The 69279-nt window shown below is 45.2% G+C and overlaps 3 protein-coding genes across 10 annotated transcripts in view; 2 read left to right on the top strand and 1 right to left on the bottom strand.

Moving 5' to 3' along the window:
* Nucleotides 1–9553, top strand: part of RBMX (RNA binding motif protein X-linked) — an 11947-nt gene extending 2394 nt beyond the window's left edge. For 2 of the 4 annotated variants that reach the window (XM_079318670.1, XM_079318669.1), the window contains exons 4-9: nucleotides 4979–5150; nucleotides 6233–6349; nucleotides 6702–6816; nucleotides 6924–7049; nucleotides 7126–7229; nucleotides 7739–9553. In XM_079318670.1, the coding sequence (XP_079174796.1) occupies nucleotides 4979–5150; nucleotides 6233–6349; nucleotides 6702–6816; nucleotides 6924–7049; nucleotides 7126–7229; nucleotides 7739–8046 (942 nt within the window). In that variant the 3' untranslated portion in view covers nucleotides 8047–9553. The remainder of the gene's footprint in view (nucleotides 1–4978; nucleotides 5151–6232; nucleotides 6350–6701; nucleotides 6817–6923; nucleotides 7050–7125; nucleotides 7230–7738) is intronic. The other 2 variants (XM_079318672.1, XM_079318671.1) reach the window with 2 other exon arrangements.
* A 7016-nt stretch (nucleotides 9554–16569) lies between these two features.
* On the top strand, nucleotides 16570–52778 carry ARHGEF6 (Rac/Cdc42 guanine nucleotide exchange factor 6). Of its 4 annotated transcripts, XM_079319108.1 has the most exons (22): nucleotides 16570–16773; nucleotides 17753–17836; nucleotides 25498–25582; nucleotides 29951–30075; nucleotides 30473–30674; nucleotides 33239–33309; nucleotides 34482–34576; nucleotides 35231–35326; nucleotides 36102–36224; nucleotides 37494–37632; nucleotides 39436–39495; nucleotides 41617–41763; nucleotides 42603–42689; nucleotides 43644–43722; nucleotides 44586–44719; nucleotides 44978–45103; nucleotides 47830–47850; nucleotides 48657–48750; nucleotides 49855–49944; nucleotides 50654–50753; nucleotides 51566–51620; nucleotides 52503–52778. In XM_079319108.1, exons 1-22 carry the CDS (start codon nucleotides 16609–16611, stop codon nucleotides 52641–52643), a joined length of 2319 nt encoding a protein of 772 aa, XP_079175234.1. In that variant the 5' UTR covers nucleotides 16570–16608; the 3' UTR covers nucleotides 52644–52778. The 4 variants fall into 4 exon arrangements, with proteins under 4 accessions (XP_079175234.1, XP_079175233.1, XP_079175235.1 ...); XM_079319107.1 differs by lacking the exon at nucleotides 47830–47850 and having other exon boundaries at nucleotides 16574–16773; XM_079319110.1 differs by lacking the exons at nucleotides 16570–16773; nucleotides 17753–17836 and adding an exon at nucleotides 22389–22509.
* A 4601-nt stretch (nucleotides 52779–57379) lies between these two features.
* Nucleotides 57380–67051, bottom strand: CD40LG (CD40 ligand). Of its 2 annotated transcripts, none has more exons than XM_079319315.1 (6): nucleotides 67036–67051; nucleotides 62616–62753; nucleotides 61764–61806; nucleotides 61412–61468; nucleotides 61107–61169; nucleotides 57380–59233 (listed from the first exon to the last, which is right to left on the bottom strand). In XM_079319315.1, exons 1-6 carry the CDS (start codon nucleotides 67039–67041, stop codon nucleotides 58866–58868), a joined length of 675 nt encoding a protein of 224 aa, XP_079175441.1. In that variant the 5' UTR covers nucleotides 67042–67051; the 3' UTR covers nucleotides 57380–58865. The 2 variants fall into 2 exon arrangements, with proteins under 2 accessions (XP_079175441.1, XP_079175440.1); XM_079319314.1 differs by lacking the exon at nucleotides 67036–67051 and adding an exon at nucleotides 64604–64809.
* Between the last annotated feature and the right edge of the window lie 2228 nt (nucleotides 67052–69279).

The following is a 69279-nucleotide window of genomic DNA, read 5'->3' as shown; positions in this document are numbered from 1 at the left end:
CTGGCATTTTGTGGATAATCTACATTTGTGACTTGCATCATTGATCTGCTTGGTGTATGTGAGAGACATCTTTCCAGTTAATGTGCAATGGCTTTGCCATTAGCCGGCAACTGTGTTTGTTCATTTACATCCTAAAATGCAGTGGTGTAGCTTTAAAAGAAATAAGAGTGATGTTTCTAAAAATAAAAATACAGGAATGTGCAGCACAAGTTCCAAGGCAATACCAGGATAGTTTGTCAAGTAATGGTAGGCTGCTGTAATCTGTATCTGTTGTGGCATGTGTTTGAATGGGTAGATATAAGTGGCCTAATTTTTGGTTGACAGCTGCTTATGTTCAAAGAGGTGCTGTCTCTTCAGGCAGTGAAAGACATCTTGGATCTCTTGAATTGTGGACTCTGGTTTTCCGTGTATTATGTGAATGGCTGTGTTGAGGTCACACTGCACTGGCCTTGTAAGCAGTCTCTCTTGAGATGCCATTTGAGTAAAGTGAAGAAACATTGAGTGGCTGATTAATTGACACTCAGGATTTTGATACATTTGTCTTGTTAGTATAAAGTTGAAGTGAAAGAAAAGCATCAGTTATTGCAGTCAGTAAGTAAAGCAACTTTAGGAATAAGGAAATGAGCTTGGTGTAGTGTTCATGAACCCAAATAGTAAAATTTCTTGTTATTTGTGTTACAGCAGGCTGTGTGTTATAGAAGGATAGTGATTTTCTATTCCATATACTGATGTTTCTGAGTGCTTCATTACAACCTTATCACAGTAGGGCTACTTTCTTTGAAAACTTCCTTTTTAAACAAGTTAGTAGTTTTGTCAAGGCAGAGAGTGGCAAATTCAGGTGATGTTCTTTCTGTACCAGCCTAAACATCTGTCAAGGTGCTGCTTTTATTGAATTTTATTTCTCTACTGTCATGTTTGTCACAATTCTGACGACTTGTTTACTGCTGTGCTTAAATACTTTATTTTCTTTGAAATGGACATTGAACCCTCACATAAGAAAATTTCAAGGACCAATATGTAATTGTCAGACTGAAAGGAATTCAGTCACTAATCTGCATGTTTGTGGAGTGTAGCTTGCAGATCAAAATCCCTGTGAAAGTAATCACCAACTGTTCTATATCTTGAACATTGTGGCATGTGTTTGGTCACACTGGGAACATTTGGGAGAGTACTGCTTGATAAAGTAGCTGTATGAGACAATGTTTTGGCCGAGGTTGTGTCTGCTCATTCTGGACTGAACAATCTGCATTACTGTCAAGAAATGCTGGAAGGGATGGCCTTGTGGATCATCGTTTTCATGGTTTTGTCTTCACTATAAATCTAGAAGTACCATCATCTGCTTTGAAATTAGAACAGCAAGTAGTGTATGAAAAGAGCATCCTCAAATGGGATTTGGCCTAGAATGTCCTGTGGTCCAACTTGCTTTAACCATGGATATGAAAGATATTCATAAGGTGGTCTTTCATTCTCATCTTCAGAAAGCCTTCTGGACAGCAGGTGCTGCTTGTACTCCAAAAGACTCTGCATTCAAGGTCTGAGGAAGAGCAGGCTTAACCCTAGCTCTGTTTGAGGCATGGTGTGAGAAGAGGTAATTGTCATAAGTCACAACTTGAAGGTTTCTTTGTCTGAAAAAGAAGGATTGGAGCATTTGTGGGATTTTAATGCACTTGAAAAACAGCAGCAGAAGCACTGTGCAGACTGCAGTTCAAGCAGTCTGTAAGGAGCTAGGTGATCTGTCTGGCCAGGGGAAGAGTCCTGCATTGTCCATCTGTTGCTCATTCTGTCGTCCCAAAGGAATTTGAAGTTGTAGCCAGTGGAAGAGGCTGACTCCAATAGATTATGCAAGAATGAATTTGCATTTGATTTTTATTTTGCAAATGTTTATGAAAATTTATCCACAATTTTGCATCAATTTGAGTGGCGGGTAATACACCAACAACTATGTTTCACTCTTGTACTGGGACAGGCAAAGACTAGTCAAAGCTTGCTTGTTGAAGATAAGTTTGTCGAGCGTAAAGAGATAGGGAAATAATTATTTTAGAGTTGGGAAGGAAATTTCTCCCTTCAGTTACTTTGTCTTCTGAACTTAATCAATGCTAACCTGTCAGAGCAGTGCAAAAGAAATGTAGAAGTACTTACACAAGCTTTCCTTAAGAAGAATTTTCATGCATGACAGTCAAGTCTAAATCCTGATGCCACAAAATGCACATGCTTTCCAGGACATAAATGTGGATCCTTCCAGGTCTGTAGTGGTTGTTCTGTGCAGTGGCCTGCTCTCTTGATCTTTGGATTCGATGTCCTTAAGATGAAATGGATAATTAAGAGAGGAAATGACCTTAGGCAAAAGATTGGGACAAACCAATTATTTAATTCCGCTGTAGACCTGTCAAGCCTGCTGGTCTGTGTTGAGAGGATGGAAGTTGATGCTACAGTCCATACAGTATAAACTATACTCAGCACTACAGAAGGTTGCCTCACTCTAATTGACAGAAATGCGTCCTGTCCTGTGGTGAAGAAGTGAAAATGTAAAGAAGCTTGACCTCTGAAGAAATGGATCTTTGTTTCTTGGATATATATGTCTAAAGAAAACTTAATGTTTCATCGAGGAAGGTGGAGAAATGAGTGATTGCAGCATCAACAGTGAAGTGGTCATTGAAGAGGAAAGCCCTGTGTGGTGTTAGGACCAGCTTTGTGCAAGTTATTGTAACAGTTGCTTTGAAGTACTTGATTTTTTGCCCCGCTCCCAAAATTATGCAAATTTCATTCATATTTTCTGTTGAAATGTGGTAGAGTTTGCAGGATAGTTCTCTTTAATTGTGTTTGGTTAAAGTTCCCTGGCTCACTTTACAAATCTGTACAGATTATTCATTCCACAGATAGGAGACTTTGATTGCCAAACTATTATTGTCCTAAATTATTTCCATTCTTTTTAGCACCAGGGTGACTTCACTTTGTGGTGCTCATATCATATTAAAAAAGCTTCTATAGCACTCTGAATCAAGGCTATAAAAACAAACTAATAGGCATTCATGTTGACAGCTTGTGCTTTGAGCACATTGAAAAAACTTCCTTATTCTGAGATGGGTTGTGTGACTTTTATATTTGATGTAAGACCTTTCTTTTAGTTAAGAAACCATAAAATGTCCCCTCTGCTCTGAAACTGGACTAATTTAGACAAATATTTCCCGGCTAGCAAAAAAAATATTCTTGTACCTATTGAAAGGTCTTTCTGGACCTATGGAATAGCTTTTTAAGACTACTTTTGTAAAGCAGTCTGCAAAGAAACTATCTTTTGCCAAGGTAAGATGCATAAGTGCAAGGCAGAAGAAAATAGGAGAAGTTAAAAGGAAAACTGTACCTCCTACATAACAGAAGTGAAAGAACTTGAACTTAGCATCCAGGTTTTCAGAACCCATGCTTAGCAGATGGGGACAGTGCTTACTTAAAGTGCTGAACTTAAAACAAGCTGTCAAGACTGCCATGAAATTGAGGACAGCAGTGGCCATAGCAAAGCCTAAGGCTTCAGGCCCACTGTTCCTGCTTGAGAAGGATGAAACTGAGATATTAATTACCATGGTAAATCAATTTGATGCAAACTGACAAGTTCCACTTATTAGAGTGGCTAATGCTCACTCCTGGGATGTTTCAGTTTGTCATGCCAAAAGGCTCTTTGAGAAGCCTTCCATAAATAAAATATTTTGTGAAGTCAAAGCCAAGATCAATATGATTTTGCTGGTATTTCTCTTTTTTTCCTCACAATGGATCAAGTTGGATCTGTGTATGTATACACACAGATTTTCTAACAGTCACTACAACTCTGTGAGGTGGCAAAATATATGAGCTACTACAATGAATTTTCAGATTTTCAGATTTTGATAGCGATCAAAAAATATTCAGTATTTCAATAAAATTCTATTAGCAATGCAGATTAAGACATTGCTAGCAGTCATATTTGTGTTCATTTATTGCAGCAAAGAGCAATGAACACCACTTTCTGCTTGGTAATGAACTAGTTGTCATGGCAGAGTTAAATATTTAACTGCTAAAAAAGGCAAATAAACCATGTTTGCCAGGATAGGTGTGAAGGAACCTAATTTTAGCAGAGCTTGTGGTCTTGGTTCTGCTGTAATATCCAAATGTGGTGTCTAAAGATAACACAGAAATTTGATTAACTAGGTTAAATGTACTACCTGCTCATGTTTGAGGTATATTATTTGGCTGCAGAGTTCCTGGTATTGGAGGGCTATATTCCAAAAAAAGCTTCTACCTTTTTCATACCACCAAAGGAAAAAAAAAAAAAAAAAAAAATTGCAACCACACAACAGAACCCACAAATAAAAATACCCCAACCACAAAGCACCTTCCCTGTGGAGAAGCAAGTAATAGAGTAAGTTGTGACAGTCACCTTGATTGAAAACCCAGCTTGAAACACTAGAAAAAAGGTGACTTGTCATACTCAGTCTGCTGTGTAGATGCTGAAATAACTTCTAAATACTACAGTGATCACCGTTTTATCAGGACGTCAAGAAAATGTGCTAAACGGCCTCCCCATTGCCAGAAATCCTGACTGAAGCTAAGTTACCTTCAGCTTAACCTTGTAACTACAGGTGCACTACTAGTTTGGTACAAAAGTACATGGCAATTGAAAGTAAATTGTAGATCATATATCATGTTTCATGTACAGAATAAATGACATGGGGCTGCCATAATCATTGGACACTTGTGTTTTCACTGAAAGTCCTTTCTGATGCTGCTCTGTGGTTTTTTTGCCATCAATACCACAAGAATGAAGTACTGTAGAAATTGAAATTAGGCCCAACATGCTGCTGAGTACTTGGGGACTAATACTGAAGACCGAAATCAGTTCTAGAGTTGCTCTAACTTATAAAATGGAAGCCCTATGATAGCGAAGCAAGAGGGGCTTGATTTAAGAAATACAAACATGACTGAGCAGTAAGTAAAGCAGCTTCTTCTTTAGTCATTAGATGGGAAGGCAATTAAAGTGGAACAAGCAACCAAGCCATCCTTTGAAAGTGGTGGTAGGCGTGGGCCGCCACCCCCTCCCCGAAGCAGAGGTCCTCCCAGGGGCCTTAGAGGCGCAAGAGGCGGAAGTGGCGCGAGAGGACCACCTTCAAGAGGGAGTCACTTGGGTATGTATTGACCTCTCTCATTATACACTTCGACAACACAAGACAATCCCATTGGAAGATGACAATAATCCTACTGGAAAAAAAAATCAAACACCTGAATAGTGCACTCCTTGTTCTTTATTAAAATGATGAAATATGGTCTCGGCAGATTAGTCAAATTTTTGATTAGGCAAGTACACCTTAAGAAAAGGCTTTCAAATGTGAAGATTCCTTTCTACAACTAACACTCCACTTGACTTTTGCCTATGAAAGAAAAGCAGAACTCCTGCCTTGCACGTGAGAAAGGAAGCTTTCTGGTATTCAAATTGAAAAAGTGATTCTCTACCACCAGGGAAAGGGAACTGCCTTTCATTCTTAATAGCAAGAGGTCTAAACTGAGAAAATTGTAGGGCTGATCCTTCCAGATCAGGGTGAGAGTTAGGGTAGCTAAACCTTGTTTGTTGAGTTAAAGCTTTCTAAAGTGTAAGGATAGTTACTTGATACTGGATATTTATTAAGATCCAATTATTAATTCAGACTTTTCAGTATCAAAGCAAAACTCATTTAAAAGAAGTAGCAAGCAGCACCTGAGGTGTAACAGTAAAAGTCGTAATGCAGAACCACCCACACCCCCCCCACACCCCCTTGACATAGTGAAACTTCTGTCTTGAAGAATCTGTGTAGTAGGTTCTTCAGACTCGGTAGTACTTCTGTACCTTCTCTGTAGGCTCTTCTCTAGTACATCTTCCCAGGTGGCTCTTGTCTTTTGAGAACAGTAACTTGTTAAGCCTTTAAACTGTGACTGATTCCAGGTATCAGCTAGGTGTCTTTTTCCCTTGTGTCACACCCTGTAGCTTTTGGAGAAGTTCTAAAAGACAGTTCTCAACAGGAATTTAGGCTGTGGAAGGTTTGACTCAGTTTTGCCAGTAGCATTTAATAGTGGCTGGAAGACAAGACAAAGCTTTGAGGTCTAGTTTTACATGTTTACTGTTGATCATGTAGTGGTAATAATAGCACCTTTAGGTTGTTGTAGTTCAGGCCTTAGGATATAATTCATGTGAGTATTGCAGAAATAAAAATTGGTTCATGTCTTGTCCTTCTAGGATCTTCTCGGGGACCACTTCCCATGAAGAGAGGTCCACCTCCACGAAGTGGAGGCCCTCCACCTAAAAGATCTGCACCTTCAGGACCAGTGCGTAGCAGTAGTATGGGAGGAAGAGGTAAGGACTTCCTGACTAAATTGAGTGCTTGGTCAGCTGAAGCACATTAGTCTTCCCTTAGGAACTGGTGCAAATCATTGATTCTGATTTCAGTCTGCTGTGGGATAACATATTGTTTTTCTAATCTTTTGGTTCCTTTCATACCAATGTAATTTTATAGCTGTTGGGAGCAATTTGGTGCAATTTGAGTATGTTTCATCTAGTGTTGCTTTAAAGCTGTACAAGCAGAAATGTAAAGTAGCCTAAATGTAAGCTCCAGAGACAGTATTAAATTGCTTTCGACTATTTAGTAGCACTTACCCGGAGTGTTGTGCACGGCTGAATGCTAATTAAAGGGACTTTTTCTGTGAAGCTCCTGTGTCACGTGGAAGAGACGGTTACGGTGGTCCTCCGCGCAGAGAGCCAATGCCGTCACGGAGAGACGTCTACATGTCTCCAAGAGACGATGGCTATAGCACTAAAGATGGGTAAGTGCTTACACTGTGCTATTTCACTGAAGTGGTCTTAGCTTGAAGAACGATCTTGATTCTGTGGTAGGGCGTGTGGCTAACATCTCAGTTTTTGTTCTCCGTAGTTATTCGAGCAGAGATTATCCCAGTTCCAGGGATACCCGGGACTATGCACCACCTCCCCGAGACTACGCGTATCGTGATTATGGTCATTCCAGTTCACGTGATGAATACCCCTCCAGGGGATACAGGTACCTACTGTTGGAGTTTTCTCCCTGTCACTTTATTCTTGCTGTGATGTTAGTGATTTGTACTAAGTCTTAGTAGTCTTTCCTCCTATAGCGATCGTGATGGATACGGTGGTGGACGTGACAGAGACTACTCAGATCATCCAAGTGGAGGTTCCTACAGAGATTCATATGAGAGTTACGGTAAGGATCCATTTTGAAGATCATGTAAATGTACAGGTGTATAAAATCTGACTTTGACTGGGTTGCTTGTGTTTTAGGGGGAAGTGGCACACTTTTTTTTTCCCCCCCTACAGTGAAAATGCAGTTGTTGGTTATCATTTGATCATCTTGTTAAATAAGCTGTAAGCTAAAGAAGCAAAGTCTACAGTTCAGAATGACAGCTGTCTCTGGAAAATATGGCTGAGTTTCTTCTCTAAAATAACAAGCTGTTCTGGAATACCCAGTTAAAGAGCCTGCCTGAATAAACAAACACACCGTCTTCATTCCTTCAGAATCTTTAAATCCACTCACTGCCTGATACGCAATCCCCACTTAAAATACCATTAGTGTGGCAGATTATATTAAGACCATCTCAATACATAAAAAGAGTAGCAGTAAACATTTTAATACAGCAATTCTGTAAATTCAGGTATTAAATTGTTCTCTATAACTTATGGTGTTGCCATATTACCTGACCATTGACCCTGCAGGTAACTCACGTAGTGCTCCACCTGCTCGAGGGCCCCCGCCATCATATGGTGGAAGCAGTCGCTATGATGATTACGGCAGCACACGAGATGGATATGGAAGCCGAGAAAGTTACTCAAGCAGCAGAAGTGATGTCTACTCAAGTGGCCGTGATCGTGTTGGAAGACAAGACAGGGGTCTTCCCCCGTCCATGGAAAGGGGCTATCCACCTCCTCGGGATTCTTACAGTAGTTCAAGCCGCGGGGCACCCAGAGGTGGTGGCCGTGGCGGAAGCAGATCCGATAGAGGTGGAGGCAGAAGCAGATACTAAAAACACTCTTAAACTTTTGGACCAAGACAGATAATTTCTCAAATGTGGAAGCTGTTCTATCTTTACTACCAGAGGACTACTAAAAGGAAAAGTTGTTTTTAACCTTTTTTTATTGTTGCCTGTTAAGTTTTCCCCTCCATGACTTTTATGCTTTTGTGAGAAAAAGTTAAAACAATGTTTAATATCATTTCAAAATTGTTAACATTTCTTTCAGAAAGCAGATGTTAATTGTATAAGCTTGAGCTGTGTACTAGTGTTGTAATTTTCAAAGTAAAGTTTCCCTGAAATGCCACACTTCCATCTGATTTTCGTCATGAGTGGAGAAAGCTGTTCTTAAGATCTTCTGCACAACATCCAACCATCTAACTTGGAGATGGATTGCTCTACATGTTCAGCATCTCATTCTGAAAGTATTGCTTGTGATTTGGAGGGTGGTGGGGATGATTCCACATAAAGCTCAGTTGTGCCTAGTATTTAAAGTCACGATATTCCCAATACAAAATGCCTTCAGATCCTTGTCTAAAGAAAAATAGAGGATTTCATTCACTTTAACCAAAAAAGCAAGTGGATAATACTATATTCTGCCTTCCTACTTGTTCATGGGGAGTTTAAAGATCTCCCCTGAAAAAAAAAAAAAATCATGTTCATGTAAGTCAGCTACAAAATACTGTTAAAAAAAACAACAAACCACAAACCATTGACCAATTCCATCAAAGAAGCTGCAAAACGATGCTTACTCATAATGTTTCAAATTTTTGCAACTCTGTAGTGTTTCACTTTTAAAGGAACATCTTTGATTCCAAAGGAGAAAAGATAAGCAAAGAAGTCTTTATCTCCAACTTCTCAAAGGCTTATGGCTTCCTAAAATAAGTGAATCTTTCAGCATTCCACAGCTGATTAAGAGCATCAAATGCCTGTGAAACAGCAAAGATGGTAAGCAAAGCAAACTAGTTTTTCAGTCTAAGTCGAAATTGAAGCAAGTTACCTTCTTCCAATACAGTAAGACAAGCTGCATGTTGTGGCAGTGGAAGTGCTAGATTAAAGAAAAAAAGAGGAAAATACATTTCCCAGTACATTAGAAATTCTCCAAATTCAGCAGTTACTGGATAAAAGCATTTACAGCATCAGTTTTAAAACTAAACTGTAATGCAACTCGCTGTAGGCAGAATATTGCCGTGTAGGGTGGGGAGGGGGTATTTTGTGACCAGTAAAGATGCTTAAAGAACCTGCATATACAACATATTAACAAAATTAAAGCCTTGTGAAATCAGGAATTGGTTTAGATTGACAAATACCAGCTCAACTAATGGGAGTTGGGAGCAAGAAATGCAAACTTGAGGTTTAGTTGGATGCTTGACTCAGTTTAGTTTGACACTGCGTTGCAGGGATACTCAGTACATGTGGCAGAGCCTGTGGCAAATTGTTACAACTCGGGTAAAGCCATGAAGTGCAAAAGATATTCTTGAATGTAGTAAGCATGAAGACCTCCAACTAAAAAAAAAAACAAGCACAAACCCAAAACCTTTGTACTACTGTTTAGTCCTCAGTAAATTTTGTCATTCAACTTACGGATTTAACATGGCAGTGCACCTTTGAAAAGGAATGAGAATTCCATAAGCCGTGCAACCTCTTTCTAAGCCATTCCAGTCCATTCCAAGCCTGTGAATCCTCCACCATTTAAAGAAGTAGTAAAAACTTGCAACGGAATAATCTGCAAACCAAACACGTGCCATTGTTTTGAAATGGGGCAATAACTAGGTGGTTAACTTGTGCTGTAAAACATTTTTCTCAGTTTGCTATATCTTCTCTTAATTGCAGGGGGATAAATTCTAGAAGATACCACTGAAATACTGCTGGTTCATCTGTGTTGATGGCAGACGTGAGAGGTGCCTGTACCAATATGTAAGGTAAATATTACAGCAGTGTAATAGGTGCAAGGAAGTTTCCTGGTCATTGTGTTTGTAGGTTTGTAGGATGTTCTTCATGGCTAAGTGTTGTTTTTAATTTCTGTTTAAATTTTGGAGGAGAGTTAAAAAGGCTTTGTAAACCAACCAGATTAGGAATGGCAGCAAGACACTACTTGCCTGCAAAAACGGGGCCAGTTTGGGTTCAGCTAAAGAAAAACATGTTTACAACTGCACTTCAAGTTGTGTGGTGGAAAGTGTTAACTATGAATTTTTATAAGAGCACACCATAAAAATCAGAGCTATAATAAGTGTCAGTATAGATATTTAATCGGTCTTGTTAAATGTGTAGGATGAGCAATTAGACTGAATATAATCTTGGATTAGGAATTGATCTCTGCAGAGGTCCTGGGATTAAGTTGCAGACTTCAGGCACCTCCAGAACAGTTTAAGACTGTGTTTTGTGGCTCTGAAGCCTAGCCTTTTAAAATTTTCAAGAAGATTCAAGAGCAGCTGTCTTCGGATTTTGTGTGAAAGTGTGTCTTTCTCCTGTTTCTCTGGTAACTCACAAGGAAAAAATTGTAGTGGCTGTCATGCTAATCGAACTTTCTAGAAAATAAAATTTCTTTACTTTATAATTTTTAATTAAAAAATGGAAATAACTTAGAGTGTGTGCAGAGTTTAATAAAATCTAGTACAGATTGAAGGATAAGGACACTGTTGGGGGTTGACTGTTTTTCTTTTAGTGTGTCAATTGAAAGAATTTTTCCCATTATCATGCCAATGGAGCTGGCCGGGCTACACCCAGGGTCTCTGATGGGTCCAGACAAAGGGGTGGGTGGGGACGGCCCCCGGAGGGGCCTCTGAGGTTTCCGGGAGGGCACTCGGGTTTCCGGCGAGCCGGGAGGAGGACGCCTGGGATCGTTCAGCCACGCGGCCGAGCACAGCAGAGCCAGACCCTCTGCGACCACCTGCCCTGCATCTGCCCCGTTCCAGCCTCCTGCCTCTGCGGACACAGCTGATCCCCCGGACACACACGGTGAGCGAGGAGCCGCCGCTCCAGCCCGTTCCCGCCCGGGACCGGCGTGGCCGCTGCCGCCCCTCCCGCCTGCCCTTCAGCAGATCCGGACTGGGATTAAGCACGGAGACAGCGTGCTTGCATCTAAAGGGACTGACACCGAGTTACCTATTTCGTTCTGTTAGCAATTTTAACTGTTATTGTTTTCTGCTTGTACAGTTAGATATATTAGTAAAAGAGCTGTTATTCCCACCCCCTTATCTCTGCCTCAGAGTCCTTGATTCAAACAATTATAATACTTGGTGGGGGAGTGGAACCAAAGTCTCTATTCCAAAGGGAAACTTCTGCCCTTACTGGCAGACACCTGTCCTTTCAAACCAGGACAGACACCTACCTTTTCCCAGGGAAGCATTTATGTGAAGAAGCGTATGTACTCCTTTATGTAGTTCTTTATTGAATCTGTAAATGTAAGAAGCTATTTTGCGTTTCAAATTCTACTTACAAGAACCAACTTTGAAATGGTAAAAAAGAAAAAAGCTGTAGTATAACTAAGTGCAGTTGGTTTATCTGACAGGTGGTCACTGTTATCAGGGAATTCTATCTTGTGGGAAGGATAGGTTGTGTTGTATACTGTGTGATGTTTGCAGCATCAGTTGGGTTACAATTCATTCTCTTTATAGAGTCTCAGTAACTGTGCCTGTCAGAATATGCCAGTAATGTTTTATAAGTACTCCTGATAAATTAGTGCTGTTACCCTGACAATAAAGAAAAAATATGTTTTGTTTCGGGGTGCTGGATTATGTTTCAGATAAAATACAGAGTCTTCACAAGTGTTTTCTATTCAGGGACCTATGTAGTTAAGCAAAACAAAAGCTACTGCCCTACCAGCTTTTTATTTTTCTGACATTTGATAAAATTTCATCCAGCAAATTCTGTTCTTGTCTTTGTTTTCCTTTTAAGATGTGTCTGTTGAAATATTTAAATTTAAGTCTTACTGATAGGACACTTCACAGTAGATGTTTCTAATGGTTAAGAAAACCTTTTTCATTCAAAAATCAGTGATGTCCCTAGTGTGCTACTAAAGTGGATAGGTCTAAAAGTAGCATTTCCCCTTCACTCCCCCACCAACCTGCAAAAAAACATCAGGACTCAGTTTTTAAACTTATAATTTGACCCAGATCCAGGTCTTGGATCTTCTAATAAGAGACAAAACGCTGTCTTTAACAAAAGATACTGACAAATCATCATATAGAATGTGTCAGAACATTTTAAACTTTGTGTATGTGCACCTCAATTCCCTCTGTTAGCTGGGAAGCGGAAGCATAATTATTCTTGACACGTGAAAAAGCTTCTCTATAAAGAAAATAGTATTATATTAGTATTATCCATTTTTTTCAGTTTAGTAAATCTGTTGTGACCACATTTTAATAAATGCAGGTATTAGAGACAAAAGCACACTCTTATCAGCCTTCTCTTCAGCTTTTAAATGTTTCCAGATTCTTAACAGGCATGGTACCAATGTTAAGGGAGCAGTAAATAACCTGTGGCAAGGAAGGTAGCTTTGTGGAAAATCAGGGTGTTACTGGAATTGCCAGCTGTTTACCTTCCCTTGATTACAAGTTTTATTTAATTTATAACACATTATTACTTACAGCTTAGTACCAATATGTATAGCAATGTATTACAGACCTCCTCAGTAGCATGCTGAGATTATCAAGAGTTGGTGAGATTTTGTGGTGGGTAGAATTTGAAGGGGGAATACACACAGGAACTGCAGTACTTAGTACCTGCCCTGGAGAGGATATAATCCAAGGAGCATGCATTAGTACAAGTTGTCCTCAAGACATTTTGATTATTGTAGTTAGCTATTGATGTGCTTTCATTGGAACAAATCAAATACAATCCAGATATATTAACTGTATTTATAAAATTAATTCAAAGCTAATGAGCTTTTTTGTCTCTTGGCTTCTGAGAGGATACTAACTTGCATTTCCTTTTTCCAGTTACAGTGCCTAGAAGGTAGCAGTGCAGCAGTAGATATGCATTGGAAAATCGAAGATCACAACTGATACAGCCTGGCTTTTGAGTGCAGTGTTGCCCACCGTTTTCTAGTGGATTGTGTAAGCATTCAGGAGTTGCCTTTTAAAGTAGCTCTAACTGATCTCTTGGACATACATGAAATCACTGGTGGAAGCCAACCACTGCCTGCCATAGCTGGCACCTTCCAACGGTCCAGAGTGAGCTAGTTCATTCCCCATTGCATACACATCCTACAGGAGCACAATACTTGGGTTGCCATTTATGCTGATGAAAGCAGCAAGTTAAACAGCTGTGAGCCTTAGTCCTCTTCAATACAGAGAACTTCACCAAGAAACCATGAAAAGTTCTGCTATATTACATTAACAGTTTTGTCCTGGCCTTCGGGATGAGAAGAGGGAAGTGTTGGTGTACTGAAATGATTTTAGTGATGAATGCCCAGAATAATTAGTGTTCTTTGTGTACACTGGACAGCATTATATCTCTTGGGAGTAGGTACTTCCTTCAAAACATGGTCTTGATTTTTGTATGTTTTTCTCTTAGATATATGTTGATGGGCCAATGTATGTGAAAGGAATCCTTAGATATTGGTATTTCGTGTAGAAAACTCATAAACATTCATGGATAATAAAATCTATACTGACTTTTGTGATAGACATAAACTGATCTCATTTAAACAACCCTCAATTCATAATGAATAGCTAAAGAAGAAAAAGCATGCATACCTTGTGTACAGATTTAAATCTTTACGTTTGGAGTAAGGGTATCACTTTAACCTTCAGTTATAGGCTGCAGATTCCAGGAGTAAATCTGTGTAGCAGATTGGTAGAATTGCAGTATTTCCCAGGGCAAATAAATTTACTGTTAAAAAGTATTACGGCTTTGGGTTTTTTTTTGTCTAATTAAGAAGAAAAACATATTTTACTTGGAGACACTGGGATGGTGGTAAAGATTACTAGTGTTACATCTTGGAAGGTTATTGTTACAAGGTGATCTCAGTATCTCTTCTGCTAGGAGTATCTGTACTATCAGACTCGTTTTTCAGTATTAGCTTACAGTCTTGGGTGCTGCTGTTCAGGTTGAACTGGATCATCCTACCTAAAGTGTAGTGCCAAAATGACAGCTACTGTAAGATTAGTGCCTGCCTAAAATTCTAATTAATGGGAATGTGCTCTGATCTACAGTATTATCTCATGCACAGACTTCATCACTGAAAGCTACAGTTGAAATGTATCTGTAGATTCTGCAGCAGAAAAATACTCAAGTGCTGCTCTTTGTGGTGTTGAGTATTTTCCCTCTGCTGTGAAGAGAGTGAATGGCTTAAGCCTGTGTGGCTTCAAGAAGAATCACCCAAAAATGGTTTCTGTATATGTGGCTGCTGTTCTTACCATTCTGTCGCTGTGCTGTTCTGATGTGTATGCTGCCAGAGTCTACTAGGTAGTTGGGTGTAGGAAAGTCTCCCCCTTCTGAAGTAACACTGTGCTATTTAGTCATCACTGGTACAAATCAGGCTGTAAATAAGTATTTGTAACTAAGTTGACTCTGTAAGAGATGATTGGCAATTTACTTGATTTGTTGCTGTCAGCAAATAGCCAAAGATGAAGCCTTTCCAAAGATCACACCAGACACCATTCCTTCCTTTGCGACTCTGCTTCGTACCCTCAGTATGCCACAGAATTAATTTTGGTGTGGGAGTGGGTAAGCAAGCTGGAATGTGTGTTTAGAAAGGATTCTGAAGCATATGAAGTTGGGATTGAAGTGGTTAATCAGAGACTCCATAAATTTTGAACTTTGTGAATATCCGTATTGGCAGGTCTTTCAAGCAGTTGGTAAGTATTTAAGATGTGGGAAGTATTTTCATTTAGTTGTAATTGCAGACCTTAATATCTGTTTCACTGCAGCAGCTGCATGTGAAATCATAAAACTAAACCTGCAAATCTATTATACCAAAGGTTTCATTCAGAGGAGGGAGTGGGTGAAGTGGTTTGGTGTTCAGTTTTGTTCAGGTTTGTTTTGACTTCAATGAAACAGGCATGAAGGTCTCCCAGTGTTGGAAGCATTTCTCTTCACATGGGAAAGTGTGGTGTTCTGATGAGGTGACTTAGGTGTATTCTATATCCAAATGCATGTCCCAATTGATAAATGAGCATTAGTAGTTGTCTTGGCTACCTACAACCTACAGATTTGAAAAAAATAATTATGAAAGTGGATACTATATGTATTTCCTTCTGAAAACAGTAGTGCTCGTGACATCTGCAAAAAACCCCAAAACAACTGAATTGTCAATTAGTCATAATTTTGAAATATTTTGCTCACATATTTGTAAATGTGCCACACTAAAAAACAGATGTAATTGAGCTGTAGCCCACTTTATTCAGTGCCTGCTGTGTTGTGTGGTATGAGTATTTCCCACTGAAGAGACCTGGAACTCATCCCAAAGTCCTGCAGAATTGTGTCTAACCCTAAAGTTCTGATTTAGTGGTGGCTGCTAAAATTGGTCCATAGGTAGGTCCCAGTAACAGTCATAAGACCTGCAGAGTGGAAGCAAAAGCATACACGTTTACAATGTGCAATTCATCCTTCTGCTCTGTTCTGCCTGAGCCTTTAAATCATAAGTAGTTTGGTAACACTAGGTTCTTGAAAACAGCTGTTTTAAGTAACAGGGTAGGAATTGACTCAGAACATTGTAACCAAGAAATTCTGGTCTCTAGGATACTTTGTTCCTGTTGGATTGCTTCAAGCCATGGTGCTCTAACTTAATCAGCAGCAGAATTGCTTCATTTTCCATCTGTTCTGATGAAAGGACAGTTGTAAAGATAAATGGACTTTTCTTACTTGCTGTGATAAGTAATGATGATTAATACTGCCCTGGACAGGGTGAAAAACTAAAACTACCTTCAGCAGATCCTGAAATGGTGGTAGCAGGGGACATCTTAATAAGAAAAGTAAAACAGTTAGGATTTTTATTTTCAGTTTTGAATGACTTAAATTCCTGACCTTTTTGAAGTTATCCAGGTAATTGTTTTGAGAGCATTTGTTTTGAAAAATCAGACAAAAATCAGAAACTACTGTAAAACACAGTTTTAATAACTAGGTTTGCCACCTTTAAATTTTTTATTTAGTGCTACATTCCTCCAAAACATCACTATTGTGAATTCTGTTTTAACACTGTTCTGTTTTAACAGTATATCATTATTTACAATATTAAGAAATTTATTTCTTTGGGCAATAACCTGAAGTTCAGACCAAGTTTAGTAGGTGATAGGGTGCCAGCTGCCACAAGGAGGAAGTCCCTAAGAAAGATATTTTTGGTGTAATTACTAATATAAAATACTTGAGTTTTCAATAATTTGGAAAGGTGTAGTTAACAATCTGCTTTTCCTGTCTTCTGCTGAGTGCTAGAAATTATTCTAACAACAGCTTTTTACCTTAGAGTAGCTTCTTCTAGTTCTTGAGATTTGGTTTCTGTACCAAGTGAAAAAAAAAAAAAAAAAAAAAAAAAGTAGTTTCACACTTGAGCTACAGCAGGAAGATGTAATCACGGATGTGGGTTCCAGCACACTGTTGTACAGGAGAACAGCGCTGGCGGCAGAACTCTCCACCATGAATCCAGAAGAACAGATTGTGACCTGGCTTATTTCACTAGGAGTCTTAAATTCCCCTAAGAAAATAGTAGATGATCCAGAGGGGTTCCTGAAAATGTCTCTGAAAGATGGAACTGTGCTTTGCAAACTCATTAATCGGTTTCTTCCGGGATCTGCAGAAAAGGTAATGCTTCCTGATGTATTTTGCTACCTGAGACAGAGCCCTGCTCAGTGAAACTGCCCTGGGCATTCTGAGGCTGAGTTACTCTGGTAAGAGAGGAGCAGGGAGCTTCAGAGAGGTGGTTTACATGTTCGTTTCTAATTGAGAGCCAAGTATGGATTTTGTTGCTACATCCAGAAAAAAAAAGCTTGCAAGGTTGCAGTTGGCTCACTTAAATGTGTTCAGTCAGTGGCAGGAAATACTTGGCCTACCAGAGATCAGAGTATCTTGGTTTTGAATAGAAGGATATGCCGTGTATCAGTATTTACATAAATATAATTAATTACAACTGTAAATATACTCACTCTTTCAGAACTCTTACTGCAACACACTTTGTTAGTCAGGAAATGCACTGGAGAAACAGATAGGAACAGGAATAAGCAAAAAGTCCTTGCATCTGTGCCATTTGGTGCGTCCCAAGACCAGCAGTTCCATTGGTACTGAAGCCGTGTGAATGCCTCCTGTTACAGTTTGACAAGGCACGTATTCACAGTCCAGAAGTGTGATAAGAACCTGAAGAAGAAAAAAAAGGGAAGGAGTCCAATGAGAGATAGGAACTGGCAACACAGAAGAGAAGCTTTAAAAAAACCCAAACAACACAACTATAAAAAAGGAGGTTTTCATTACGCAGAAATCAGTTTTGCTATTATGTTATCTTTTTCTAAGGTGGTGGCTTTGGGACAGCATGTTGTTAAAGGTCATGAATTTCCCACTGTCACTTAGGGCACTGTCATATGCTGGCATTCAAAACAAGATGCCGACCGTTTCTGTGTGTGCATCACTTCCTCCAGTGGCTTTCTTCCTGCTTCAACAGCTTGCCTGCCACCCCCACCCGCCCCCTGAAGAAGCTTCCCTAATTCAGTATAAAAGGCACATGTCAATATTCATGCAGGCCTTCTCAGCACAGGCAATGCAATGAGATCAGTGGATTTTCTTTCTTTAGTATTGCCTGGAGCCTAAAAATGAAGCTGATTGCATCAGTAATATTCAAGAGTTCTTGAAAGGCTGCGCACTTCTGAAAGTGGAGGTAAGTCAACTTAGATCCTTTCTTTTATTGTAACATGCCAGTTTGATAAACCTTCTCAAAGGAAACCAGATATCAGAGGAAAAAAAGTTGGTATCAATTCCTCATCTTTTGTATTAATAACGTAAGTCAGAGCATGGATGATTTAATATTCAGTCTGGGGAATTCGGAAACTATTGCCTGGGAGCTTAACAGCTTCTCATGTTTTGAGACAAGGCATGCAGCAATAACAGGAAGTCTGTCTAAACAGACTTCAACCTGGACCTGTTTGTAATTTTTTTAGTATTAATATTATTAGAAGGAATTGTAGGATTTAGCCTTGCTTTAATGGGAAGGTGAAGTATTCTTGATACTGTTCTATGGTTTTTATCCCCTGCAACTGTTGTGTAAGATTCTGCCAAACACATATTAAATTATTCCTTACACCAAAAAATAATCCTAATGAAGTCAAAAGATACCCCTTTTTGTGGCTGATCTGATCCTATCTGTGTAGATGCTTGTGCTTAACCATAGCTCGTATTTGCAAGATCAGAGTCTAAATGAATCACTTCAGAGTTCAATTAATTTTGCCATCAAATTTTTTAGTATCTAAAGACTTCTGTGTCACACTTAAATTCCTACAGTAAAAAAAAAACCTGGAGATAAATTGTCACTGTCTTGTTTGACATATGCTCAGGATTGTGGAAAAAAATATTCTGAAGACTAAGTCTGCCAGAAGCAGGGATAGCATCCTTGGTCATTGTACAGAATATTCATGCACCACAGTGAGAAAAGTCCAACCCACAATATCTCTGTTCTGCATTTTTTCCTTCAAAAGTCTAAACAAGAAAAGGACCCTTCTTCTCTTCAGGGCTTTTTAGCAAAGCAGCATGAAAGTGTGCCCATTCCAGAATTGTCTCCCTGGTCTTTTGTTGCCCAGTGATGCATTTCTTGGAGCCTGCTGCAGCGCACAATTTTAAGAGCATGTATATATAGAGATTTATAATCCCTGAAGGCCTATCACATTAGAAATCAGTTGGTGCCGGTCTTCTGGTACTGACCATATAATTTCCTCCATTTTTCTGAAAGTTTATTTTTCTATTTTAAAACTGATAATAAAATGATTGTGGTGGAAAGTATTTTTAAAGATAGGACTCTTAAACAGCTAAAAGATAGGACAGGGGAACAGTCCTCACCTGTTGTGCAGTGCCATCTCATAGCTTTGAAAGCCTGTTCTGCAATATTGCAAACTCCACAGTTTTCAGATACTCAAAAGAGGCAACATGGTTTGTCCATCTCTAGGTGTTCTGATCCCCCATGTGCCTTTTCTTCCTTGGCTTAAATAAAATTAAGGTTTCTGACTTCTTTTTTCTTCTGAATTACAACCCACTTCATCTTTGAAATATTCTGAGTGTTCAGTAACTTCCCTCATGCTCATGTGTGCCTCTCCCATTTGCTGTGAGAGGAGACCTCAAAAGCTGGATAAAAACTCAAACCTTTCTAGCTCAAGTTTAAATTTTGCAGTGAAATGAAAACAATTTCTTCTCACTTTTTTCCCCAAAATATTATCATATTAGAATGTCGAGTGAAGACATTAATATTGCTTCTTCCTAGCTCCTCTCTGTAGCTTCATGCAGAAGAAGGCTCAAGATAGGCAGCTGAGATGGGCAAGACAAGGCACAGGCAGGGTGCTTCCTTTCGGCTCTTCTCCCAGGTTGCCAGGTTTTCTGAATCCTCTCAGGCAAAGCCTCTGCCATCTGTTCCTTCTAAAAGCTGCTCTGTTTGGAACATCTTGACAAGGAGACCTTAAGCAGCATTCCTATGAGTGATCCTCCCTCATGCCTGATCTCTAGTTTGCCTTGGAAGGGCTATTGTCCTTTAGGAGAGGGTTTACTGCATCACATTTGCTCTGGAAGCATGTCTGGAGCATCAGAACAGGCAGAGAACCTTCTGCTTCTGAGATCTACCAGCATTTAAATTGCAGTGATCAGGTATTAGGTAAAAGGAAGATGAGCACAGAATAGGGTTATGTTCTGCCTCAGCAATGTAGCCTGAAGAGAAGGTAACATCAGGGAAGGTCTGACCTTAATACATTTCAATTCTGTGGCAGCCATCCTGCTGCTTACCCAAACCATGGATATGAAAATCAAACCCCGATGGTTCTCTAAATTCTGCCCCTCTCCAAATGCCACAATGAACTCTTGCTCCTTAGATATGAAGAAGTATCCTAGGGCTGGATCTAAGCCACTTTTGTCTTGAGAACTGACAAGGGCATGTTAAGGTCTAATATTCTGTTCCTGTTGCAGAGCAAAAGAGGATATTTTGAGGAAAATGAGAGTTCACGACTTATTTTCTGGATGACATTAGCCAGCCATCCCGGCATCCCATGGCTTCATTGTAGTCTGCCTTCCATTTGCTTTTGTCATGGATATTTGCACAGCTGCCATGGAATACACCACTTCACTGGGCATTGCCAGCATGCAGGAAAGGTGATCAGTGTGGAAGGCAGGCTTTCCAGCAGCTTTGGGTGGAAACCTGAGTCTCACCTTTCACTGAACAGACACTGCTTGCCAATCTTTCCCAGTAGGAGGGAATGCATAGAGATTACTCTTTCAGAGCTACACATACACACTTCCCTCCTACCCTTTGCTGTCCTGTTAACTCAGAAATTGGAAGAAAGACACAGCAAGGCAAACAAAAACTTCTCTTGTTTTACAGCAGCAGTGAAACATTTGGACATAGGGGTAGAAGGACACTCCGTGACCTTCCTGCTATGAGCTGGCTCCATTAAGTTGAAGCCATTCTACAGGCTGGAAGTGTGAGCTAGCAGAATCCAACTTATGGCAGAGTATAAATAACAAAAGTGTTCCTTAGCACCAGGCCAGGACTGAAGCCTGTAATTTTTTGCTATTTCTTATGTGTTAGTCCTAAAAGAAATGGCAAGTAGGGGAATCACCCCATCCTTCTAACAAGGCAAGTGTTGTAATGAGGTGAAACAATGAGATTGTCTCCAAAACTTTCCAACAGCTTTTCAGTGCTAGAGTTTGATCCAAGTTATAAGAACATCTGTTAACCCAGCTCTGCTGAGGCAAAGGACTAGGCAAAAGGCATGGGGACTTCATTGGAGCTTAAGTGTCCTTAGAAGATTCTTTTGTGGTTTGGACTGAGGGACAGGACAGAAATTCTGAATGTGCTTCATTTACACTGTGGCTTCAACATCTGAGCTGTGTATCTGACCCAGGAGCTGGTCCTGTGAGTGAGCACTTCTAAGGCAATGCCAGCTGGGTGCAGGTGGGTTGAGGTGGAAAGTGGACAACAGAAGGTTCCCTCCTGGTGGCCAGGTGGAGTCTAGTGTAGAAGAGACAGGGATCATAACAAAAGAGAAAAATCGTAGAAAGCTCCTGCCCTAGCTTGTTCTTGAGGACACAAATGGGAACTCTGTTTTTGCTCTTGACACCAGTGTACATATAGCAACAAAAGATCAATAGCTAAGGATCATTTGCTGCTGAGCAAGACATTCATTTAGCAGCAGCATTTTATTGTTAATACTACTACAAAACTTCTGGCAAGGTCTGAATTTTGTGAACTAAGAACAGTATATGCAAGATAAATCAATAGCTGGATTAAACCTGGCTGTTCAGAACGATTATAGAGTATGCAGAGGATCTTTACCATCATGGGCAACAGAGGCTCTTTGTCCTATTGGATGTGCTTGCAACCTCCAACAAACTTTCTGGACTGAAGGTGTGGGAGAGCAGGTGAGAAATCAACACCCTCTTACCTCCCCATCTACACACTCCCAAAACCTGCTCTGCTTTGGCTTCACTCCAAAGTGATATTACCTCTCGTAGCTGGATAACGTCAGAAGTGAGAGCTCCTGCCCAGCACCAACCGGCACAAGCACTGGAGAATGGGTCTGTCTGAATTTAGAGTGACCCAGTGTCCCAGAGACCCTTGACTCCAGGTGTGTGGGGTGTCTCTGCATGGGATTGGGACCTACAGCTGGGCTTCACCCTGGCTATCAGTGCAGTGCCCTGTGCACACTGCAGCCTGCTGGTGTGCTGAACTATCTGGGGATTTTCCTGTTCCCTGCAGGAGAATGTTCCCCAAATAGATGGGTACAAGCAGCAGAGGACACATTTCATTGCCTCAGCCGAACTGTGTCTCGTCTATGGGCCCTTCTGCAGTTTTTCCCTTCACAGGAGTGCAAACCTGCTGCAATTACTCTTCCAATAATGTGGGTATTCCTTCCTTGTCCCATCCTTTCCTATTCTTCTAAATTCCCTTTCCCTTTCCTTCTCCTCTCTCCTAATTCACTTTTCTCGTTTTCATTCCCCGTTTTCCATTCCTCTCCCTGATTTACTTTTTCCCTGTCCCCCTTTCCCTTTCTTTCCCTCCCGTCCCACTCCCGCCCTCTCTCCTCTTCCTTTTCCCATCTCTTTGCCGTCCGCTCCCTGCTCTTCCGGGGGTCTCCCGGTGCCTGCGGCCCTCGGCCGGCGGAGGGAGCTGCGGCCGCCCGGTCCCGCAGCGAGCGCGGGGCGGAGCGGGGCGGCGGCGCCGCTGTCACTTCCCCTTCCCTTCCCTTCCCTTCCCTTCCCCGCGCCGCGATCCGGCTCCGGGTCAGAGCCGCAGCGGCCGCTCCGCAGCAGCGCCCGCGCCGCCGCCATGCGCTGGGGCTGCGCGCCCGCCCGCCCGCCGTGAGTACCGACAGCCGCGTCCCGGGTGTCCCCGCGTCCCCGGGGTGTCCCCGCATCCCGGGGTGTCCCCGCGTCCCCGGGGTGTCCCCGCATACCGGGGTGTCCCGCATCCCCGGTTGTCCCGTATCCCCGGGGTGTCCCCGCGTCCCGGGGTGTCCCCGCGTCCCGGGGTGTCCCCGCATCCCCGGTTGTCCCGTATCCCCGGGGTGTCCCCGCGTCCCGGGTGTCCCGCATCCCCGGGGTGTCCCGCATCCCGGGGTGTCCCTCATCCCGGGGTGTCCCCGCATCCCGGGTGTCCCCGCAATCCAGGGTGTCCGCGCATCCCCGGGGTGTCCCCGCATCCCGGGTGTCCCCGCAATCCCGGGGTGTCCCACCGCTCGGCACGGCTCTCTCCGGGCAGCTCCCACGGCTGTCCTCGCTGAAGGGGCGGCGGACCGGAGCGGAGCGCCCGGGGCCGGCGCGGTGCTTGTGCTCCGGTGCTCCGCCGCCCGCCCGGCTCCGTCTCGCCGGTGCTGGCGGAGCTCCGGCCGGAGGCAGAGGAAGCTCCGGGGGGAGCAGCCGGGTCAGCGAGCGCCCGAAGCGCCGCATCGCCGAGCACGGGCGGCTCCAGCCTCCCTCCGCGGGTCCGGAGGGGTCGCGGCCGCGCCGGGCTCCGGGCTTGGCAGCCAGCTGGGCTTTTGCCGGGGATTGTCCACTGAGGGCGGCTCGGACTCGAAATACAACCCGGCTTTCCCTAACTTTTCTGCACTTCCCGTGGCGGGACTGGGATTTTGGGTGCTGATGACTTGCTAGCCGCACCCGGATTTGGGTCTCCTGTTTTCGTCCTTCCCGAGTAATCGGGTGCTCTCCTGGTCGCGGAGCGCCGGCTCCTGCTCATCCCTCGCTGCCTGTGGCGGGGGCTGGCACTGCAGGGCTGCTCTTGCCCAGTGCGATGCTTGATCGAGCAGCTGAAGTGTTTTACCCAGGTGAGCTGCAGTCTGTGATTCCGGGAGTCAGAATAGCATTTTGATGGAGATCCTCAGATGAGAGGTGCAGATTTAAATACGGCTTTAGTTACATTCACCTGGTATTCCATGTGTTAGAAGTGAAAAAGCCTTTTCTGCCTCTATTTTTCTTCTAGCTGTAGCTTGTCTTCTAGTTACAAAAAGAATTTTCCATTGATTGTGCTGAAAAAAGTAATTTTTTGCTCATAAATGAGGACTTTTCTGTTGAGGAATTTGTTCTGGAACGAGCTGCAGAGTATATTTACATTACAGTAGCTAACCCAGAGGAGTTTTCCACGTAGCCACTGTTCCACGGTAGCCATTCCAGACAATTTCCCCATGAAGGAGTTCTAAATGTTATTCCTTGCTTTTGTGCTAGAATTTTTTGCATATCTTTTTTCCCACCATTTTCATCTGGACTTTGTTAGCCTGATGACTCTGAGCTTACAACATTACCCTCGGCATTGAAGGATTTGGGACGTATTTTACTATTTTGCTCCTTGGGGGAAAAAAGGCATTAACTCAAGGCAGAGCTTTATTTTTCTAGAATTAATGAAATGGAAGTAAAAGGGTATGGCTGAGAAAATGAGACACCAGAGAGCCGCTGCCTGTAACTGCAGGACAGGAAAACTGTACCATGCACCAGCTGGCAGAGGGGATGGGAACTGCCTGGTCCAAAGGAGAAAACCTAAGTGAGTGCAGGTGATAGATCAGATCAGAAACAGCCCAAGGTAGGCAGTATGTCCCTAGAATGTGCAGAGCAGTAGATGTAATCATAGCAGGTTTTAATATTTGTAATGACAGCAAACTGTCCCCATACTAATCATGGATTAAATTTCTTTAGGGTAATGCATGTCTCTCAGTATTGAGTAGCTGAGTCAATCTGAAAATGTGTTCTCAACAAAGAGCAACCTTTGTACTGTCTGTATTGGACTTTGGTGCTGCTCTGGTGTGTCTGTTAAGAGGAGATGCCGCAAGCATTCTGGGCTGTGAGAGAGGCCAGTCCCCTTCCTATCTGAAATATACCAAGCATACTCAAGGAGCTCTGTGTCAAAAGCAAGAAAGGGCTGTTTTAAAGGGCAGTACTAGCCTAAAGATAATTAAGAATTCTGTTCTTATTTAGCAGGATACACTCTTTAGTGTGTTGGAAGTGTTTGTAATTAGATGGTGTCTGCCAGGAGAGCTTTAAAATCATCTTTCCTGTTCATTGGATTTGTGTATCTGTGGTCTCCATCTGCAAGACAACATGTATTTGGGGATTAGCAGATGGTGCCATGGTGGTACCAACAAGAGGAATTTTTTGTACCTGTTATATTTGCTTCATTAATGGTGGTATTTGTACAGTCTGTATGAAGTTGAGAGCATTTTTCAGGTGTTAGAGTCGGAAACTCAAACTGCCCCTCATAGTACTGGTCATGATTCCTGAAGGTTCAGGTTGTCAGTCTTGGAAAATAAGCCCTTGCTAACCATGGATTTCTGTTTTGCCATTGAGGATCAGCAGCACCAAATTCTTTAGGGTGAAATTTTTGTATATAAGATAACTGGGTTTGTCTTCCTGTAAAAAAGTGTAAATATACTATATATTGCAATAGCAGAAAATTCCATGTGTGTTAACTCTGCTGTGGAAAATATGTGTTTATACATAGATCTCTATGGACAGCCTCAGTCTCTTCAGCTTGCAATAACAAAAATAGCAACAAACTCTTTCCTTCCCTCAAGGCCAGCAATAACCTTGTCAGTGATTTTCAGAGGAGTCTCTGCTCTGCAGACAGCACTGATTCCTTCCATGTTCCCAGCATTACACTCCAAATGCTTCTGGGTTTCCCTGCCCTTTGCATGCTGCCTGCCAGTGGTGCCCTAGGAATCCTCTGCCTGTAAAGGAAGTGGAACCTGTCAGCCTGGAGTGAGCACCCTTTCCCTTAGAGGGGCTCCTGGTCCTCTACCATCCCCCAGCACCATGGCCAGTGCGAGATGTTCTGGGCTCCACTGACTTTGTCTTTCACAGGTGTTTGATCCACATGATTTGTACACTGGAGATCAGTTCTCAAAGGTCCTGAGCACATTAACAGCTGTAAATAAAGCTACTGAAGGTAAGAAAAAAGGGGTTCTTCCATTGTCCTTTCAAACAATTTCTTTTGTGTATGCAGGGCGGGTTTTTAATTTTTGTTAATTTCTACTTTATGCTGATTTCTTGCGGTTTGTCAAATTGTGCTGCCAGCACTGATGGCTGATGGTAGATGGTAGGATTGACATTTCAGGCTTCTACCAACTCTGGGTTATAATGTGATGTTTCAGAGTTGCTGTGTGAACTATGCAGGGCTCAATTACCACTTTTACACGGAGGGACCTCTGCTCAGTTTTGAACGTTAAGTATTAAGGGATATCAAAGTAGGTCAGTATAAGGAATCCTTGATGTAAAGGAACGTGCACCTCCCTAAATGCAAATATCAGATTTTAAAGAGTGTATTTAAAGCTGAAGAGAAAAACAGCTCCACTTGCATGATACCTTTCCTGAATGTCAAAACAAATGTTGTTGCTAGTTGCTCAGTCAATTGTAGTGATGTTTTTCTCTCTCTTCTCTCCCTGGTTCCATGGACTAGGCTCCTGGATCTGGGAATCAAGCTGATGGCTTGTCCTGTATCCCTGGGATCAGAAGTAGGCTGCTGAAGTGAAACAAATCAGCTTATCCTGATTCCATCTCAGATATGTAGCTGCTCCCTACAGATTGCTTTAAAATTATATTCAGTAGCATAGTCTGTGAAAGGAGAAGTTCAACAGGGGGGATAGTGGCACTCTGGAGAGGGGTGGGGGGACCAGGGCCCCTTTTCTGAGGTGATGAGGAGCAGGTCTGCCTGGTGCTGGGAAAAGTTCACAGCCTCTAGCCTTACAGGTGTATTAGGGCAGACTCCTGCACAGCCACCCAGGTCCAGCACCAGGAGAAGAGTTCCATTTCCCTATTGCAGGTTACATTTGAGATGGTTTAAAAGAGGAAATTTCAAAATCAAAACTCCTCACCCCCTATGATTTGTACACACCCACGTGTGTGTCTCTGTGTAATATTGCTCTAAAGAAATCCAGTTCTGAGGCTGCTGTTCTGCAGGACTCAGCTCTGCTGACAGCTCACTCTGTAAAAGTTTGGGAATGGGAATTGGGCCTCAGCACCTCCTCCTAGCCTCTCAATTGCTCAATTACCAGCAGCACCCACTGACCCTGTGCAGAATCTCTTGCAGTTCACTGTGATGGGGGATATAAAATGTAGGTTAACTCTGCCAGGAGCAACCTCTGCAAATGCTGCTGGTATGATTGCTATTTTCTTCATTATTCTGAAAGCAAAAGGAGAGAGAAACTTTCCTTCCTCTGTCATTGCCTGTTGCTGGACTGGAGAGGTGTGATGGGGAGTGTGCTGAAAAGGTGGCAGGGCTGCAATTCGTTTGCACATCCGTCCCCTTATTTACAGCCCCAACACCATTCTTCCAGCCACCATATGCTAGCTGAGCCCAGGACAGGGCTTTGCTGGAGAATAATTCCTGTCATATGTTGCTGACAGGGCTGTAGAGAAGCTGGGATCCTCATGGTTTCATTGCAAACATCTGTTTGAACATATGCTTTCTGTGTTTAAATGTTGAAAAGCGCAATGCCTGTGATATAATTAGCTGCTCAGGCAGAGAGCACCCTTGGGAAAAGTACAGGGTAAAATAAATACATGTCTCAAACATTTACTTTTTGGTGGCTTGGCCAAATTCCTGAGGAGCAGGAGCCTGTGTCCTACAAACTGCCACTGCAGATGGTCCAGTTTGTCTGTTTTGCCAGAGGCCAGAGGCTGGAGGGAGCATCAGGATGAGCCTGGTACCAGCTCCTGCAGCTGCTGCAGCCGCCAGGGCTCTGACATGCCTGCTTATCCCACACCCACATCACTGCTGCATCCCAGCACCCCGGCTGGAGGCAGAGGGAAGTAGGTGTCAGCTAAGGAAACGCTGTGGGAATGTATTTCTGAGCACCCATTTGAAGTCCAAATCCTTGTGTATTCATGGATCTCTTTATGCAAATAACTGAAGGCATCATTTGTAGTGGATAAACTTGTAGTTCAGCAGCTGTCCATCAAAACACAGCAATACAGAGCTTGATGCTTTTGTCTGCAAGGGAGGGCAGGGGAGGAAAACCAGCTGTGCTGGATCAGACAAGGCCCATCTGCCAAAAACAGTGTAGGAATGCAAGCAGAAAACCCAGCTATTTTAAGCATAGTTTAAGCAACATATGGCAGCAGTGTTTCATGCTGGACCAGGCATAAAATAGGACACTGTCATGATGCAATATAAATGATACACTTCCCTGCCAAACTGTCTTACATTTGTTTCTAGGTTGCTGCAGATATTTATAAATAAGCTTTAGAAGATTGGGAGGGGCAGGGAGAGTCGTAAAATCGACAGTAGTGGAGTAATTTCCATGGGACTGTGGCTGTTGACTTGAATAAGTGAAGTCTGGACTCAGGATTTATGCCCTCCCTTTTAGAAGGAATCAGGGGAAGAATATCTCACACTGGCAGCCAGCCATGCCCCTGGCCTGTGAGTCACCAAGAGCAGCCAAAACCACTCCTGCTCAAATATCAGGATGCTTCAGAGGGAAAGACCCACTCTGCTGGCAAAATGGGTTTTACATGGGAAGGGGTTTTGCAGTTTTACAGCCCAGGAAGCTGGAAATTCACTGTGCAGTTGTCAGGCAATTGTGTAACAAGCAGGGCCAGAGAGAAAACTGACTCACTGGCAGCACACAAGGTTTACCATGGATGTTGTCCTTGGCTGGAGCATGGACTGGTTAGACTGATGTGTGAGTATGTCATGGCTGGGATTTGTAAGGCAGCAGCACTTGGAAGTCATAGTCACAGACCTGGCCCCCACTGTGCGAGGGGTAGGAGAGAGAAATAGTCCCTTCCCCAAGAGCTCACAGTTTTTGTTGCTCCAGGTCCAATCTAAGGATGAGGTGTTTTCCTATTGAAATAAAAATCGTCTAAGGAGAATAAAAGCCCAGCTGAGTTCCTGTAACTCCTACCAAACTTCCCCTTCAGAATGAGTTTTCCATGCTTTCCTTCAGACTGGAGGAGAATGGAGGAAAAGCAACCTTGGAGTTTGTCTTTTCCAATTTCTGTGCACTTTTTATGGCTTTATCACCCCTCTCCTCTTGCAGTGTTTTAAAGGCAGGACTACAGATGTGGTCCAGGGACTTGCACACCCAGCACAGGGATTCCTGCAGACTGCTCTGTTCTGCCTTTGAGGTCTGTGGACGTGCAAGGTCCCCACTGCAGGTGGAAAACTGCAGCTTTGGAATGCAGAAATGTCCTAAAATCTGAAGAGAAGCTACAAGACCAATCTTAAAAGTCCTTCACAGTTTACTGAAATGATAAGGTCTGCTGTTGTCTTTTGAGCACCATGGGACACAGAAAGGAGGTGATCTCCGTGGTGTCCCGCAGGGTGGTGTGGGGTGCAGTAGCAGTGAAGCACTGGGAATTACTGGCTTGAATCCCATGTTTTTATGCCTCTGCAGCATCCAACAGGATTCTGGGGCTGAGCGCTGCCAGATCCTGCAGGAGCTGGAACTGCTCTTAGCAACAAGAGCAAGGCTACTGACTCAGTCCTTACACAGTGAGGACCAGGAAACTTTTTACTCTCTGGCAATTTTTTCGTTATTAATATAGAAACAAATTACTAATTATGAAAACATATGTGTCAGAACAGCAGCATCAGGTGGGGATAGAAACAAGCCTAGGGACTGGTTTGCAGAGCAAGGAGCTCTGAGCGTGTGAAGGGAGCAGCTCCAGGAGCTGCTGGGATCACCTGAGCCTTTCCATGGGCAGTTCATCTGGGGATGGCACTTGTCCTTCCTCAGCTTGAATCCCCCTCTCACATGGCTCATGGCAATTGTCCATGAACAGCAATCAAAATAGTGCTTGGCCTCTTTCAGCTGGATAATGAACCCAGAGGGACTCTTAATAGAGGAATGATTGTGTTCAGCATTCCTCCCCACTCAGTGGGATAGCCCACACTGCAGCTGCAGAGCTAAGAGCACTCACTGGAGAGCTAAACTTTGACACACCTTCAACAGTGTTTGCTTGGATCCCAGAAACATTCCCAGTGGGAAATCACAGTACTGAGTACTATTCTACTTTTCTATAGTTTTAAGGGATAATTCAGAGAAATACTGCAGTTGAATGTGTGGCTGCAGAACTGGCACAACCTAGGAGTGTCTTGGGATGCAATTCAACTTCTTCATGATTGAAGGGTTATCCCAGCCCAGAAAATCACCTTCACTGCTGACTGGGAGTACCCATGCTGCAGATGCCATGCACTTGCTGTCTTGCTGTGATGAACAATTGTTTTCTTTACAGGGTTTGCTCTTTGCTTTGCTGTGATGTGGAGGGATGGTGGACAGCTGTGTGAAACTCAGACGTTGTTTTGTTCCCCCAGATCAGCTGTCGGAAGGGCCATGTTCACATCTGTCCTCTCCTGAGTGCGTGGCCGGAGCCGCGCCGCGCGCCGCCAGCAGCGCAGCTTCCCCGGCGCGGCTGCTCCGGAGGCAGCCCCAGCCTGTGGTACCCTTCCTTCAGCCTGGCATCGTGGGGCGGGTGGCCTTGGGGCTAGAGCAGAGGGATTGGCTTCTCTGGGTCAAGACCCCTGGTCTCCATCGTGGGTTTGCTGTCTCAGTTGGAGAGAGTCCCAAAGCCTCTCCAAACTGCCATGTTTCTCCGTGTGACACGAGAAGAGTGATTCTTATTTGGCACCCGTTGCACTGGGAGATTAAATTAATGCTTGGGAGGGACCCTGTGCTCCTCTGAAGGGAGTGTTTACGGAACAGCAAGATATTATTGGTTGTTACACAGAGCAGTACTGAAAAAACATCTGTCACAACAGAGAAGAACAATGGCTTGTCCTAGTGATTTCTGCTTTTTTGGACTATTTACTGATGTTTTTCCACATTTCTTTTCTTAGGAGATGACCGAGAATGGCAGTCATCAGCTGGTGGTAAAGGCCAGGTTCAATTTTAAGCAGACCAATGAGGATGAGCTGTCTGTTAACAAAGGAGACATTATTTATGTCACCCGAGTTGAAGAAGGGGGCTGGTGGGAAGGCACCTTGAATGGAAAAACAGGCTGGTTCCCAAGCAACTACGTCAGAGAAATCAAATCTACCGGTAAGCAAATTGCTTTCAAGGGCTGACTGAATGACAGTGGCATAATGCAGTGAGGACCCTTGTGCCTTTGGGAAATTGCTTCTATTTATTAATCACCGTTTGTGTACTTCAGGCAGCTGGGCTAATGGAAGGATCAAGGGAAGGGTAAAGTGCAGTGTTTCGGATAAATTGCTTGAGAGCTGGTTCACCATCTTCCCAGCACATTGTGCCTTTCGCTTGCTCCCCCAAGCCCCAGCAGCATGGAAGCAGGGGTATTTTCAGAGGATGAGGGCAGAGATGGATGTGGGTCCCCTTTGTCTGGGGAGCCATCAGGTCATTCCTGTGTCTGAGAAGAGAACTAGCAGAGAACTAGAGACCTTGGTCAGGCAGTGTATTTGTGTTTGATCCTGGCTTTTCAGGCATCAATGGAATGGATGCTGACCATCACAGTGTGGAATCTGACAAAAACTGCATGGCCACAGGGCATGGTCCCTGTTTTGGTCAATATCATGGCTGATTTCACAGAGTACTTTTTTTCCCCAGATGCTTCTGCTGCAGCATTGTGAAAGAAAGAGGGAGGGGATGATCTGTCTGATGACATCTGCCTTTACTGAGCTTTGACTTGAGTGTCCTTAATGTTTTCTGGGATGTGGTTTTACCCGGACATTGGGTGGTGATGATGTGAAGCCCCTGGCCAACTGCCCTGTGGCATTACACATCCATTCAAGCAGCTCACCCCTGCCCAGGCCTTTGTGTGAGATTAAACTGTTTTTTTGCAAAATGCAGCTTAACTCCTTAGTGTGCCTTGAGGACTTACCATAGACAGAGACCAGTTGTGCTTGGTGCTGGTTCTACGGCTCAGGATCTGCTCTGGCCTCAAACACTGAGATGCCAGCAGGGGTCTGTGAAGTAGCTGCAAAATGTGCAGCCCCTGTTAGACATCCTTGCTTCTACTTCAGCAAAAATAAAGCAAAGAAGGAAGAAAAAATTTCATTATTTAGTGCTCCAAATTAGGTCAGTTTTTGTTTAATTCTAAATGAAAAAAATCATTGTTAGATATCTCATCTCCCACTGTTTCCCTCTGGTAAATTGTATCTGAGCTGGAGCAGGAAGTTGCAGCAGGGATTGAAGGCTTGTCTAGCACAATTCAGGAATCACTAATTACCTCAGTGAGGGGAGAAGAAAGGTTTTAAACAAAAGAGAGCAAACTTGAGTCCTATAGGGAAAACCACAAGGGAGCTGCATGACATGACAGTACCTCACTGAAGTGAAGGGCCAGTCTCCCATAGATCCTGATGTAGGAGCCCATCAGATTTTTCTGGCTGCAGATCTTTTCCCTCCAGATTCTCTCTCGACACCATTTCATGTGGCAGGAGAGTTCCTTGCCCTGGTGTCTGTATGCTCAGGAGAATTGTCTGTATTCTAAGTGAGTAAACCCTCCCTGCCCCAGGAACTCTGTGGGGGCTGCAGCTGACAGGGAGCTGCTTTTCCCACCTCCACAGTAAGACTTGTCACTCTGAATAGAGTTATTTGTTTTTTCAGCAGTGTCCATACCTCTGCTGTGTCCATGCCTCTGCTGTGTCCTAGGTGTACCCTTTGGGTGGAAATTTTCTGTGATTCTGTGAAATAACTGTGGAGCATAGCTCCTCTGGGCCTTCAGCTGGAAGTGACAGGAAGCACTACAAGGAGAATAATTAGACAGTACACAAAAAGGCTAGATTTATCAATTTCAAGTTTCTCCTCTGCTGTGAGTGTGAAAGTAATTGCCTTGTGTGAGCGATTGCAGGGAGGCAGGAGAGCCTGGCTGTCCAGGTGGCTCAGAGCTGCTCTGGAATGCAGGGTCAGCACAGGGGCTGCACTGCCTGCATGTCCCAGCCCAGAGCAGGGAGCTGCTGCTGGGAAAACCATGCTGCTGAAGGGAAGGGGTGTCCCTAGGGAAGGAAAATTGGAGCAGGGCTTTGTCCGTGTGTTGTGTGTGTGTGTGTGTGTGTGTGTGTGTTTGCACATCTGTATAGTACTGGAGGCATCCACAGGGATGTATCAAATGCAGAATGAGAATTGATTCCCAGGGTTTTGTGAGCTTTTCATTTTAATCTACCTTCATTCAGAGCAGGAGTTTGCATCACAAGTGACTGTGGAAATGAGAGGTCAGCATATTGATTGGGGTTGGCTTAAAGTGCCTTGTGAATCACCTGGAAAAAAACACAGTATCTGTCTTTTCTGACAGACACCCAGTTTCAAAACCAAATTTAGTGGGACAGGTGAAGCAACACTGTAGTTCCAAACACTGACAGATATCAGGCTGCTGCCAAGAATTTTGGAGCAAATCTGGACATTGGTCGGCAGAGGCTGCACAAAGGTTCTGATGTGACTGGCTTGGCCACTGTCAATGTAGTGCATGCCACTGGTTTTATCCTAGTTTTTTTTGTGAAATGGTAAAACAAACCCTGCAATTGAAGTTCTGTGGTCACAGGAGTAAAGTTACATTTTCTGGATATAATATGGCAGTGTCTTTTCCTGATGGAATAATGAGAGCTGTGCAGTGAAATTTATTCTTTTTTTTTAATTTATTTTTTTAAATACAGATAAACCACTCTCTCCCAAAGCATTAAAAGGGCTAGAAAACACTCAGCTGACAAAGAATTATTACCCTGTGGTAAGTTTTAAAGTGCTGGTCATACATTTTAATTAGTACCATGTTATTAAACTTCTGAAGTGTCTCCTTCCCTTAAAAATTATTGAAGCAATTTGTAACAATTGAGGATGTGACTCTGTGTTTAAATGCAGCTGTTGCCATTCCCTTGATTCAAAGCTGTTGAAGCAATAAAGCACGAATGGAATTGGCTGCAAGATGTCAAAAGTAGAGACCTGAAGTAGACAACTGAGATAATTAAGGAGAGGTGGCAGCTTTCAGATCAATGCAGGGGTATAAGACCCAGTATTTCCTGTTGATAAAGATGGGGAGATAATGTCATGGTATAAAGAAGCCAAATCAGGGCTCTGGTCCCTTTCCTGGGTTTGGCTGGAGATGTTACAGCCCAAGGTGTCTCATCCAGCAGCTGCAGCCCTCAGAGAACAGGCAGCTGCCACAGCTCATGGCCTGGCTTTGTAACTGGGCTGGGCTTTGGAGCTGGTTCGCAGCCTGCCAGGCCATGAGATGCTGCTGCAGAAGGGGTGGGGAACATCCTCTGCTTTACATATTGCTGCCAAAGTGAGGAGGTCTGGCAAAGCAGGGGCAGTTACCTTCCCCTTGTGTCCAGGCTGTGGTGTAAGAGAGTGCAGATGCCTCACGTGAGCATCCCTGACTCTCAATACTGGAGCTAAATCCTGCTCATCAGTATCTCTAAATATATTTCAAGCAAAGCAAAGCAGGAGCAGTATGTCCAGGGAGCTAGAAACCACCTCCACTGTCTCCAGAACTTATCCACTCTGAGAAACTGAAGTGCTGACTGGAAGTGTGCAGGCACTGGGTTTGGCTGCTGTGCAGCCAGAGATAAACCAGCTGCTGAGATAGATTAACAGGACCAAATCCAGATCGTTACATCCCTGAAGTGGCAAATGAGATGTGCCCTGGCTTGATGTGCTACAGAAGCCATCCTTGGTGCAGCCTTTAACACCTGCTTTCCAGGCCTCCCAAGTTTGCCAAGTAAAATCTCAATGTTTGGCCACCAGGACTTTTCCTGAGTGCCCTGGGTTTTGCATTAAGAAATGTAATTTCTGGACTTAAAATACACTTCCTTGCTTTACCAGACTTGGAAGCTGATGTCATGTTCTTTTGAGTAATTTGCTAGTACAAAGATCTTCTCAGTGCTCTGTCTCTCATCCTAGGTGTTGCAAAATATTCTGGAAACAGAACGAGATTATGCAAAGGAACTACAGTCACTTCTTGGAACTTACTTAAGACCCCTCCAGTCTTATGAAAAGTAAGATATAAGAGCATCTGAGGTGGAGAGAACACTGTGGGAACCTTGGGGTGTCATGGGCTGAGGGCACATGTTTAGACATTGGCCACTCAGGTGAGATGGGAGAGTGGTATTCTAAGGCCTCTGTACTTCAGTCACTTCTCCCTTCCCAAAATCTTCATGTGGGAAAATTTTTGTGCTCTCAGCCTTGTAGGCCTAAATGAGGGTGATATGAGAGTGACTTTAGGATGACAGAAACAGGCAAGTTAGCTTTGGAAACATCCAACCTCACTCAAGGAACAAAGAAGCCCCTTCCTGTAGGACCCTCCTCCCACAGGCATGAATCCCTGAAGACAAAACTCTCTGTGCACACACCTCCCTCCCTACCTCTGACTGAAATCCCATCTGTCTGTGTCTATTAGACAGCTAAAGATCTGAGAAGATTAGTGGGATTAAATTATTAAAATCCAATTAAGATAATCCTTGGCAGCAGACGTCTTCTCCAGGAGACTGTGGTCTGTAGCTCACACATCATGAATTTTGCGTTCTATCTGATGCTGTATCTGGGGAAGGAGAAATTTTTATGTCTTTTTGGAAGGGCTGCTGACAAATGAAAATGGGGTGCTCCTGAGAGCAACTTCTCTTTGATGGTGCCTGGTGACATGGCTCTTGTAGGCTCAGCGCCGGGGACGTTGCAGCACTGCTGGGAAACATGGAAGAAATCTCTGCTTTCCAGCAAACACTGAACCAAGCCTTAGAAGAAGTTGCAAAGTAAGTTTGTGTCATGGCACTGAGGTTGTTGAACTTTTCAACTGTAGCTAAAAATAATAGAAAGACATGTTCATTAATGTTCCTCCTGGCTGCTGTCTTAAGACTTGTTAAATATTGAAGAAAATAACATGACTGAGGAAAGGTGGCAGGCAGTTCAGGAGGGAAAGTAGAATGAACTCTGACATTGCTGTGTTAAGGCATCTGCTGAATGAGTGACCTGACACAAAAGTGTGGGAGATCTGGCAGGCATGAAGATGGGAATTGCTGGGGAGCAAAGAACAAATTATTAGAGGTGATAATTTCCTGCAAGGAAGCTGACAGACATGTTTAGCCTTAGCTAAAGTCTGAAAAGAGATGGGGAAGGCCTGAATACTTGGAATATATTCAGGCCATGGTTTCTTCTTCTTTCTATGTCTTTTTGTATTCATGGGCAGCTCAGAGAGTGGAACCCCCTTGCACTGCCCCCAGTTCCAGCACATCCTCATCATCCTAGCTGTAGCTCTGCTGGTGAGACATGCTAGGTTGAGTCATAGGTTGCCTGAGTCTGATAATGGGTTGTGATGCTCACTGTCTGCACCACAGGAAACCAGACCATCTGAGGATCCCCTTCTTCTTCCTCCCCTGGTAGTAGGTGCGGGTATTTTGCTCAGTGCTGCGGTTATGAGGTAGGAATGTCCCTGAGCAGAGGGTAGTTCCTGGGCAGGTCCCTGAGGGTGCTGTAGCTGCAGGGTGCAGATCCAGAGGCTCAGCATGGCTGGTGTGTTGGTGTCTGTAGGCTCCCTGAGAACCAGCAGCGTGTGGGAGGCTCTTTCATGAACCTGATGCCCCAGTTCCGTTCCCTGTACCTGACGTACTGTGCTAACCACCCTTCAGCAGTCCATGTCCTCACACAGCACAGGTGAGTGATGGAGAAGGAAATTCAGACTCCTTTAAAAATTTGTTAATAATTCTTGGCCTGCCGTGGCCGTTGACCTGTGTTTTAGCAATTGGGCAAGGGTATTTCCTGCTGCTGGGGCTTTGGGCTCTTCAGTGGGGCCTTTCAGCTTCAGCATGAAGACAATTCATACTGCTGGTGTTCAGAGCTGTTCTCACTTTTTGCATATACACGACTCCCATCTAGGGTCAAACAGGCAGTCTCAGCCCTGGCAGTAGCATCTTCTGTGATTGCTACTTGCTAAAGGACCCAGATGCTGTTTCAGACCCACTGCTCAAGTGCTCACACACTGAACAATGGGAGGGTGTTCCCCTGTGGCACCATGGTGGGGAGCACATCATTGCAGAAGGATGATGGTCATCAAGTCACCCAGTTACCCAGTTTGTTAACTGAGCTTCTATTCAACCAAATGGTTGATTTTCAGGGTCATTGGTAGATCACATTAATAAATTTTTCTTAAACGTGATCCGCATGAGTAAACACTTGAATTTGTGTGATGTCCTGCTCAAGAGTGTGCCTAGCCAGGATGTGTCATCCCTAGTGCAGGTTAGCTGTCCTCCCTGCAATGATGGGAAAGCCAGGACCACACCCATAGTGTTTAAGTGTTCCCATTCTGCAGTGGGAAGTCACAATATATTTACTCACCTGCTGAAATCCAGCTTTAATTCAGTATAACAACAAGCCTGGCTCCAGCAAATGACTCATTCATGTGATTCCTCAATCTAACCCCTTTCCCTAAATGAACCAAAGAATCATCTTTTGCAAGTATGCTGACACACAGAAGCCATGATCTCTGGAGCAATGTATGTGCAAGCATCTGCATGACAGCTTCCAGCAGGGTCCCAGTGCATTGCTGCAGCCTCCTCCAGCACAGCACCAGCCTGTGCAGCCCCCTCTCCCTGCACAGCAGATACCTGGGCCTGTGCCACCTTGCTGGGCTGGGGGACCAGCTGCTGGCCCCAGCGTGCCCCAGGGGCTGTGCATTCCAACACCTGTGGCCACACAGCATCCTCTCCTGCTTTCCAGGGAAGAAGGGTCTTGCTTGGCTAGGAGCTTCCTGCTTGCTCCATGGAATAGGTGGTGGGTGCTTAGAGGGGAGTTTGTGCTGCCTTTAGGGAGGCCCAGCTCAGAGCAGAGCCCTGGCTATCAGGAGAGCATGGCAGGCAGCAAAACACAGCTCTCAGCTCGGAGAGCCCTCCTTCTTGTTGTTGTTGTAGTTGTCTCTTTTTATAGTGATGAGCTGGAGAAGTTCATGGAGAGTCAGGGTGCGGCCAGTCCAGGCATTCTCATCCTGACCACGAGCCTCAGCAAACCCTTCCTGAGGCTGGAGAAATACGTGACATTGCTGCAGGAGCTGGAGCGACACATGGAGGTGGGTGGGGTGTGGGGCTGCTGGGCAGGCGCTGCCCCTTGGTGCTGCCAGAGCTGCTCCCTGAGCTTCAAGAGACACCTCTGCCTCTTGGTATTTGAGCATCATGTGGCTAAAAGTATTTACCACATCTCCAGGGATCCCAGACATCCCTCAGACATTGCCCACCTTTCAGATTAAAAGTGAGATACTGGTGGAAGAGTTTGAAGAATGTAGTGGAAATGCATTGCCTGCTCTTCACCCCAGTCCTTCCTCAAAGATGGGCCATTTCCAGCACAAGTAAAAGCAGAGTCTGGGCTTGGGCGCAGCTGCTGTTTATTTGCACAGCTGAGAATAAATCTGTGTTTTTGTTATGATTTGATGAGATTCCCAAGCCTGGCCGCTCAGGCACATTCCCACCCATTGCCCCAGGGCTGTGCTCCTGGGTGGAGGCTGAGCTGCACAGGCAGACATGGACCTGGCAGCCAGCACAGACACAGGGGTGGAGAGCGAGTCCCTGGGAGCAGGGGGAGCAGCCAGGGGCACAGAGACTTCTTGGCACGATGTGGGTCTGCTTCAGGGCATTTCTTTCCCCAGGGACTGTGCTATTGGAGCTTTGCTACTCACTGCTGGTGCACTCCAGCTGCAGGAAGGCAAAACCCGGGGGTGATGCAAGGGGCTGAAGAAAACAGAAGTAACAGTCTGTTTTTAAGCAAGTTTACTTTTTCCCCTCATCCGGTTTTAATTAGCAGTTAATTCAGCACACTTATCCATGACCTACAATCAAGCCAAAGGATTGAAATTCTAATGTTTGAGCCAGGGATATTCCTGCAGAGGAGAGGGCATGAGAGCCTGCAGGTAGGCACACTCCAGACCTACCTGTAGCCTCTGATCTGGCTGAGCTGAGCCTGGCTGCAGCCACCATGCCCATGCAGGGGTATTGTGCTCTTTGCAGGATATACATTGTGCTCTCTGCCTACTGTTCGCAGGTGGCTCAGCAGTGGATTTGGGGACACACATGTCACCTATTTTTCTTAGTTTGTAAGCTAAATGTGGGAGTTCTGTTGCATGAATCATTAGGGCTGAGGTTTAAGCTGTGATGCTGGGGGAAGAGGATGCAGTGTGGATGTACATCACTGCATTCCCTGCAGAGCTGCTGAGGGTGCAGGTGTGTTCAGGGCAGCCACTTGTCCCACATTCCAGGTGAGCAATCCCAGGCTGCAGGGACAGCTCCATCACTACCTAGACACCTTATGATTCGCTTGGCGTGGGGACTTGGTGGTGAGGAGCAAGGGCCTAAATCCAGGAGAAAATTCTGGGAGAGTACTAGCATACAGCTGGGGTCAGATATAAGGGGCATTTACCTGGCCCAAGAGCTGTCTGCTCAGATGTGCCCTCCCTTAAACCCACAGGTGAAGCCTCCTTGATGCTCACAGATTTCCACCCTTGATGGGGCAGTGGCTGGAATATCTGGCACAGCAATGGAAGTTTCCTTCCTGAAGGTGCACCCTGCACTGCTGTTTGTTTTTGTGGATTTTTCTTTTCAAGTTAGATTTGTTCTAAGTCAAATCATAGCTACTCTTGCTCTAGCTACTTCACACTCGTTAAATTGTTATCAGTGAATTGCATAGCTGCCTTTAGCCATGCCATGTTGAAGTGCATGGTGGGGAAGGTACCTGGGGAGCTCTGACCTCTTTCTGAAGCCCATGCTGCCTGTATCCTCTGCCCTGAGTGTACTGGGACAGTGAGTGATGCTCAGGGTGGGTTAATGCTCAGGGTGGGTGCTGCTGCTGCTGATGGCTGAGGAATTTGCTCTCCCTTCACTAGGAGGCGCATGCAGATCATGAAGATGTTTTGAAAGCCATCACATCCTTCAAGTCCCTTGTGGTAGGTGTCAATTCTTAAAATAGACTACTCCATTTCAGGTCTGCATTTCATGAAGAATGAGTCAAGCCTGACATTTGTCTCCTCATTAGAAAAAAAGGTCTTTTGGAATGGAAAAGATGGGTTACAAAGAAACTTTATTCCACATTTCAAGCCTAGAGCTGCTCCTCTGGCTGTGGCAGGAGCATGCTGGCTTTGTGGTGTCAGAGCAGAGATACTGGATCTCCAAGTTTCTCCTCTATTGCTGAAAGCCAAGTGTGGACTGTGGTGGCAGCAGGATCCCTTTATCTCCTGTTGCCTCCATTCCCTAATCATGTGTCATCTGAAACTAGAGCCCTCGCTCACTGAGGGAGAGGTTAGCACAGCTGTGACTGACCCAAGTGCTGGTGCCTGTGGGAGGTTCCCCTCTGAAACCGTGGAGTAACTCTTGGTTTTTCTGAGGTTTGCTCCATGGGCATCAGGAGGTTTGGATCACATTCCAGCAATTTTGGCTCCAGATGCCATGGCCATCGGTGGGGAACAGGGAGAAGGGATGAGTTAGAGATAACAAACCTATTTCTGTGAATTCTGTCACCTGCACCCCTGAAAGTCCTGCTGCACAGAGATGAAATAGAGGGGGAAAAGCCATTCATGTGCACAAAGGTTTACCTGGAAAAGTTTTTTTCAGTTATTAAAAAAGCTCTAGTCTCTCTTGCTTTGTAGCCACAGAGAACCTTTCACTATAACCACTCCAGATATGGTCCAGCTTCCTTCCTTTAGCACAACAGATGTCACACATTTGTGGCAGATGCAAGTGTTTAGCAGTGCAGATAAAAGATGGGGAGAGGAAAGTTCATAGAAAACAGGAAAGGGCGATCATGTTACATTTACTTAGAAACTCAGCACCCTTTCCATTTATTCTGGAAGGTAATAGGGGACTAACTCATTTAAATTACAAGGTGTCATTAATCTCTAGGAAATCTCATAAGCTCTGAATGGTTTTACATGAAATGTGTACTTGAGTGATGAGTAATTTAATGTCATTATGACACAATAAAGAGGTTCAGTGTGGATTTGAGGTTAGACAGGCAGAAGTGCCTCTTGTGATGGGCATAGCACCAGGAAAGCTCCCAAGAAAAGGCAGGGAGGGACCAAGCAGCCCCTGTGATTCACAGCAGTGCCTCTGCACATATTGTGACGAACTCCTGCAGAATATATTTGGATTTTTATCCAGGGAACATTGGATTCGGACACTTGGGGAGCCATCAAAACATACAATAGTTGCAAAACCAGAGTAAATCCCCACAGTTTGGTTCAAGTGTGTGTGGTTTCAAGCTAGACCCAATACAGCTTCTCTCTTTGAAGAGCTAGATAGTCAATGAATTGGAAAGGAGGAAAATCTGTCAGAAAAAGGGGTTTGGAAAAAGACAAGCAGTTGGTGAAAATAGCCCTTGTTTGGCTTTGCAGCATTTTTTCCTGTTAGCAGAGGGGTCAGTTAAAGAAAGTATTGCTTGGATTTGCAGAACACTGTTCAGTCAGCATTGTCCTCTCTTGCTGTGAGCTGATGAGAGACTGGTCTCTCCCTGGAGCTCCTCCATTCCCCAGCTGCTCAACAGTGATGCAGGCATTTCAATTACAGCATTTTGAGACAATTCTTTTACAGCACCGCCTAGTTCTGCTTTTGGGTTCTCAGATTTTGGTTAGAAAATATCCACCCATCTGACTTATGGGGACTCTGCAGTGCTACAAGTTTGACTCTGCAGTGTTACAAGTTCAACTCTGCTGTTTGGACAAAATGGGCAAAATTCCTCTAAGCAGGAGCAAAATTAGAGACATTTAACTGTGCAGCTGTCTTGGTTTGGAAATTATGACCCTGAACTCTCAGAGGTAGGACAGGTTTGGAAAGAAAAGCTTGTTCAGTGCAGTTTACAATTTCCTTAACGTTTGAATGTAATCATTACTTCATAAATCACTAGGATGTGATTTTTTTAGCAGACTTTTTGTGATGGAGCCAAAGCAGGCTTTCATGATCCCTGACATGACCATCCCAGAGCCCACAGGGCTGCGTGAGTGTTGCTGGTGAAACTGGGATGGTTTGGGTTAGCTCCTGCCCTTCAGCTAACAAAGCTCTGCTGTGATTCCCAGTCACAATGCCAGGAGCTGAGGAAGAGGAAACAACTTGAGCTGCAAATCCTTTCTGAATCCATCCAGCGCTGGGAAGGAGAGGACATAAAAATGATGGGAAATGTCATCTATATGTCCCAGGTTATGGTGCAGTCTGGGGGAAGTGAGGTGAGTGTGGTGTTCCTTCTGCTAGCTAAAGACCATGTGTCTGAATGCCTGCTTGCTCCTGAGTAGCTCCTCTCCTTCCAGGCCACAAGCTGATGACAAATAACACTGATAAATTATTTTACCTTTGGGAAGAGCTGTGCGATGGGACTGTGCATGTCTTTGGAGTGAGTCAGACACCCTGTAGGCTTAGCTTTAGGCCTCTGGTGACACACTTTTCAAGATTAGAAACATCATTGTCATATAGCATATTAATTTCCCTCTTTCTCCCCTGTGACTTACTCTGAGAAATGAGAGTGAAAAGAAAATGTCCTTTATGTTGCACAGGGGCTGCTCTGACACCCCACCCCAGAGATGACTGTGTGTTTTGAAGCTAAGTGGAGTGGTTCTTGTCCTGCTGGTCCCAATGCATTGCAGCAGTGCCTGACACAGACCTTCCCCTGTGTGCTGCATGCTCAGTGTGGGAAAGTACCTCTGAGCACTGAATTGCTTGCTGTAGCGATTTTTCCCTGGGAATGGAAGACCTGTAAAACAAACTTATGCAGCATCTAGTCCCAAAAGTCTTTCTTGTTTGGGTTATGGGATGCTGGGGAACACAAGGCCTTCTGGGGCACTTTGCAATGATTGGAAGAAGATTAGCAGGATGCAGACAAAAAGCTTTGCAGGGAAAACTGGTACAAAAATGAGATGCTGTAAAGAAAAAAAAAAAAAACCAAAACAGAATAGTTGGTTTGGGGGTGATCTCACAAGCTGTGATTCCAGCTGCAACGGGTTCAGTTTGCTAGAGGCAGGTGCTTGTGATGTGTTGCAGACTGAACTAACCTAACTTCTTTTGCCTCCAGGAGAAAGAGGAGCGGTATTTCCTGTTATTTTCCAATGTTTTGCTGATGCTGTCTGCAAGCCCACGGATGAGTGGGTTCATCTATCAGGTAGGCATGCTTAGTTTGGAGTTGCAAGGCATTCAGTGAAAAAAAGCAAAACAGGTAGTTCTTACCAAATTCAAGTCTTCTGCATCCTTCAAACTCTACTGTGATGCAAACACCCCAGGCTGGGAACCTGGGCTTGGCTTTACCATGTGCTAGGATAGTCAATGCCTCATTGGTAAGTGAATGCTGAGAAATTTAAAAAATGAAAAAAAAAAAAAAAAAAAAAAAAGGAAAAATCTGGAAACCTGTTGTTCTATCTGCTGTTCTTGAGACTTGGTATGTTGGGTAAGGTGTCTTGACCCAGCTGTAGGATTTTGACCAGACACCTGGCTATCAGTTTTGGACATCTCTGGAAAATATTTATAAAGCTCACTGCAAAGAGCATGAAAATTCCACTCCATGATGTGCTACATATAACTCTGCATTTCTTGTGTTTTACCATTTTCCATACCATGCAATGGCTGTTGAGAGCTTGGCTTTTCTCCAGCTGTCTGAAACCATCAATACTGCCAGGAAAAGAATGCTCTTGTTTTGATGTATCATTTGTCATAGCAAGGGAGATAAGAAAGATTTGGGAAATATTTGGCTGGGTTTTCTGACTTGACCCACTGGTGGAAGTAAGGTGAGCAGGCAGTTCAGCATGCAAATTAGAGGGATGGGGAAGGCTTTCAGAAGAAGCCAGGGGAAATTGATCCTTCTGACTTGACTGTGAAAAAGGTTTGTGCTGAATGAAGGGAAAGGGTGGCAGATGAGCCAGGGATGACTCAGTTGTCATGGGAGCTTCATCTACAGGGCTTGACCTAGTTGTGCAGGGAAATCTAGATCGATACATTAAAGGAGACTCTTCAGTCTGAAGCCTTCACAAATTAATTTTAAATGGCAATTTAAAATCATTAGAATCAGTAGAAACAGGCAGAACAACACCTGCTGACACTGACTACTCTTCAATTCTCCCAGGGAAAGCTGCCTTTGACAGGAATGACACTGACAAAGCTGGAAGATGCTGAAGGGAATGAGCACATGTTTGAAATCACAGGTCAGTGGGGCTCTCTGCCTGGGGCAGTCCTCCCAGTGCAAACAACAGTTGCCACTGGAAGTACTGGTCCTCCTCTCCTAACCCCCCCACCATGATCTTCCTCCTGCTCTTTTACCATGTGTTGTCTGAGTTTCTGAGCACTTCTGTCCTGCTTGAGGTAATCTCCTCCAAGTGCCCTGGAGCTCTGCCTCTGGCTGCCTTTGGAGACAACTGTGTTTTGTATGGGACAAATCTCTGGCTGCAGGAGCACTGTTCTGGACTGGTGTGACCTGTCTGCATCCAGTAGCCATTCCTTATAGTTCTGAATATGTCATTTACTGACAGATTAATGATTCTGGTCATAAGGGAGTTTTCATCCCATTTTTTCTTTTCAATTTATCTCATTACTTGTAGGTATACACAGTCATTTCATGCTCAGTGCCTGTGCTGCAGTGCAGCTGGTTATGCTGGTCGTATTTGGTGTCAGGATCCTGTTAATAATGGAAATGTTGTGTTTAATGACCTTCAACATTAAATAATCGTCACACATTCATCTCACAGCTCCCTTAGCATTTTTTGCAGCTCCCACACTGTCAGTAGTTGCCCAGAGCAGGTTGGGCAACATCATCATTGTAGATAAGATGCTTAGGGACATGATTCAGTGGTGCACCTTGCAGTGCTGGGTTGATGGTTGGACTTGATGATCTTAGATGTTTTTCCAACCCTAATGATTCCATTATTCTATTTCTATCTTTGACCTGGCCTTTTTGGAGCCACTGGACTGTGCAAACTGAGAGCCGTTTCGTGCTGAGCTGATGTCACTCTGTGTTTCCTTCTGAGTCTCTGCCACTTGCTAAAGACAATTATTTAACCCTCTCCCACAGGGAGCATGATGGAGCGGATCACTGTGTCCTGCAGCACCAATCAGGACTTGCATGAATGGCTTGACCACTTGCAAAGGCTGACCAAGGGGACGTGCAGCACCGTCTCCAAAACACAGTCCTGGAGCCCTCATTCAGTGAGTGTCACCTCCTGGCCTCTGCTGCCTGAGCTCTCTGTTTCAGCAGTGCCCAGCACTTAGGTAACATGACAGCCCTAGGACACATCCTGCAGTTTGCTTTGTGACTCTGGTGTGCTTGTACCGTTTTGCTCATATCCTGCCCTATTTTTTTGCAACTTAGGTGTCTCGGTATCTCAAGGCTTGTCCATCCCCCTCTACTCCTCTGCTTTGTTTGGTAGTTAACAGTCTTGGTTTGCTTCTCATCTATTTTCTCAGACATTTAGTTCAGCTGGGCAGATCCGTGGGCCTCTAGAACCCCCCAAAATCCTCAAACCCTGGAGCTTGAGCTGTCTCCGTCCTGCTCCTCCACTCAGACCATCAGCAGCACTGAGTTACAAAGAGGTAATAATCCCATCTGTCTGTCCAGGACCCTGATTTCACACAATTCCTAGACCTCATATCCAGGTTTCATATCCCATAGCAAGGCCACAGAAATGCAGGTTCTTGAGGATGTTGAGAGAAATGACTCTGCCAGTTTGGCCACGATGCTGTGGGGGGATGTTGGTCGCTGTGCTGGGCTGTGTGCTGCACGGGCTCGTGAGTGAAGATGTTGGCAGGCTGGATCTGTGCTGTTGGCTGCCATAGCCAGCACTCTCAGCTGCTGGATGTCACCAGTGCCACATCTGGGTGTCGGATTGAGCCCTGTCTTTTGGCAGTCCTCCTCTCCTCCTGTCTGCCTTGGTCTGAGCTGCGGGCAGGGGCTGCTCCCTGCTGCAATGTGTTCCAGCTCCAGTTGTAGCAGCAGCTCGGTGGCACAGGTCTGAGAAGCAGTAATGCACTATGAGGAAGAGGCAAAATTCCCGCCCATGATTTTTGTGTCTTCCACCCTGTTTTGGTGGCTGGAGCAGCATGTGGGGCTTGACCCTCCTTTGCCACTCATCCAAGGGTTACACAGCGAGGTCCTGCTGGGAGGCAGCAACTGAGGGATGGCTTCACCTGCAGGAATCCCAGCCTGGGAGCTGGGAGTTGGTGTGGGAAAACCCAAAATACAGCCTAGCTCTGTTGTCACCCTGTACCACAACTGTAGTGCTCTCCTTCCCTACCTTATGTTAAATTTTTGGAATTACTCATCAGTACCTCAAGAAACGTTCCCCTTATTGAGTGAGCACTCTGGATCTGAGTCAGCTGCCTTTCTTGGTACAGCAGCCCTGAGAGTGTTTCTACCCCAGTGGGGATGGTGGAGGGCTTGGACCCCAGCACTTAGGAATGGAGATCCTGGCAGCTGGCAGAACTGTGTGTCTGCTGCTCCAGGTAGAGATTTAAAGTAGCCTCCTTTCATCTTGTTACATTTATTTTTTAGAATTTGTAAAGTAATTTCAGTTTGGGAATTAAATTGTTTAAATTCCAACTGAGCAGACTGAAAATGACCCATAATCTTTGCATATTCCAAATTCCTAATGGAGGTTAAACCATTTTTTGCTTGTGTGGTAAATTAAAAATATAGGTAGAGGCTTGAGGTAGAAGAGAAATTTTTCTGTGGGAAAAACCACAAGTAGAACGATATCATCAATACCATGGTCCTTTGCAGTTTCTTGTCCCCTGCCACTCATAGTAGGAATTAAACTCTGGTTGAAACCAGGGGAGAGGTTTTTGCAGAGGCCTAGCCTGCAGCGAGTCCCAAGGGATAAGATGCTGGATGGGATCCTGCAAGGTGTCAGAGGACCAAAAATGTGGCTTCAGTGGAAGCAAGCTGTGCTGACCTTGTCAAACCCAAAGGTCAGCATGTCCAGCAGAGTAGGGCAGGCGCAGCCTGGGACTCAGCCAGTCCCTCCTGAGCCTGGGGAGAGATCCGGGACACAAGCCTGCCATGGCAAATGGGAAATAAGTTTGGTTGTTGGCCCAAGCAGATCCACATCTGTCTCATCTCTCCCTCTGGGATGCTTGATCACTAAACAGAATCCCTATTTCACTGTATTTTAGTTTTTTTAACTTAAAGCACAAAATCGATGATGCTGACCAGCTCCATGTAGTCACCTTCCTATAATGAATATATAATGAAGGAATACAAATTTTAAAGGTTACTTGCAGAGAAGTGAGTGGGTTTGTGGGCTCCTTTGCAGAGAAGTGAGTTTGATTTAAAGAGTAGAGATTCTTAGACATCCAGTGTTACTTGTCTTCTCATAAAGTAGGATGGGATGGCACAGTCTTGTACACTTCCTTGTACCCAGCTGTGCTCAGGAAACCTCAGACCCTGCTTGTGTACAGCACCTCACTCTTGTTATTTCCATTGAAATTGGGTCATTTTTCCTGTTCTGTTTCCAGTATCATTTGAAACAGAACAGGTGAGTTCGGTGGGTAAAGTGCTGTATCTGGATGCAGTTTAGCAAAGGGAAAAAGATTTACAGATAGTTTCTTCTACTACCTTTTTTACTTTTTGTTTTTTTTTTTTTTTGTTTAACTGGCTGCTTTGTATTAGGTGAAAACTTTGTAACATCAGGGTTCAGGGCTTTGCTAGGCAGACCTGCAGGAGAGCCTAAGTAGCTCCCTGGATCAAGCATCCCAGGGATGGGATCCAGGGATATAATTCTCCACAGGATGTGCAGGGAGCTCCCTGTCCCTGCCAGTGGAGCAGGGAGGTGTTGCAGTGCTGATGCCTGACATGGTCAGGCCTTCAGTGAAGGTGGAAGGTCCCCTTTGGGCAGATGGAGTCCTAGGAGATTGTCCCCAGGGTGGGCAGAGCATCCTGGCATCCTGGCTGGGCTGGGTTGAGCCCTTGGGCTGGTGTTGAGCGCAGACTGGGCTGGGATGGAGCCAGGCACACGGGGCTCCTGCAGCTGTAAGTGCCAGCACCCACAGACACCCACTACTAACCCAGGAGCATGTTCTCTGTGTGCTTGGAGTGTATTAATGCCCACTCACCCTGCACGTCATGTGTCAATCTTCAGTTTTGCATGACATGGTGCTCCTTTGCATGTTAATAGTGCTTTAAAACCAGTACAGAGGGTGTGCTGCATTAATCACAGGACTAACATTGAAATGTGGTTTAGAATTGTGGATTTTATGGACTTGATGATAAAAGTCATCAGTCTCTCACACTCATCTTCTCTTTCTTTGCATATTCATTGTAGAGGATGTCTTATATCTTGAAGGTAAGGGTAGATACATCTCTTTGGCTTGTTGTGGCACAGAATGCTTGTTCCTGTTAGTGCTTCTTGTGCTTGCATGACCCTAATTTTGCCTCATTGTATTAGTAAGTTATTGTCAGAGTTAGTAGCAATTGGCAAATATATTTTGAGATAACTCTCAGAAGGAATTTAGCGTAATGGTACTTAAACCTCCTGGCATGCCTCTTTTCCTTTAAATCCTTATTGCATGTAACCTACTAATACACTAATTCTCTCCAAATCAGCAAGACTTTTAACTGAGTGAAGGAGATAAAAACCTGTGTTTCTTACTCGTGGAGTCATAGCAAACACTAACTTTGTGTGTGCGTTTGTCTGTTCTCTGTGTATATGTGTGGGGGGGATTTATACTCTCAAATTGTGGGCATTTAGAAACAGAGCTATTTGCCAACTCTTTAATATTAGAAATCAAGTCAATTGAATAAACCATATTTTAGGGTTTTCTATCACAGACCAAGGAGCTGGTGAGGTGACTAAAAGTGCTAAGAATGTTTTTGACTTCTTTGGCTGCAGGATTTTAGAGAATAGTTGAATTTACTAGAGGAGCCTATCCAAGCCTGCAGGTGCAATTCCTGCTGCTGTTCCAGGGAGCAGTGGGTCACAGCTGGTACATGTGAAGGGCAAAAGCCATCATTTTCCCCAACTTTGTCTTTGTCTGCTTTGTAGCTCTCTAACGTGTTGTGTGTAGCATGGGTAGCTGCACCCAGCTGTGCTGCTCCACTGTTCCAGATGCCTTTGATTCTGGTTAAACACAAGAGTCTGTTTTTCTGTAGGATTCCAGCAAAAGTCCAAAAACAATGAAGAAGTTTCTTCCAAAAAGGAAAACGGAGAGAAAACCATCCGATGAAGAGTTTGTTATTCGGAAAAGTAAGTGTTGCCCAGAGATGCTTTGGTTGCCCCTAGATCCCTGGAAGTGTTCAAGGCCAGGTTGGCTGGGCCTTGGTGCAACCTGGTCTAGTGAAAGGCGTCCCATGGCAGGGATTGGGACTAGATGATCTTTAACTCCAACCATTCTGTGATTCTATTTTTCTTTCATTTCTGGAGATCTCTGTGTTCTCAGTGATCTGCACTGGACTTTGGAAACACCCTTTCTTGCAGTGCAGGATGTGACAGGATGCTCTCACTGTGAGCCTACGTGCTTCTGAGCACAGGAGACTTCTGGAAATGTACTGGTCCTCAGCCTCTGACAGATCCCTCCTCCCCTCCCAGTTATGACTGCCAGACATGCCACCACCCTCATGATTGCTAGCGCAAGGTTATGGGTTGTGGGTGGTCTTGTTTTGGGTATGAAGCCAAGAAACCACTTCCAAGTAGTTAAAAACTGTGAAACTGCACATCAAGCATCACCGAAGTATGTCTGACAGCTGGGACAAACCCTTACCTGGCCATGCCAACAGGTCCCAGATCAGTGTCCATGAGGAATTAGAAAACAAAAAGATCCTCATGCCGACAGAAGTGCTCACCTGCAAAAAGAGGGGTGTCCTGACAGCTCCCTAAACCCACTTGAGGCTTTACACAAAAGGCCATGGTCACCAGCCATGGTCAAGCTGCCATGCACAGCTCCACCATTAGCTCTCTCCCATGAGAAGATGGTGCTGAGCAGAAGCTGTAAATAAGCACTTCATGTTTCCAAGTCCTGCTCTGGTGCTGCTGTTCCAGACCTCCCACACTAGAGCTGCTTTGCCTGCCCATCTCCTGGTGCTGGCTGCACCCAAAGTAGGGCATCACCCCCTGAGTTTTGCTAAGATGAGCATCTAAAGATGAGTTTTCACACCCTTTGGTCATGGTGCTTGATGTCACAAAGGCCAGCAAACATAAAAAAGGACCTCAAAACAGATTGACCAAAGTCCCAGAGACAGGCAATCAAAGAAACACCATGGTTCTCTTAAGGGACTTGGGAGCAAAGACTGGGAGGGACAAGGCCAGAGTGCCTTGCTTTTTGTGCCTGCTGCTGTTTGCAATGCTTTACAGGTACTGCTGCTCTGGAGGAGGATGCTCAGATCCTGAAAGTGATTGAAGCATACTGTACGGGGGCAAGCTTCCAGCAAGCTCTCAGCTCAGGTGGGCACACAACCACATTATTTAGCTCCTACTCTGGCCACAACTCTGATAACCCCTTTGGGAAAAAACCAGATGTTGCATCATACAGCAACAAGACTCATGCTGGGAAACCGTAGTGTTCAATCTTCAAGATAAGGAAGTTTTATCTGCCTAGTGGTTTAGTTGCCATTGTTTTTCTTCTAAACACAGAGAATGGAGCAGGTAGGAGGGCAGATGAGACACTGCTATTTCACCAGTGATTACCTGATGGTAATCTCAGGTTGCTTATAGCTTTAGAAAGGAAGCATGAATATTATCTCTCAATCAGCTGCATGTTTAAGAGCAACTTGCTTCATAAGAACGTGTCTAACATCTACGACTCTGAAAATATAACTATTTATCATTGCTGGCAAGATGTCAGCCAGTTAAATCGCTGAACTGTCAAATAGTGGTACATAGAAAAAAGGGAGGCCATAGTTCTTTGGGGAGCTTTTGACCCTAGTCAAATGCTTTCATTTATAAGTCATGGTGTAACTTTAGATGCAATGAGTACTCTTGAAAGTTTTCCACTTGCTGCTGTAGGTCTGGGTTAGCGGGTTGTAGCTGGCGTCTCCAGCCTGCCCCAGGCTGATGGTGGTGCAGGAAGAATGAGAGCTTCTGTCTCTGATGTAGCATGGGCACCAGGGAAGATTACCACTTTTTCTCCCTCATGAATAATTCCTGTACACAGGCTCTCGTAAAGACTCCATCCCCCAAGTCCTTCTTCCTGAGGAAGAGAAAATCATCATAGAGGAAACACGAAGCAATGGCCAGACAGTCACAGAGGAAAAGTAAGTGCAGCTGTTCTCCACTTGCAGATAGATGCCCTTTGGAAGGGCATTAAACACCAATGCCCTTTCCTTCCGTGTCTCCACAGAGGAACAGGCCTGGTGTCATTGACTGCTGCCTTAGTTTTGACAAAGAACCACCAGACAATTTCAACTGCTATTTTGTCCTTTTAAGGACAGAGCCACCTTCCCAGCTGCCCTGACGTGGCTGTATCCCTCTGGGTGTCTGCATCCCTGGTTTATGGCTTATCCACATGTAGGATAATGGGGTCATGAGGACAGAGCCAAACAAACGGCTCTTAGTTTTTTAACTGTCAATGTATTGGGCTGTTGCTGCCCTCAGGAGCCTGCCTGGCACCTGCCTGTGAGTGCTCCCAGTCTGTTCTGTAACTTCTGCATCTGGGTGACTGTGTTGAGCCTCTCCCTTTCCAGCCCAGTCAGTGTGTCCCTTTCACATTTGATGTTCTGCAGCACAACCTCAAGGAATCAAGACTGCTTTACAAAAGATGCTCAGGCATTACCACCTTTAAAGTCACTGTTATTTATTGCTGTTGCATAACAAAGGAAGCCAAAGCCACAGGCTGATAACTCATAGCAGAACAAGGTATTGAGGTTTGAGAAAAGAGCCCTGAGTTTTGGATCAGTGGACTGCAAATGCTCCTCCAGGGCTGTGTTTCCAGAGTCCCCTCACAGGCAGCAGTCTGATGCTCAGGAAGCAGAATCTAGGTGCAACTTTCCTGTCAGCACCTCTCATGCTGTCACGGTTTTCCTGCACACCAACTCTAATTTCTCTTTTCTTTCATTTATTTTTTCAGAAGCCTTGTTGACACAGTTTATGCACTGAAAGATGAAGTCAAAGAGCTGAAGCAGGTAATTTGGGTGGGATTGTTTGTGCTGGGAGTTGAGTGAAAGCCATCCAATCTGTGCTGGGTCATCTCCAGCTGGTCAGTGCCAGGAAAAGTCTTGCTGATCCTGGTCCAAATTCCTGAATGAGCATTAGTTTTCTACTGGTTTACCTCCCTGAATCATAGAATCTTTAAGGTTGGAAAAGACCTCTGAGATCATGGAGCCCAACCATCAACCAGCACTACCACAATGTTCACCACTAAAGCATGTCCTGAAGTGCCATTCCCACAGATTCTGTGAACATTCCCAGGAATGGTGACTTCACCACTTCCCTGGGCAGATTGTTCCACTGTTTGACAATTCTTTCCATGAAGAAACTTTTCCTAATATCCAACTTAAACCCTCTCTGGCACAGCTGGAGACCACTTCCTCTCATCCTCCGTGCTTGGGTGCCAGAGAAAGCAAGAAAAGCAAGTTGTTCTTTGTGGTAACACAAAACTCTCTCTCTATTCCAAAAGCTCTTTCAGCTTGACTGCTCATTTTACAGGGGTCTGGTGGACACCTGTTCTTGTAGACTGAGAGGAAATATGTCCTCTCCAGTCCCAAGTCTGGAGGTGGGAGAAACCATCAGAGGATAAAAGGGTTCTTCAACCCAAGCTGAAATTATGTTTCCAGGAGGATGTTTCTGCCTGCTCAAAGTCAGGGAACTTCTGTGCAGGTCTGTGATGTAGTAAGGGTCTGTTGGGGTTGATCCATTTATGTTCTTCGTCCTCACGAGCCCTTAACAAATGTCTCTGTTATTTCATCACCTCTGAGGCATCAGGCAGCAGATGCATGAAGGCACCTCACTGCATAAAGTGTATGGGCATCAATTGTATCTTTATTCCTTTGTTTTTCACCTTGCAGGAAAACAAAAGGATGAAACAGTATTTGGAGGAAGAGCTTAAATCCAGGAAGGACTTGGAGAAGCTGGTGAGAAGGCTGCTGAAGCAGACAGATGAGTGTGGCAGGGAGGACACAGGGCGCAAATCATCCCTGATCGCCTGAATTCATGGAGAAGCTGCTGGCAGTGGTGTGTGACCTCAGGTGTATTTTTGGGAAGTGGAACTGGATCCTTTGCCTCTTCTTGCTTCTTATTTTGTTGGTTTGAGGTGTTTTGTTACAAAAAAAAAAAAAAAACAACCCACAAACCTAAAACAAAACAAAACAAAAAATGGAGAGAAAAAATAGAAAAAAGTAATAGAGAAAAAGATTGGTTTTCTTCCATCCAGTAAGGAAATAAAGCAGAAACAATCACAACTGAACCAGTAAGCAAGCGGTCCATGATTCACAATTCATCTGCAGCAACTAATACCTCATTGTACCTGCTACTGGAGCAAATACAAACTCTGCTAGTGATTGTTGCTCACAAAAGCTTGGGCAGCAGTTTCCTAGAAGAAGCTTAAGCACTTTTTAATGCTTTCATTCTTTCCAAAAACACCAGTACCTATTTATTGAATGAAAACATTACTGAGGTGGCATTGAGCAGAAACCAAAAAAGCACCATGCTTCTCTTTACAGATAATCACAACTAGGGAAGCTTTTCCCATCCATCATCTTTTTCCCTATTAGTTGACTGTAGCGAACTAGAGCCCAGCAATACTGTGGTTCCTGTGGCCTTGATACTGATTAAAATGTGCAATTAACATGAAGACATTTAAACTTTTTGGGGAAGCCAGATCTGGAGCACCTGTCAGAGCACATAGGAAAGTATTTTGCACAGTGCTGCTTCCTTACAGCTTGTGATTAGCACAACAGGTAACTGCTGTTCTGCCCCCCATCCTTTTTCTTATGCATGATGTAGAATTCCTACCCCCTGCATTGTTTTCACATCGAGTGTCCAGGTGTTCTAGGAGATTATAATTTTGCTGTTCTTCCTCTTGCAGGACATGCTTTTCTCCATATGAAATGTAAACACTGCTTGACAACAAGAAACAACCCCAAATGTGCTGGTCCCCTGCTCCATTCTGCCCACTTTATGCTCTCCATCACTTCTTCCCAAGGGTTGGGAATGTAGTCAGTGGCCACTTCTCCCCACACCACCCCACAGGGGTTTTCTACTGGGGAAAAGGAACTTTCTCTTGAGACAGGGAAGGTATTTATGCTTTGACAGGAGCTGTAACACTCCTGGGGCAAGGGTGTGCAACACCCTCACAGATTCCTGCACAGCCCCCCAAGCATAGCACACAGGCAACATGCATATGTATCAGCTCTTCTTATCTTATTTGGTGTTATAGTTTAGAACTGATGTTTTCCTTCCTTCTTAACAGCATTATAAAAATAATCTTCTGTTGAAGTTAATGATGTCTTATTTATCTCACAGGACAGCGTGGTCCCGGGGTGTGCAGAGGCACCACAGCTCATTACAGTCACACCATTATGTTGGTTGTGAAGGACATAACAGAGGCAATAATTACAACTCCCTCCTTGCCATTAAAATTTAGCCAGGACATTGCAAATTGTGTTTTAGGAGATGTAGACTCCAAAGCATCTCAAAGAGTGTAGTATTTAAGCTATTTCTAGGGCAAAACAGAGGTCTGTTTTGCCATCCCCAGAGCATCCCAGCCGGATGGCAGCTCCCCACATCCCTCCCTGGCCACACAGTTGAGTGGTTGTCAGCAGTCAAGTTCTGCTGTGCTTACGAGTCATTTTCCAGGAGCAGGACCTTTGCTGCACTTACTGCTGCTCGGGGAGGCCATGCCCAGACCCTTTGCTGCCTGCCCCAGGCTGGGCTGGGTTTCTGAGCTGCTGCCTTGCAGAACAAACCAAGGGCCGCTGGCACTCCAGGGAGAGGGTGGAAATGTGTCCTCACTGCCCCCAGGCTCGGTTGAAACCTGTGCTGTGTACATGTGCATGTTTGTGAGATGTAATACGATGGAGGGCACACTGGGACTTTTTGGATCAAGCATTTGTCAAGAGCTAGAAGCCAAAAAAAGACAAGAAAATAAAATAAAAAGGAAAAGAAGCCATGCCAGATGGACAGCAATGTTTCCATATTTACTTTGTTTACAGTGCTTTGTAAATAGGTTCCAGTGAGTCTGTCTTTAGATGGATGTTGTGTCAGCTGCCTTTCTTTGTCATGTAGGTTTATTTACTGTAAACTACTTATGCAAGTTCAACTTTTCTAACATGTTTTTATTTTGAACAGTTTTTTAATTGACATTTTCAACAAATAAAGAAGGATAAAAGTCGCTTCTTAGCCCTTGGAGCTGTTTCCTGTGTTTCCACTGTGAAAGCAAATGCATCACTGATTTCCTCAAAATGCCGTGGCAGTGTCATACCTCTCTGATTTACTGGTGGGAATGCTCATGTGAAAGGTGATGCTGGCACTTGGACTGTTGCTCCTACCGTCACCTAGACCTGCAGCAGGCCAAGGCACCTGGTCCCAGGGCAGGAGATTCATTTGCATCCTTCAAGCCCCATGTGCGCTCTGTTCACAAGGATGCTTCGTGGAGAACAGACTGCTCTGCTGCACCAGGCAGTTGCTGTAGATAAGGGACTTCCTGCCTATTAGAGATTTTATGGTTTTTTTAGTGTGTGCTTTTTTCTGGCAATTAGGTGTGGTTACAGGATTTCCTCTGGTCTACCACCACTTGGACAAGACATCTCCTGCAGGCTGGAGGTTTTTTAACTCCTTGGTAGAGATATGCCACAGTCTTTGATCTCAGCCCTGCAGAAGTGGAGGATCAAGGGCAGGAAGGCTGGACCTTTCCTTCCCCAAACACTGTAGGAAAAATAACAAGGGAAAAAAGAAACACTAGCCTTGGGTGCATCATGAAAAAACACTGAAGTCTGAAACTGCCAGAGGGCAGGGTTAGATGGGATATTAGAAAGAAATTCTCCCCTGTGAGGGTGGTGAGGCCCTGGCATGGGTTGCCCAGAGAAGCTGTGGTTGCCTCACCCCAGGAATGATTCCAGGCCAGGTTGGATTGGGCTTGGAGAAAGCTCACATAAATATATATATATATATGTGTGTGTATATATATATATATAATTTATTTTTTATTATTATTATGTTTTAAAATGAGCTCGGGTTGTTTTGAGCCACGCAAGCACCTCTCTCAGCAGACGACTGTGCTTCTGCTTCTTCCTGCTACTGCTCATCCATAATCCCCTGTGCCAGTCCTGATGTGGCCTGCAAACTCATCACCCTCTCAAGACCTTCTTAACTTAGAAAGAGCAAAAATCAGTTCAGAAACAGTAAAATTCACTGCCTGAGGACTGGCATAGAGGCCTGACATCAAGGGAAAAATCAATGTGTTGATGACCTTTAAACTTTCCATGGGGAGAGGAAATGGTGCCAGCTGTGGCAACAGGTAGGGCTCAGGGAGAAGGACACAGCTGGATGGCAAAAATTGCATCTTGTCCCTTCTCACACACTACCTCACATCTGAATCGCATGATTTTTGCCAAGTAAGGAACAGAGGCAAGAAACAAAAGCCCTAAGAAAGGTAGTGGTGTGGGCAGGGCTGGGGTCAGTGGGCAGCCCACAGGCAGGGGAGGTGACAGTTGGCATCTGCTACCCTTGCTGCAGAATTTATGGACTTGTTTAATGACTGTTTTTCTCCTCCCCTCTGTAATTGTTTTCCTCAACCATGCAATTTGCAGCTCCTGGATCCCTGCCCAGTCATTTGGGCTGGGGATCGCAGCCCAGCCCAAGATCTCTTGGCCCAGGAGGCTGGGGGCTGCAGGAGGCTTCAAAGCGTGCACTGATCACAGTTTCTCTTTGCCTGTGATGAGCAGGTTTTGCACTCCTGGAGGTTTCTGGCCACACACAAGTGTCTCACAGCTCTCTCCTCCCTGCCTACTTGCTCCAAGCTTCTCCTCCTGCCTCAGACTATTCCAGTTTGCACCATCTTTGGTTTGTCCTGTAGCTTCCACCCACACTCCCACCAAGACCGAGCACCTCCACCTCCCTTGTGGAGGTTTGTGGCTCTTCAGGCAGCCCAGCAGTGCCTCCAGGAGCCCGTCCCCCAGGGCTGGCTGAGTTTCAGCAGCAGCAGCAGGGATGTGGTCAGACCCACACAACAACAGGGCACTGTGGGAGGCAGTAGCTGCCCAGCCCCACACACATCATGTGCAGCATCCATCCCTCATCCCTCTGCTCCAAAGCAGAGACATCCCTGGAGCTCCATGGCCTTAGGACAGGCAGGAGTTATCATCTTTGAGTCAGGTGTCCTAAATCCCGTTAGCACTAGTCCCCAGCCCTCTGTTTCACAGTTGTGCTGGGGACTTCAGCCTGCGTGCGCACTGCCCTCCCAGGACAGGGGCTCTGCCTCCTTCTCCTGCCAAAACGTCCCTAGTGCTGCCTGGCCCTGGTGCCTCAAGGACTGTGCTGGAATGGGTGCCCCTGAAGACTTCCAGGACTGGTTATCCCCAGTGTGACCCCCAGTACCACACCACTGGCCCCTGACCCCATGCAGGATCCTGTGAAATCAGCCTGGGGCTGGGAAGGGTGAGTGGTGTTCAAATCATACAGAGTCACCTATGTCTTAATTCATAGGTGATAAAATTAATTGTATTAATTGTAGAGTGATCAGTGGAAGAAACCCCACACTGTGGAAGCGGGATCCAAAACCACTGAATTATGCTGCAAAACACAGCTACAGCCATGCACAGTCCTCTGGCACACAGAAGCTCGTTAGAAATATAAGACGGGTTTAGCTTAATAGATAGTCTTTATACAATATGTCTGACAAGCGTGGTCCATCCCCTAAAAAATTTAGGCAGTTTTGGAAAAGAGCCAAAAACTACTTACTACATTATAGTGAAACCAGACAGTCCCTGAGCTCCATTGACTTTGGAAGGGGCTGTGCTGGGCACCTAGCTCTGCAATGAGCTGTGCAAAGAGTGCCCCTTCTGTTCCACCACTGGTGGCATTTGAGCACCATGTTAGGACCAGACCTGAAGCCTCCAGCACAACAAAGCCTAAAGACTGCCAAAATCTGGAAGCTCTTCCTTTTGCAAACCTGTTGGCATTATTTCCAAACTTTGACACTCTAGGTGTGATCTGTATAACAAAAACCTCAGGCTTGTCACATGTGTAATCTTCAAATGTTTTTTAAAATGCTGCATTGATGTCCTTGTGGCCTGATCCCCTTCCCTGCAGACCAAGCTGGAGAAGAGGGTTGAGAAGACCCTAGTGTGCAGTGTCACCCAGGCACCCCCTGCTCAAGTGGTGTTCAGCCCATTTGCACAGTCCTGCTCTCCTGGAGCTCCAGGAAAAGTGCCACTGTGGACACATCCTCACTGAGGACAGCCAGAAGATGCTCTGTAGGTGTGCTTTGGAAGGAAGAAGCAGGTGGTCTTGTCATCTCCATGCTTTCCTGGTCCTCCTCCTTGGGTAGGAGGGGTCTCAGGAGAAGATGCAATTCCAGTTTTGATGATGGCTCCCAGTTGCCCTTCCATGGGGGAGTGAAATTGTCCACAGGCAAATGTTCCTCTGCCTGCAGAGGTGGGCTGACAGTCTGGTGAACAGATTCAGGCCACCAAGAGCAGACCACCACTACTGCCCTACCTTCTCTCTGCCTTGAAATCTGCAGTCCTCCCTCAGCAAGCAAAGACCCCTCTGTGACTGTCAGTCGGAGTGACTGTCACCAAGTATGAACAGCCAAGGCAGTGCCACCCTGAGGAAGTTGGTTAAGTTTCACAGGCAGGCATGGATGAAAAAAAGGGGGTTCTCCAAACACAGCACACAGCTGGGGTGACAACATTGCCTCACCAGCAGCTACCATGTAAAGACAGTGCTGGGCTTACTGGCTCCTTTAGAGGAGAGGTTCCCAAGTCTTTTTATGTTTTTCTATTGATGCTTGTAAGCAGATTGGTGCTGGAGGTACATATGAACCCAGCTTGGCTGAAGTGCCCTGAGCCATCCTACATTTCTAGGAAAGAAATGTTGATGGCTGAGTTTGGTAAACAAAGATCTTGTAACAAAACAGGGACATCGACCTTGCCAGGAATGTGGGCTGTGGTGGACCCAGACACACAACCCCAGCATGTACCAAATCACTGGCTGTGAAAGAAAAAAATCTGACAGCAAAAAATAACAGTTTCAAACTTTGTTCCATTTGTGTTCTCAGGGCCCCTTGGCCCTCATTAATAAATAACAAAATAATACAAATTAAGAAACAAGAAAAATAGAGAGGCAGAGAACATAAATAAGGGGAAAAGGGAAAGGCTTTGATCAAGAAAGTTGAGCTGGATTCCCAGCTCAGGGCAGCCCTTTCCTCACTACAGCTTGAAGATGCCAAAGTAGGTGTTGCCGTGGCTGTACTTCACTTTTGTGGAGTCTGTCACATTGACAAAGACCATGTCATCTTCCCGGAGGTTGAAGACACCTCCCACACGGATGGACTGGAGTTCACAGAGGGACTTCAAGATGCTCTGTGTCTTTTGTCCCTTCAGCAAGAGCCGGTCCTCTTCCTTGGGGATATGCAAATAAATATAGATGGTGAAGGGTGCCAAAGATACTTCTTTGGTGCAGAAGCTGACTTGGGAATAGATGTAATAGAGTCCTGCTTCCTCCACCTTCAGTTTCCCCTCCTTGTTGGATATCAAGCTGCTTGTGGGGCCATACATGGTCTCCTTCCACTCCAGCACTGTAGGGAGAGAGCATGGCAGGTGAGCTCGGACACAGAGACTTCCAGTTTGGCAAGCTGATTTGGGGGGATACCCACAGACATCTGGCCTCAAAGCCTCAGTCTGCAGGGTGCAGTTAGTGGGGTAGCCAGCTCAGGACACCATTCCCAGCCCAGGGGAGCAGGGACCCTTCCCCAAGCCAAAGCAAGTTTAACCCGTGTTGCTGATCACTGGCTTTGTCAGCCTTGACTCTATATGTGAGTGGAGGAAAATTTAGCTTCCTTCCTCTAGCTAAGTATAAGAAGTGTTTAGGAAGGAGGATTGCCTATGTTTACCATAGCAGACCAAACTGTGTCATTTCCATTTGCTGCCTCCATGGACTCCAGTGGGACACCCTCCAAGCCCTCAGAGCACTACCAAAATATGCTGCAACTCTGCTTGTCAGAGCCTCCCATCCCAGTTTTCCCAGCTGGGGGCTGCCTTTCCTCCAGAGCCCTTCCTCCTCTTGGACTCTGGAGACGGTGATGCTTTACCAAGGAAGTACAAAACTTAGCATTGCACAGTTGCTATCCTGCCTGGGTGCAGAGCTGCAAGGGCTTAGTGCAGTGGGTGCTGCTTCCCATTGGCAGGACCACGGTTCACACAGATAAGGTGATGCCATGGATTTTTGGGACACTTTTGGTGTCATCAGGATGGCTCATGTAGTTGGTGCAGATAAGCCTGTACAGACACCTGGAAGCCATGGCTGTAGGGGCTGAATTCAGCCACAGCCTCTGGAATTCGGACCTCTGCCTTCCACAGCCTACAGAGACAGCTGGAAGAGCAGCCAGGGGGAGCATCTTGGCTCCAAGGGGAATAATGGCTTCAACTGCCCCAGCCCAGAGACAGTGTGCCACGTTACTCCTGGGGGGGCCATGCAGCCCATGGGCCATGACCAAGCATCCCACAGTGGCATTTCCCCACAGCTGAGCTCTAGGCGACTGCTGCTGTCTGGACCCTGCTTTATAGGCTCAACAAGTGCTTGAGTAGGGAGTTTTAAAACACAGCGAGTTTCTCACTTCTTTGATCTTATCTAACATTAAGCTTTCCGCAGGTAGACTGAGCTCTGGGTGAAATGCTGCGTCAAAGATGGAAAGAGCAGTTGCTGATTACTATCAGTCACTCCAGAATTAAATCAGAAGTGCTCGGATTGTAAAATCCTTTCCAGATGGAGTGACTGACCTTGCAAGCTCATACTCACTTTGGTAATCCCTCCTGTTGAGGGAAGTCTCTCAGCTATAGCTATGCTGGGGGACAGAGCAATGAGAGCAGCCACAGTCAATACAGTGGCACGTACAAATGCCAAAGGACTCATGTATATCTCTCAAACCTAATGTGGCCATGGCTGTGAAATATTTCAACTTGACTAAATCAGTTTGGAGCCCTATGTTGTGACTGTAAAGCCCTCAGGCAGCCCACATTGCTACTAGGACCACTATGGGTGAGAAGAGGATTAAATTAGCAAATGCAAATGCGAGCAGAGCCCTCCTGCAGCAGCCACTCCCACAAGAGATGGCCAGGAGAGCAAAAAGATCCATTTTAAGGACAAAAAAAAGGCGGGGGCTTGTTTTCCTTAAATACAAAGATAAAAAGTTTTCCACTGATAAAAAAAACCAGGGAAGATTAAGCCCTTGTGGTGCATTTCTAGGAAGGCACACATAGGACTACTGAGGGCAGGAGGATGTGCGAGCCCCACGTGGCACAGGAGCACGTGGTGATGTGACCCCTGGGAGGCTTGCTGTATTTTGGGGACAGACATTTGTGCTAGAGTTGCTCTGTCCCTGGACTGTGAATGCACACTGCTGTGTCCCTCCGACTCCTCGGCTGAGATAGAACTGGGTGAGTCTGTCTTACCTGAGCCTGCCTTGCTGCTCTGCTGACCTGCCAGATGAACTGCAATTGGCTCCCTCTTCTCTGCTGCAATTTAAAAAGGTCACTGTTATTGATGCCTTGGGGACTTGCAGGGACTGCAGCACCTTCCGCCCTAAATGGTTCTCTGCAGTCCAGATCTCAACCCTGAGTGAGGCAGGACTTGGCCTCCACTCAGCAAAGACCTGCAGGTGCTTCTGAGGTGAAGCCTCTGATGGATAAAGCCTACAGAGGAGATGGTGCCACCCTACCTGTCGTTGGAACAGGACCTGGATGTGCCCACATCTCACCTGCCACAGATGACTCATTCTTGTGTGTCAAATGGGAAAGCTCATGGTGCTCAGGACCTGTGATGTAAAAAGGCCACAGATTTAATTTTGGATTGGATTTCAACAACTTCCAACTGTCTACTCTGGCACCCAGATGAACCTGCACTGGGGAGACAGCCCAGTATCTCCCTCTGCTACCCCACTCTGAGCTCAGTCCTACCCCCATGGGGATGCTCCAAACCTCAACTCATCCCCTGCCTCCACACCATGCCCTGAGAAACTCATGGGCAGTTGAAGGAAACCCCTTCCCAGGCCAAGGAACTCCTCCTGCCACAGCAAGCCATGAGTGCACTGGTTACACCAGGAAACTCACCTCTCTGCATTTCAAACTTGGGCTGCTCCTTGAGGGGTCTGTCCTGTTGCAACAGCAAAAATACATGTTTTTTTTTAAAAAATCAATGATTTTGAAAGGTTCTATATAAAAGATGCTCTTGTCATGGCTGGGGTTGGTGGTGTTTGGCTCCAACAGCCCTGTCAGCTCTTGACAGAGGATACACAAACCAGAGAGCCTCCTCTTATACCTTCCCCAGATTTACACATGACAATGGGCTGTTTGCAGCAGGGAGTTTGTAGGGTTTATGGTCTTAGATGTTATTAAATTAAAATGATGGGTAAAGTTTATTGAAAGATTAAAGTTTATTGAAACAAATAAGAAAAATCTTCTTTTCATGAGACAATGCACACTCATGCTTCTCACTGGTTGCCAGGAGCTCTGTTTCCTGGCCAAAGCCTTGCACTGTCACTGACACCTGGACAAAGTGGGCAGAAAAGTGTTCCCAGTGGCAGGTGGCCATGAGCATCCTCACAGCCACCCAGCAAAGGACTGGAGCAAGGTGCCAGACAGCAGAAAATGAGTTATTTTCAGACTGAAATCAGGGAGCAGATCCAAGGGGGCTGCAGCTCCATGCCACCCACCACAAGCCCTAAACATACCATGCAGCTGGATGTGCTCTGATCAAAAGCATTTTAGGAAAAAAATCAATGAGATTTTTCAAATACATTAATGTAGTGTAAAAAGAATACGTCTAAAAAAGGGCAGGTGCTGCACAGCCCTAAAGTAAAGAGCACCCATGGTTTTTTTAAAAAAAGCTTGGGATGAAGCTCTATGTATGGCTGGGAGCCCCTTTCCCTTCAGTGAGATCTTTATCTACCCAACAGCAAGTACCTTGCACTGGATGTTCTGGAAGCCCTTTATAATCTTTTCACAGTCCAATAATGTTGACTTCTGACCTTCTGCTGTCTGACATTTCTGTACTTTCTTCAGGAAGATGTAATCTTCATTCAAGTTCAACACCTCTTCCATCTGCCAACAGGGGAGAGAAGGGAGGGTCAATGGAATGTTGATAGGAAAACTGCAACAGCTGGCAGCAGAGCCATGCTGCATTTCTGCCAGCAATAAATCCAGCCTGGGAGGCTTAGGGTCAGATGTTCAGCACTGGGATGAGATGGGAAGACAAACTGTGGGCAGCAAGAGATCCCACCAGATACCCAGCACAGCATCTGTGCCCTCATCCACTGAGAATTGAACCCATGGAGCTCACCCCAACTGACAATGCTAGGTGAGAGGAGGATTGCTCAGCATCTATTTTTTGTCACCTTGATAATTAATTTAAATGTGCCTCTCTGACTTTCCCTAAAGTCACAGAAATCCTAGGGGATAGCTCAGGGGCTTGGGCTTTGCAGCTCCTTCTCCAATGGCCCCAGCAGGCATGGGATGCTCACTCAGCCCCTCATTGCCCTGTTCACACAGGGGGGCTTTGAACTTTTTCTGCTCGTTTATTGACTAAAAGCATTGCCAGCAAAACAAAACTACGCATAGGTTGGGGCTGAATTGTGTCAAGATCTTCAGATTAAAATAAATAAATCAATTAATCAGAGAGCCAAGAGGAAAATAATAAAATGCTGATACTGATTTTTAAATTTACATCTGTTGGGAAGGTTTTTTTGTTTGGTTTTTGTTTGTTTGGTTGATTGGTTGGTTTTTGTTTTTGTTTGTTTGTTTCTGTAAAAACCTAACATTCAGTTAAATGGTAAAGAGAAAGTGCAGCTGATCATGAGGACACAGTGTCAGGCAGAGAGCTCAGCATAGGCAGCACTAGGGTGTGGAGGGTGACATTTGAAGCCCTGCCACAAGCTCTGAAGGCAACTGGAACCCTCTTGCCACCTGTGACTGCATTTCAGTTGCCTCTGATCCTCAGCTATGCCCCCCTACAGTCACATTTCCCTCTGCCAGAGACCCTCTACACGCCTTCACGACAGCCTGCAACCTCCATGCAGTAAGTTCCCTTCCAACCCTCTGATATTAAAGCCCCCCAGCTCAACACTGCTCTCCACCCTTGTAGATCAGAAACCACACACTTAAATTTCAATTTAAGTTGAAATGAAACATGTAATAATCAGTAGCATCCACCATGTCAGTGTATCCGGTGAGCAAAACGCATTCTGTGTGTTAGGCACGTCTTTCTTTAGCTGGCAGTTGTTTCTGGCTTGAAGGAAAATAGCTTTAGATTGGTGATTTTAGGCATCCTGCAGAGCAGCTGTGGCCTTAACCAACTTCAAAAATAGCTTTCCAGACTTTAACTTTTTTTGGTAAATATTGTCCTAAGTATGGGGCAGGATCACTGGTACTGTGTACCTTCAAAAACTGAGAAAGTACTAAGGTCCAGTCTTTTCTTCCATAAACTGAAAGACAGCATCTGAAATGAAATGTTGGTAAAATCACTGAAACACTAAAAAAAAAAAAAAATCAATTTCTGGACATTTCATCATCTCAGTTACCGTCACTGTGCTAGTAAGCACTACAAATTAAACAAAAAACACCACCAAGCCTAAAATAGCCATTTGCTTATCTAAACCACACCCTCTTGTCCTGGTAGCCATCAGCTACCAGGTTTACTCTTAACATCTCTTCTCAATTGGTCATTCTCTTTTTGTTAACAAGGGGATCAGATCTCTTCTCCCACATATTCCTCCATGGCAAATTAAAGCAGAAGTGAGAACATAGGTGTGATAAATAATACTGCTGTCTCCATGCAGTGGTCAGCACCATCTTCCACCGTGTTCATCCTCTTGGTGAGCAGATATCACCAGAGCTGAAGTCAAACCATGCCAGCAATTCAGCAGAGACAGAGACAACCTTCTCTCTCCGCTTACCTTATCCATCTTCATGTGGAGATACAAAGAGAAGAGCACAGTCCCAATGGTCTGCACTACAATAAATACAGCAAGGAAGCCCATGAACATTTTCATGATGCCAGAAGATGTGCTGCTGATGGGACGAGGTGCCTCAGGGCCATAGGGTTCGTTCATCCTCCGTGCACGTTGCTGGGGCTCCTCCAAATGCGCTGCTCGCAAGTAGCATGAGAACTGCAGAGCTGCGCAGGAGATACAGGTACAGCAACCTACACTTCCTGGAAAAAGCACTTCGTAGTGGGTAGGTTTGTTCAGTACCATCTCCCACAAAAACAACAACAAAAAGTTCCTTAGGCTTTCTTCTCTGTTGCACTTCCATGCTTTTTCCTACTCTTCTACCAGAAACAGAGAGAGGTTCTTATTTCATATATTTGTATTTGCCCTTGAATCACTCCAAAATATTCCCTCGTGGGTTTTTTTAACTGCTGTGGATGAAAGTTTTGTGGCAAGTTGCCTTAAAAGAAATGAAGACTGAATAAAAGGTGCAGAGCTGCTGAGCAGTACTGTGGGCTGCTGGGGACTGGGAAACACTCAGAAATTTGGTTGTTTCTCAGAAGACAAAGAATGGCTTTTTGCTTTTCATTTCCTTTAAGAGAAGGATGATTTCTGTAGTGAAGATGCATGGCTGAGGCAAGTGGGCTCTGCTGGTTTCTGCTTTGCCTTATGCTGCCCCTGGGTGATGTTTCTGCCTAGGTAGGCTGGATGATCTGGGAGAAAGTACCATCTCCACAGACACTGTGACCCTGGTGTGGGCACAGCTTTCATGCTCCTCAGCTGACAGTGGGACTTTGGGCTTGGTGCTTGGCCATCACTTTGAAGAGATAAGTTTTAAGCAGCTTTCTTGATACCCTACTGAGGTGCTCACCCTGTACCCGAGGGCCCAAGCCATCTCATCCCCTGCCCCACTTATCCCTGTTATCTGTATCTATGTACCTAGGCATGAAAAGGGCTGTTGGGAATGCCAGATACTACTGCCAGCTTCTGATCTCCCAGCATCACTGCTGTGCAGGTTTGAGAAACCCGTGTCCCCTCTAGAGCCCAACCCCTCCTGAGCTGGCTGCAGGAAGGTGAAGTCCTGCCCCCCATCTCTTCAGGATTCCAACATGCATAAGTACATGTAACACTGCTAAAATAATATACAGTAAATACCAGGGGGTTGTCATTGCTTGTAATGGGGGACAGCCTTCATTTTCTTCATGTAAAAAGAATAAATTTGGGGATTTTTTGGGATGCAGAAGAGGGGGGCTGCAAGAATGTGTTGAGGAGGGCTGTGGCATTGGTTTGAAGGCTTCATCAACCATCATGTAGAATTGTTTTGAAAGTGGTCTGCTGAAGATGTTATCAGATGTGCGCACAGCCAATACAGGTTTGGATCCTGCAAAGGCAGGGGGGTGCTGAACAGGTCCTGCTTTTCAGCAGCCCCAGGAGAGGAGGGTACACAGTGCCTTTTGGGGCTGCTTAGAGGACTGCAGGATGGAGTTCAGCAGCTGCTTTTGCTCTCTGCCTTCTCTCCCGCATCCTGCCCTATGTGGTTAAGGTGCTGTGAGCTGCAAATGCAAATGCTGATAACAAAGCACAAACACCTCTGCAACTGAATCAGGGTTTGACCTTAGCGCATCACTGAGCTCCTAAATATAACATCCTAATCACATGTGTGGGATGGCTCAGGGTCTTTGTGGGCAGCAATTGAGTAACGGGGCAGAGGATGGCTTGGGCTGAGGCCCCAGCTGGTGCTTTGGAGTCATGTAACCCTTCAGCTTGCCAGGACTGTCACACCTCTGCAGTGAGAGGCAGGGCTCATCTTTTGGAAGAGGCTGCCAGCTCCGAGGTCAGCCCCCCTTTTGCCTTCTAGAGGACAGACAAGCTGCTGGTGTCCCATCCCCGAGCGCCTGTACCCTGAGGGCTCCGCACACACCCTGCCCATCCAAGGGATGTCTTGCTGCTTGGCTCACCAGAGCTTCCCAGTCTACTCAGGAGTGTCCTCCCAGCAGCAGCAAGGTGACCCAAACAGTGCTGGGGATACATTAATTGTGTCACCAGGGAGGGTCTCCTCAGCATCACTGAGCTTTGGACCTGGTCCCTCAGGCCTGCAACTCTTACTCTGCAGAGGATGAAGCCCACACACAGCCTGGGGTCACTGTCAAATGCTTAATTTTATTTCTTTTTTGTCTTAAAATTGCCTTTGGAAAGACCAAGCCTGGCCTCCTCTCAGGCATCTGGTCTGATGTCAAGCTTCTGCATCCTGTCCCTCCCATGGCAAGTTTGCCACAGTCAGAATGCCGTTTGAAAATTCCCAATAATACCCCAAAGAGCTGGGGCCCACAAGGCCACAGTGGGGAGCAGCACCAGCTCCCCAAAGTCCTCCTGCTTTGCCTTAGCCCCATCACACTCACCAGCATTTTCCAGGGCTCTTTAGCGTTTCCTCTAAATTTGACACATCTGGGGAAAGTCACTACATGTGAAACTAAATTACATGACAAGTCATCATTTAATACTGTTCCCAAATGTGTTGGGACAGAGGCAGCCAATAACGTGTGAAACCACAGTGCTGAGTGTTGCAGCACTGAGTGTTGTTTTTGCACAGATATTCCTGAGCCCTGGCTTTCTACAGCAGACAAAACATTTCCAAAGACATTTCCCTGTAGCCACCTGCTTCCCTGAAATGAGAAGAACCTGTAGGAAATGTTGAAAAGCCCAAGCATGACACCGGTTCCATTGCATGAACCTTGACGAGAAGGCTGGAACCTTGGATGGGCTGGCAGTTTTGGTGAGGAGCATGGGGAAAGGCTCCAGGTTTGTGTACCCAGCAAAAAGCATCACTGGTTCGCCAGCTTGTGCTGCAAACCAGGAAATTCAGTTGCTTCTTGGCAGCACCCTGATAGGAGAAACCAGGTGGAAAATATGAGAGTGGGGATCATGGCAGAGGTTCAGCAGCAGCAGCTCCTCTTCAGGAAACCACTGCTTCACACCAGCAATCCAACCCCTTGCTGGTGCAGCTGAGGGGACCAACCCTAGGGAGCTATCCACTCTGCAGCACCTGGTCCTGAGGCTTCTCCCATTCAACCTGCACCACCACGGCTGCTCTGCCGGGGGTGGTGGATCAGACAGGAGAAGCTGACCAAGCCCTGTGGCAGGCAGATTCCCCAGTAAGCCGTTTTGGCACCGTTGCTGTTCAGAGCAAGGCAACTCAGGGACCTGTAGCAGGGTATGTATGTGTGATCCTTGGCCCCTTGGGACATGCTCTGTTGCCACCTCACATGGATAGTAGGGATGGGGAAGATGTGTATCCCTGATTATTTGGCTGCTGTAGGAACATGGGGGAGCATAGCAGAGCAGGGAACACAGTCTTTAGGAAAGTGGGGCATGATCCAGAGATGATGGGCAGGGAAGAGAGGACCCAACACCAGAAGTATGGGATAATCATGAAATAATCCCAGGGAAAATGAAGTCATATCTTCACCTGGTGACGAGCCCATCACCAAGAAACCTACTGGGTTTTCTTACACCTCCCACCAAACTCTCTGAACGCAACCATGCCCACCCACTCGTAAACCCAAACTGGCACAGTTCCTCCAGCCAGATAACCCCGGATGAGACAATGGGAAAATGTGATCCATTGCTTGCATTCCTATTGCCCTAGTTGTGGTATTTCCACTGATCAGCAAATTGTCTCCACTTGTCTTTGGGGTTCTGAGTTTTGTTTACCGAGAAAATATCCGGTTGCCTGGCCCTGTGATCTGTCAAAGGCTGGGAGCATCTCTGAAGGCAGCAAGGTGAAAGCTGCTGAGAAGAGAGTGATTTTTTTTGGGTTTTTTGGGTGCCTGCTGTGGTTTCTTGACTAGCTTTTTAAAATGCGATGCTTGCCCCACACGCTCTTTACAATTTACAAAAGTTCAGTGCTGTGCAGTGCTAAGAACAATACACTCAAAAAGAAGATTTTATTCTGAGTCAGAGAGGGAGTTTGCCTGCAATGCCGTGGGAGGGATGCAGAAAGGAATCTATGAGAGAAACCTAAATTAAGGCCCTTCAGCCCAGGGCTAGAGGCAGAAGGGAAATTTGAACTTTTCTGCAATTTGCTTTTTCACTTCTTAAGATTTTTCACTCTCCTCTATCTTCTGAGCATTCATGTCTCCAGGAAAAAACTGTCATCAGAGTGGAAGAGGGAACAGAAATAGCCAGAGCACAGAAAACATCACCAGCATCCAGAGAAGGAAAGGTTGCATTACTGTTTATTATCTACCTCAGTCAAATAAAAGAAAACTCTTAGGGTCCAGAGCAATAAGAAGCAGTCTCACTGAGAGAAAAACATGTCAATGCTTATGAAAGTTACATTCCCCTGTGGAAGAGAAGAGCAGAATATGCTGGCTGTAGCCACCATGGTAGCAATGGTAGGCTGCAGCCCCATTGTTTGCCATGGTCCTCAGCCCTGGAGAAACCCATATGGAGATGACCAAAAGTTCCAAGCTCCAGCAGATGTAAACACAGGTGGTCCCAGCAAGTAGATCAGATATGCAGTATCATCGCCACTGCATTTTCCCTGCAGATGCACCCCCAGCCAGCCTTTTCCCCAGGGGACTGAAGTGGGTGGAGAGCAGGAAATGGCAAAGAAACAAGCCCCAGTGATCCCGCAGAGGATG

The sequence above is a fragment of the Erithacus rubecula genome (genome assembly GCF_903797595.1).
Source record: "Erithacus rubecula genome assembly, chromosome: 15".
In the NCBI taxonomy this organism is placed as follows: Eukaryota; Metazoa; Chordata; class Aves; order Passeriformes; family Muscicapidae; genus Erithacus; species Erithacus rubecula.
Note: the sequence above shows the minus strand (reverse complement) of the source record. Positions and strands in the feature narration are given on the sequence as shown.

What these genes read in the sequence shown, in the direction of transcription:
- ARHGEF6 (XM_079319108.1), top strand. Translation starts at nt 16,609, where the DNA reads ATGAATCCAGAAGAACAGATTGTGACCTGGCTTATTTCACTAGGAGTC. An exon ending in TGCAGTCTGGGGGAAGTGAG is followed by an intron (nt 41,764 to 42,602) that starts GTGAGTGTGGTG and finishes TTTTGCCTCCAG; the next exon opens with GAGAAAGAGGAGCGGTATTT. An exon ending in GCACATGTTTGAAATCACAG is followed by an intron (nt 43,723 to 44,585) that starts GTCAGTGGGGCT and finishes CCTCTCCCACAG; the next exon opens with GGAGCATGATGGAGCGGATC.
- CD40LG (XM_079319314.1), bottom strand. Translation starts at nt 64,759, where the DNA reads ATGAACGAACCCTATGGCCCTGAGGCACCTCGTCCCATCAGCAGCACA. An exon ending in TCCAGAACATCCAGTGCAAG is followed by an intron (nt 61,807 to 62,615) that starts GTACTTGCTGTT and finishes CTGTTGCAACAG; the next exon opens with GACAGACCCCTCAAGGAGCA. An exon ending in GAATGAGTCATCTGTGGCAG is followed by an intron (nt 61,170 to 61,411) that starts GTGAGATGTGGG and finishes TTTAAATTGCAG; the next exon opens with CAGAGAAGAGGGAGCCAATT.